At 35.5% G+C, this 60,948-nt stretch overlaps 2 protein-coding genes across 2 annotated transcripts; both read right to left on the reverse strand.

The window, feature by feature from the left end:
* Positions 1-35,446: 35,446 nt before the first annotated feature.
* On the reverse strand, positions 35,447-36,787 carry LOC142634864 (uncharacterized). Its single transcript, XM_075809113.1, has one exon. The coding sequence runs from the start codon at positions 36,785-36,787 to the stop codon at positions 35,447-35,449; it is 1,341 nt and encodes a 446-aa protein (XP_075665228.1).
* Positions 36,788-47,443: 10,656 nt separating this feature from the next.
* Positions 47,444-50,921, reverse strand: LOC142634165 (cucurbitadienol 11-hydroxylase-like). The gene is made up of 9 exons (XM_075808453.1): positions 50,667-50,921; positions 50,165-50,492; positions 49,507-49,656; positions 49,158-49,406; positions 48,963-49,052; positions 48,787-48,865; positions 48,116-48,222; positions 47,843-47,970; positions 47,444-47,733 (listed from the first exon to the last, which is right to left on the reverse strand). Exons 1-9 carry the CDS (start codon positions 50,864-50,866, stop codon positions 47,640-47,642), a joined length of 1,425 nt encoding a protein of 474 aa, XP_075664568.1. The 5' UTR covers positions 50,867-50,921; the 3' UTR covers positions 47,444-47,639.
* Between the last annotated feature and the right edge of the window lie 10,027 nt (positions 50,922-60,948).

A 60,948-nucleotide genomic window follows, 5' to 3' on the forward strand; every position in this document is an offset into this window, starting at 1 on the left:
AGCCATATATGAAAGTGTTTGGGAGAGAACATTGGAGTCAAATTTGAATGAATGTAAAATTCTGTGTGACAATCGGTAGCCATATATTGCTGGGATCTCATAACTTGTTCTGTTGTCTGTTTAGTCAAAGATTTTGGTAATTGCATGTGCAAAAGGGAAAGCCGGACCTCTTGTAGACGTAATTCTAAAGTCAAGGTATCTAGCATACAAGCTCACAGCCTAACAACAAAGACATCGTGATAATGACAATCATTCGGGCAAAAATCATGTGGGGTTTACCTGATGGCAGTAATAAATGGGCATAGCAATTGTTTATTTGGTAGTTTTTCGCACGTGTGCTGCTTTTGACTCAGGACAGGGTCGTGCTGCACTAAAATTTTCCTGTTTTCGATATGGTGCCTAAGATTTGGTGTTAGTAACTGTGTGTGCACACATCATCTTGAAAAATTCTCTCCTGGTGATATGGGAAAAATTTAGGCTAGATTGATGTTCAGATCAGTAATTACGACCACTTGCACCTATCATTGTTGCTCTTCGCTTTCCTTTTGTTGTTGCTTGGGAGGAATCTGGGTGCTTATCAAATTTTCTGTCACTCATTGATTACTATTGTTATGAATAGTGGCTTGAATAGTGCAAGTGAGAGTGCATAGTCCTTGTCTTGGAAGGATTTGTAAACCAAGTCCTAGTTATATTAGGACTTGTGAAAGCTCAGATTTGTGTTAAAAATATAAGAGCTGTTTAGACCCCAAATTAAAAAAAATTATGGCTCGGTTGATTTTAGTCTAACTTAAACTAAGTGCGGAATAAAGTAAATGCGAGCAAACAAACAATACAACTACTCTAAGTCATATTCATTAAAACATAGTAGTAAAATGAAAGCTAAAAGAGTAGGGAAGAGAGATGCAAACACAAGATAACACGCCGATGTGTTATCGAAGAGGAAACCGAAGAACTCAGCAAAAAACCTCTCCGCCGCCCTTCAAGCGGTAAATCGATCCACTAGACAATAAGTTGGGATACACAAATAGCAAAAGACCCTCTAAGCCTAGTCTACCTAATGCACATAAGACCTCCAAGTTCCTACTCCAACAAGGCTTCTCGAAACTGTGTCTTGTCTAGCTTTTCGGATCCCGCAGTGTCCCCGATTGCATCCGCCAAAGTTTGGCTTTTTCCAATACTTCCTAGAATCACCAAAAAACTCACTGGACACTCAATATGGGTATGGTAAGTATTTGGGCTATCAACCTCTCAAGGATTTTGAAATGGAGAGGTAGGAGTAGAGAAAAACCACAATAGATGGTATAGAGAATTGTGGGTTTGATAATCTCACACTCTCAAGGGTTTAAGGCTAGAGTTTTCTCTCTGAAAAGCTCTCTACTCATTATGTGGGTAATGATGGTATATATAATGTGTATGAGGATATAGTGGAGCAGATAGGACAAAATAGCAGAACAGACTGTTTCGTAGGTATCTCGCGGGAAGGCTTTACCCGCGAGACATTGTCGAAAATCAGTTGTCACCACTTGTCATGACTCTTCGCATTCCAATCATGTGTTGGGCACATGCATCATTTCACGGGATGGCTAGTCGCGAGCTACTCGCGGAAACTCCTTTGTCTTCAATAGATGCCTTGAGTCTTCACACTCTTTCTTTCACACACAACCCTTACAAATAAATCCCGCATAAAATACAGGGTACAAAAGATTGAATAAAATTACAATAAAATTTAGTATGGAATTAAAGTCAACACATAATAGTTGTAAATTACAACTTTACAATCTCCCCCTTTGGCTATTCAGTGAAAAAACGTCTTATAACAGACTCTAGATTTAAACGTGAGTTTGTGAACAATGGCAAAACTCACTCACACCTAATCTAGAAGTTGTGAAACACTTGCAGGAATACACCTATATCCTGAAACACTCGCACACAGACAAAACTTTCATTAAGCTCTGACAAGTTGAATACAAGGTATGTATAGGAGCAAGTATAATGCGATCAAGGTAAACAACAAGATATAAACTATAAAGCATAACTTGATCATACAAGAACAGTCATTACGGAATGACTACAATGATTATTTAGCTAGTAAATGATCATCCGAACACACAATGCAATAAGTGTAAAGCAATAATCAATTGCATGTCCAAAACACTCAACCAATGCAAAATACCGAAGTATTTGCATTAAATATACAAGATCCAACAAGGGCACAAGAGTGTAGTACTCAAGATAAACTAAAAGTACAAAAAATGCTACAAAGCAATGAGATAAACACAAAGTACTGAACATTAAACTGAATTAAAGCAAAGTACTTAAAGCTTTAAAAGAAAGCAATGTTAAAAAAAATTTAAAAATTTAAAAAATTATAAAAAAAAAAACGTTCTAGAATATGGCAAAAGAAAGTAAACAACTAAACCACCAAAAAAATGTCTATGAAGTGTATGTGCTACGTTATGCTTCCCCCTCAAAATGTGCAACTCCCCCTCAGAATTTTCTCCCCATTTTTGACCGGAATGGCCAAAGGAGTTAGTCGTCATCTTCTGCTAGTTTCCTTTGTATTTGATCCAATTGAGTTTGGAAAGAAGTGAACTTCGTGTTGAAGCGAATATGATGAGAGTGCATGATAGATGCAAGTCCGGATAGCTTGGTGCTGATGTCTTGAATGGACGACATAATGATGTCTAACTTCTTATCATGAGCATGAGAGCTAGAGCTTGAACTAGCATGAGGAGCATTACTCTCTTGCTTGGTTGCCTTTCGGGCGTGACTAATGTTGGCATTGAGAGAACGCGCGCTGATTGGATTAGGAAGTGGGTATGGTCTCTCATCTTCTAACAGGTGAACACCTTTCAGCTTCAGAATTTTTGAGATAAGGCAACTGAAGGGAAGGCAGTTCCTTGAGGCAGTCCTCTATGTTGTTTTGCGAAAGATGTGGAAGAAATGAGAGCAAATGTCAATCTCTTCATCATGGACCAGGTCATGGAGAAATAAGGCCCGATCGAGATTCATGTAGCTGGCACTTGAGAGAGGATAGAGGTTGTAGAACATGGTTGATGTGAGCAGTCTCAATTCGGGTGATAGTGATGCAACACTTACCACTTTTCCATTGGAAGAGAATTCCAAGATCTTTCCTAGAGTTTCCCGAAGAAAGTCTTGCTCAGGATCTAACTCATCGTACATCGAGGGCTTTGGAAATATAGGCCGGTTGATACGTAGAATGTCAGCAAGATAAATAGGTGTTATTGTGAAATTCTTTCCTCTAACCCAACATTTGAGCTCATCTCCCTCAGCAATGACATTCGTATAGAATTCCTTCACCATATTCTTGTACGGTTCATTAAAACTTGACAGAAGGAAATTCCAATCCTTGGTAGCAAACCATTTTGGAATGCTCGTATCTAGGAGAGAGGCTTGGTCAACTGCTCTTTCAACCAACAAGGGGGCATCTTTGAAACATTTCTCATAATCTTGAGATGTGGCGAATGACTTGAATTTTTCAACATCATAAAGCCCTATTGAAGATCTAGTCCTCTTTGGCTTCGGGGTAAAACTGTCAAGATCTATCATTAGTTCTTTTCCTTTGCTACTTCCCCCTTTTACAGCCGATTTCTTGAAGGGTGACATCTGCATATGAATACAGACAACAAAGAAAAGAAACATGTGCAAGAATACAAAGACAGACCACAAAACTTGGTTAGTTTCAAGTTAGTCCAAAACAAATAAGCACAAATACTTAAAACAGAACATAACAGTGTTAAAACATGTAAACAAAAGCACAAATGCAAGAATATATCAACTGTGCATGTGAGTGCATGAGTTGATGCACGGAGTGTGCCTAGTGTGTGCCTAGGTGATGCATGGCATGGCATAGAGGCACAAATTGGGCAAAGTGTGTAAAACACACACCTAATGATCAAAACATGTCAAGCATGTTCAATCAAGGGTAAACCCAAACATTGAAACTCATTTGAGTCCAAAATAACACAAAAATGTCAGTTGAACATTTTGTCAAACACTTAGCATGCAACACTGTTCTACACATGTGGGCAATGCATGAACACATGGAAATATGCCTAAATACATGTTTAAAATGCCACAAGGGGCCAACACAGATACACACAAACCAAATGGGACTCAGCCCAATCAAAATATTGAAAAAATTTTGCTTAAAAATCATGAACCCAACCTTTGTTTCGAAAATCCCCAAAATTTATAACCCTAAGATAATTTCTACATAATCTATGACAGAAATGAAAAGAATGTTTTAGAAAACATACCTTGAAGTTGATTTTGCAGAAAACAATCTTGAAAAAGATGGGGTTTTGAGAGAAAATAAGATTAGGGTTGAGAGAGGTTCGAGAGAGGCAGTGCAAGGGAAATAGAAATGTTTTAAAAACCCAATCCCATCAGCCCTATAAAACTAAAAACACGCGTTTTTCGCGGGTTAGATAGTCATGACATTACTCTCAAAAAACACCATTGAAGCACAAACACTTTCGCGGGAAGCTTTTAGTCGCAAAAAGTCGCAATACAGTCGCGAAAGTCTTTGTCTGAAATTGTGTTTTCTAGTTTTTGCCTAAAACACATTTCGCATGAAAAGCTTGGTTGCGAAATAGTCGCAATATAGTCGCGATACTCTCTGTATGAAAAATGAGATTTTTAGATTTCCCTTAAACTCTTTTCACGGGAAGCTCTTAGTCGCGAGCTTCTCGCGAAAGTGCCTTTGAACCAGTTTTTGAAGAACAGCACAAAAATGCATTTTGAACAAAAAACTTAAAGCATGAAAATATAAAAACACTTTCAAAAACATATAAAAATACTCAAAAAAAAAAAAATTTTGGGTTTGATCGACAAGCAATTGAGTAAACACATCACATTTGATCATGTATAGTCACACAAATGAAATAAGCATTTATTGAACAAAGTCTTGTGTGTTGTGTGTGACTATCAAATGTGGAATAATCTTTAGTCTATAGTGAAGCTTTTATGATCAATTCAATCAAGTCATACACAACTAGTACTAAGTCAAGTGGACTATCTCAATTATAGAAATGAACATATATAATCTCCCATAAGAAAATGATTACATTTCTTTGAAGCTTTTCATTTGGCTTCTTTACAAATCATAACATATGATCATTTTTTAACAAAGTACATCTCATTTTGAGATCGATGCCTGAACTTTTTGATATTTCAACTTTGTGAGTAAGCATACATTTTGATACAAGTCACTTTCCCTTTTTCCTAGTCAAATACTATTATGTGTGACGGCTTTTGCAGCTCATTATCTCTTTTCATTTTGAGATTTACATTTGTTAAGCTCTTTAAGCAAAAAAAAAAAAAAAAAAAAAAAAAAAAAAAAATAAAAAAACGTGGGAAAAGATATAGGCATAAGTCTATGCATGTATCATGACCAACAAGACTATTGACTAATCATTCATGATAAGCTTGAAGATCGATTTACAACAATCACACATAGATTTTAAGATTTTTCACAAAGATAGACGTGCATACAAAACAAGCTAAGCTTGAAAATGAACTCGCCATTAGTACGAAGGTATTAGGCCAAACTCACATATGATATACACAATACAAGCGATCAAACTTTTTGGAGATTTTTCAATTTTTATGAGTTTTTGAATTTTGTTTCAACGCACTCAAAAAAATAACAGGAAAAGTAAGATCAACAAAAACAAGAACAAAATGCAGCTAGCAAAAGAAACATGCTATGAAACGGAAGCAATGAGACAAAGAGATTTTACATGACATGATGCATGAACGTATGACCCTAAACATCGAAAGTATTAAAACATGGGCATAGGAAATAATCATGCATGGATACCTTTCTTCACCCACACTTTTCAAGTGTTTTGGGTGAGAGCCTTAGATGGAGGAGCACGACTAACATAGCTTTCCAACCTCAGAGTGAAGCTAGCAAGGCATAGAGAGATGTTCTTTAGCATTTTCATGACGTCTCCAATGAGATGTCCTTCTTTTTCTCCCTTAGATTGTGTTCCCTTTGGTCTCTTTTTTGAACTTTCTTGGCCACTCATGGAATCAGCTTTCTTAAGTACACGAAGCTTGAAACAGTTGGGTCTTGTGTGCCCTTGAACGTCACAATGATGACACACATGCTTCACTTGAGGCCCCCTCTGATTTTTAGGTAATGAATTTCCTTTATCTTTTGATCTTACAACAATGGTTCTCTTCTCAACAGTAGAGGTCTCAGTCTCAGGAGTCACTTCTTTAAGTTTCTCAATGTTCTTGGCTTATATGAACCTCACTTCCTTCATAGGTTTGCTGCTGGAGCTTCCTTCTCCGGTATAACCCAAACCGGTCTTGTCATGTGAAGATTTTTGTGAGGACAACACCTTGTCAAGTTTCTTGGTGGAGATACGCTCAACCTTGACATTAGCTTGGATTATTTCAAACTCAAGAAACTTGATCTTAGAGTAAGCTTCAACCAGCTCTCCCTTGAGTCTTTCTACTTCACATTTTGCCTCTTTAAGTTGCATAAGAGTACACTTATGCTCTTCTTTAATCTTCTTCATCTTTCTCACAACATGGTTTGCAAACTTGGCATATTTTCCACAGTCTTCTAGCAAAGAGTCATATGCTTCTTGAAGGTTGCTCTCACCTTCAATTTGGCATACATCTTCATCTTCCGATTCTTCAACTTCCTCACCCTTGGAATGCTCACCAAGTTCATTTACCAAATTGTTCAACTCAACCTTAGATTCAACGGAGGTAATTGTCATGAAGGCCCTATAGTTCCCGTCATTGTCACACTCTTCTTTCGTGTTCGAATTTGAGCTTTCGGAGTCACTAAGGGTAGTGGCAAACACCTTACCCTTCCCTCTCAAGTAGTTGGGACATTCTTTCTTGATATGTCCATGGCCGTTGCATTCAAAGCACACAACTCCTTGGGGGGATTGAGAATCCTTCCCATATTTCTTCTTGAACTCCTTTCTACCACCTTTGGATGATGAAAACTTTCCTTTGCTAAAAGACTTCCCACTGTTCTTCGTCTTCAGAAATTTCCAGAAGTTCTTTGCAAGGAATGCTACTTCTTTCTCCACATCATCTTCTTCGAAAAAGTCATCCATTGTCTAATTAATGGTTTTGAGTGCAAGTGATTTTCTTGGCTTGTGAGAAGGCAGTCCAAGTTCATATATTTGGAGAGATCCAATTAGCTCTTGAATCTTGATCTCATCTAAATCTTTACTTTCTTCTATAGTAGTAACCTTCACATGGTAGCTCTCTAGTAAAGACTTCAAGATCTTTCTCACCACCTTAGCATCCTCAATCTTTTCACCGAGATTGAGCTTGGCAATCACGATTTCGTTGAGCTTCCCATAGAATGAATTAAATGACTCATCGTCACTCATCTTAAGCTCTTCAAATCAAGTGGTAAGCATTTGGAGTTTTGTGTCCTTGACTTTCTTGGTACATTCGTAGGTAGTCTCAAGAATCGTCCAAGCTTCTTTGGCAACCTTCACATGCGACATCTTGTGAAATTCATCAATAGACACATCACAAAAGATAGCGTTAATTGCTTTGCTATTGACATTTGCCAAAGCAAGAGCTGCCTTGTCCCATTTGGATTTGGCTGTTGTGGGTCTAACATACTCATTCTCTATAGAATCCCATACAGACTCATCTATAGAACAAAGGAATGCCCTCATACGGACTTTCCAAAAAGCATAGTTGCTCCAATCAAAGTATGGTGGAGCATTGAGAGATTGTGATCGATCCATCACAAAAGAGGTCTTGGATCGCACTTAGGTAATGAAACCACAACAAGTACACCTGCTCTGATACCAATTGAAAGCTCGGATTTGTGTTAAAAACACAAGAGCTATTTAGACCCCAAATTAAAAAAAAAATTATGGCTCGGTTGATTTTACTCTAACTTAAACTAAGTGCGGAATAGAGTAAATACGAGCGAACTGTTAGGACATATGTGTTTCACTTGTTTAGAACATATGTCATTCATTTATGTAATTGACGAATCCTTTGACAAAACGCATTTTACTTGTAATTGGGTAGAATTAGGGTGAGTTTTATAGTTCAAGAAACTGTGTTTCAAGATCAAGTGTTAAAGTTATTAAGTCTGTCCAAGAAACAAGCTGAAAAGTGCAAGTTCATTAAAACTCGACAGCTAGCATGTGTCGAGGTTTAAAGAGCTATTCCAGCCCCGTGGCTCGACAGCTGCTCGACAGCTTCTCGATACTTCTATCTGTCAAGATTTAAGAAAAACAGATTCTGAGTTCTGTTTTGATTCCAATTCGTGGATGTGTCTTTGGGTTTGCTTTTCTGCTAACCCTAGACATATCAAAGGATTATTTTAAGGGCCGTCAAAGGGATGCAAGTTGCACAAGCATTGAGAAATCCTTGTTCATGCAAATTGTGACTTGAAACGAAGTTCTTGCCCTAGTTCATCTCTCTTGTGAAGAAGTTGTTGTGTCTTTGCACCGTAGGGTTTTGTAACCAAGCATCTTCTTGATCTTCATCGTGTGGATGAATCGAAGAACTTTGCAGCCAACAATCTTCTCTAGTTGGTGATTGAAGTCGCGTACTGGGATCCGCGTAATTGGTTAGTCACGTACTTAGGAGCCGTGCAATGAAAGGAGAAATTGTCACTACAGAACAAGTCTAATTGAGTATTGGGGTAAGGGTTCAACTGTAGGTTGGTAAGGTACTTGGGATTCCTTTACTTGTAACTGCTTGTTGTGATAATAATGGAATTTCGGTAGTGGTGACCTAAAATCACCCGGTGAGGTTTTTGTCGTGTAGGTTTTCCCCATTCGTAAACAAATCACCGTGTCATTTAATTTTCGCTGCATACTTAGTTTAATTGGTGATTTGTTTGTGCTACCATGTGCTTTGCATGTTAACTTGATTAATTAATAACTTGGCTAATTAATCAACTTAATTCATCACAAGAGGTCAATACGTTTTTGGCCTATCAAGTGGTATCAGAGTAGGCACACTTTGATTAGGGTTAATCTTTTTGTGTGATCCATTGACCCCTGTTTGTCATGGATAGAGGTCAGTCTCTTATTATACCTCCATTGTTTGATGGTACTAACTATGCATACTAGAAAGTACGCATGAGAGTTTTCTTGCAGTCACTAGATGAGAAGGTGTGGCAAGCTGTGGAGATAGGCTGGACGAAGCCTAAAGAAGTGCTGGCCGGTTGGGATGATGCTAAGATCAAGGCAGCAAACTTCAATAGTAGAGTATTGAATGCCTTATTCAATGCGGTCACTAATAAGGAGTTTAAGAAGATATCCTTCACTAAAACTGCTAAGGAAGCATGGACCATCCTCTAGACAACCTATGAAGGAACAAAGGTTGTCAAAGATTCGAAACTACAAAGGCTCACTACAAGCTTTGAAGAAATAAAGATGGAGGAGGATGAGTTGTTCAATAAGTTCTATGCTAAGCTCAAGGACATAGTGAACTCAGCCTTCAATCTTGGGGAAACCATTCCTGAACCCAAGATTGTGAGGAAAGTGCTCAGATCTCTGCTCGAGAGATTCCATGCCAAGATCATGGCAATAGAGGAATCAAAAGATATTGACAAGATTCCTTTGACTGAGCTGGTTGGTAATCTACAAACCTACGAGCTAGGGTTGACTAGAATTAGCAAGTCGATTAAAGGCAAGAGCATGGCACTGAAGGCCAAGAGCAGTGAGATAGATGAGTCATCAGACAATGAAGAATCTAAGATGAAGTCCTACATCACCAGGAAATTCAAGAAATTCATGAAAAAATCCAATGGAAAAGGCTTCGACAAGGACCGTAGGCAATCTAGTTCTTTTCAGTTCAAGAGCCAAGATAAAGGGAAAAAGGATGCGAGGGATGACGATCACTACATTGTTCCTACAGGACCTAAGTGTTCGGGGTGTCAAGGCTTCGGTCACATGAAACAGGAGTGTCCCACTTATCTTAAGAGCATTGGGAAGAGCAAGGCACTTGTTGCTGCCTTAAGCGACACTGAGCTTGATGATGATTCCAACAATGAGGATGACGGAATTTTAAATACCTTCACTGCCACTTTCAATCCTACTGAAGGGATTGTTGAAGATGTGGATGAAGAAGAGGAACTGATGGAATCCAAGTTTGAAAAGATGGATGATCAAGATGATATCCATACAGCCTATGAGAAACTGTACAAGCTCTCTGAGAAGCATGAGAAACTCTATAGGCTAGCCACCAAGAAGCTAAGTGATGTGGAACTTGACCGTGAAGAGCTTTCCACTAAGTTTGATGAAGCTAATCATACTATTGGGGCACTGAGATTCGAGAACAATTTCTTGGCTGAGAAGACCAAGAAGCTTGAAGTGGAGCTGTTTCAAGTTAGAGCTCAATTGGAGAGGACATTAAGTGCAAAGCTGGATGAGATGCTCAGCATTCAGAAATCTGCTTCCAATCGAACATGATTAGGGTATGAATTCTCTTCCTCTAATATTGTTTTTGCTAGTACTACTGTTTTTGTTCCTCTTGCTAATAATATTAAAATTGAGAACAATGATGATAAAACTGAATTAGCAAGTGAGAACCTAGACAAGGGTAAGTCCATCTTAGGAGCACCCCTTAAGCTTGAGAAGAAGGAAACTAAAAACCCTAGGACTAAGAAGGCTAACTTTCAAAAGCCTAAACAGAAGAAACAGCATTTCTATCATCATTGTGGTATTGCTGGTCATACTCGACCAAATTGCTATAAGTGGTTAGCCACTCAACAGAGCAATGGCCTGATAGCATTTGGGAACCAAAATCAGCTTTAAACCTCTCTTACTCCTCTTGGAGATCTTTTCAAAACCCTCATGTTCCTTTCGAACTTGAACGGTTTTAATCCTTCCCCCTCATCACCGATTCAAGGGTTTGTAAAAAGGAAAGGTTCTTCCAAGGTGTGGAAGGAAAAGGGTTCCAAGTGATTTATTCACTTTTTCTCTCTCTCCCCTTCTTGTTTTTGTTTTTGCATTATTTGTGTGTTTTACTTTACTGTTTTGAGTCAGTCTAGTTTTATGCATTGTTTTGCTTTGATTAACATGTTTTTGTTTGCTTACTTTCATTTTTTGTTTTATTTTGTTTTTCAGATAAAAATAAAAAAAATTGAAAAATACAAAAACAGTGTGTGTATGTATACATCAGTTCTTGTGAACTTTAAAATGGCCTTTGAAACAGAGTTTTCTAAACTTTGTATCTCTTGTAACTTAGATGAGCATCTCTATGCACAACTAAGCAAGTGAGCTTTGTGATTCTTTGTTTGTGATGAGTAAGGTTAAGTGATCTCTTGTACTTAACACTCGTATTACTCTTTTTAACGGGTAGGACTAGAAAATCCTAAGAGAAAGACGTAAATAACTATCTCACCACTATTACTCGCCAATCATGATATGACATTTGTATGCTTCGGCATAGCATAAGTGCAGTGTCAATGACATCTATATGCTTCGGCATAGCAAAAGTGCAATGTCAAAAGCTTAACATAATTGAGTATTTTTTTTCTCTCCTTTATGTACCTATGCATGGTTTACTTAATAAAAAGAAAATATGCAAAGAAAATAAAAGCAAAAAGAACAAAAATGCTTTAAATATGATTGCAAGAGTGTTTTTTAGGAGATGTGGGAGTTATAGGATGTACTTCAAAGGTGATAGTCCCCATCAAACAGTTATGATTGTGTGTGAGTTAAAGTGATTTTCTCATATATCAAATCGTCATAACTTTGAGACACTCATGCATTCTTGCGATGTTTTCACACACAACACGCAATATTCTTTGCTACTTTTGATACATGTGCAAGTACAATGTGATTTGGCCATCACAAGGTTTACATGTGTTGATGTATACTTACTAAACTGTCTTGACTTATTTTTTGAAATATAAAATCAGTTAGACTTGTTTAGTGTGTGTGTGTGTGTGTGTGTTTTGGGATCCATGTGCTTAAAATTATTGTTGAGAGATGATTTTGAGAGTCTAATATGTTGATTGGATCATTGGCTGAGTTGCATGCGTGATTGCATTCATGTCTGTGTTTTTCTCTTCTTGTAAAACTGTTTTTAAAAGCTGGCTCAACACCTCCTCGATACCTGACTGTCTGTCAAGCTTCTTATCTTTTTCTTATTGCAATCTCGACAACTTTTGGATCGATCAAGAAACCTCCTGACCTCTCGACAGCTTCTCGACACCTAGTGGATCAATCGAGCATCTGTTCTTGTGTCTTTGCCTTGTTCCTCGACACCTCCTCAATAGCTCCATCTATCGACGTTGTGTTTCTCGTCACCTTCCTCGATAAATGTATCAACACCTCTCAACACCTGTATCTATCGAGATTTACTGAGAATGTATATATAGGTTCTGTGCGATCTGGTTCTTCATTTCTCTCGATCTCTCTCTCGATAGCTCTGTCTCTTCATCTCCCAAACCTTTTTCTCTCACTCCAAACCTCTACCCAAGGTTTCCTCATGCTTATTTAAGTTTTTCTTCACTTGGTAAGCCTCTAATCCTTTTCATTTACATGCATTTCATATTTTGAAACCTAGGTTTTGGGGGTTTTTTGAAAAATTTTGGGGATTTTTTCAAAATTGGTTGGTTGATGTTGCAATTTTTGGGATGGGTTTTGTAGATTTGATCTTAAAAACTCCATTCATTGCATTACATTTGCATTTTCACAGTATTCTCATGCATTTAGATGTGTGTGAACTGTTTGTGTGCTGGTAGGATTGGATTGGACAAAGCCCATGATGTTTTTATTTTGCATGTCACATGCTTATGCATTCCCCATGCATACGTTCTCTCTCTTCAATATACTTGTTATATTTGAATTATTGTTGAGACTTTTTTTATTGTTCTTTCTCCCCCCCCCCCTCTCTTTCCGTTTGCGTTAGTAGTGTTTGTAGCATCAAAACGTAAGTCTATTCCGACCCAGAACCCTCTTTGTTCTAAACCCTCTTCGTTTTAGGGCCTCTTCATCTTCCGATCCTACTCCTCAATCTGTTCGGTTTCGTGATGAGAAAGCCCATCAGGACTTCTCGGAGAACTTTTCTAAACAAGGTGTTCATTCGGAACGCCAAGTTATTCTGGCAAACTTCGCCGACACTGACCTTCTCGATGTCTTTCACAAATGGGAATGGATGTCACTGTGTGACATCCCGGTCACATGTACTTTCGTGCTTATCCAGGATTTTTACTCCAACATGCATGGATTCGATTCTTCAGTACCTCTCTTTCACACTCGCGTTCAAGGTACGCGCATTGTTGTTACACCGGAGTTGGTAATCCGATGTGCTTTATATACCGAGGGTTGCACATCCTGATTACCCTAGTTGTGAGCTTCTGCGGACTGTGCCCAAAGATGAGATGATCACCACCTTCTGTGAGCGCCCTTCTGATTGGGGTGAGCACCAGTTTACGTCATGCCGACTGTTTGATAAAGGTCCTCGTTTCTTAAACATGGTGATGACGTTTGTGTTGTATCCTCTCTTCCACTACAACTCTATCACAGAGCCTCGTGCTCGTTTTCTGTTGTCTCTTCTTGAGGATCTCACCATTGACTTTCCTTCACATTTCATCTTTTCTATCATAGATGTGTATAAGGATATGGCTACCTGTGATAAACTCATCTTTCCTTCCGCTATCACGAGGATTTTAAGCCACTTTTCCATCCCTTTTCCTGTCTCCGACCCTTTTCATGTCATGGTTGCCATAGACGCCGCTACCGTAAAACGTAGTGAGGCGCAGTTTAGGTCGCGACACACAGGTTCAGTAGCTCCTTCCTCCCGTTCCGCTCCATATAGATTTGCTCGTGTCTCATCCGCTCCCTCCTCTTCTACGAGCGATGTGTCATTAGGAGATATCATTGCGCAACTTCAGTGCATGGATGCTTGCCTAGATACGCTCTCTACAGAGTTGTATCAGGCGAATGTTCATGTTGGTTGCATTGCTTGGCGACTGGCGACCATGGGTGGTTTTACTCCTGAGGTTTCTCCTTCACCACCTCTTGTGGCTTCTGTGTCTGAGGATGATGATGGTGATGACGATGATGCTTCGAATGATAATGATGGAGATGCTAGCTATACCGATGAGATGTCTACTTGACACTCTACCCTTTGTCACTCGTGACAAAAAGGGGGAGTATTTTGGGATTATGAGAGTAGACATACTTAGGGGGAGAGCTTTTGTATAGGGACATTTTTGATAGGGGGAGTGTTGAGGGATGTAGTGAGGATTACTTGTATCTTTTTCTTTTCTCCACTTTAGATACATTTTCTTTTTGTACCTAGGTCTTGTGACCATTTTTACATACATTATGCTTATATTTGTTATATATGTGATGATGTATGTTTCTTCACCTATCTCTACATATGTTGTTTATTTTTTCTCTTTATACACATAATTCTTTATTTGTATGCAATCTATTATTTCTATTTCACACTAAGATGCCTTGATGAGTTTTGTTTAAAGTGTTTCAGAAATACAGGTTGTCAAAGTCTACTTGTCATAAACTCTTTTCTTGCAAAGTTTTTCAAGAGTTTGTGTTAGGATAGATTTTATTGTATTCAAAAAGTGAATATGAGTTGAGTGATTTATGACTTGTCTCATATGTTCGTTTGTTGGTTGTGGTTTTGTCACGGATTGCCAAAGGGGGAGATTGTTAGGACATATGTGTTTCACTTGTTTAGAACATATGTCATTCATTTATATAATTGACGAATCCTTTGACAAAATGCACTTTACTTGTAATTGGATAGAATTAGGATGAGTTTTATACTTCAAGAAATTGTGTTTCAAGATCAAGTGTTGAAGTCATCAAGTCATCAAGCTGAAAAGTGCAAGTTCAATAAAGCTCGATAGCTAGCATGTGTCGAGGTTTAAAGCCAACACATAATAGTTGTAAATTACAATTTTACATATTGTATAGCCGACTTTTGTGATATGCTCTCAAATAATATACCCTTGCCGACTTAATTAAGCAATTCTACTTCTAGGTGGAGTTTGTATTGTACTCCACGACAAAAGGCCTACATCTCTGCTATATATACACTAGTTATGCGGCTATTGTTGATGAGTTATGAGTGTCGCAATATTAGAATAGGTTTTTTATATTCTCTGGTATTTTGTATAGACTTCTAAGGCGTGAGTTTGTTGTAGAGATTTTTAGGTTTCTCTAGTCATGTGCTTTGGGTGATTAAGAGCTCTTTTGGGTGTATTTGGGTTCGTGTTTTGTGAGAGTGTTTTGTACCACCTTTGTAATCTCTTTCTTTTGCTAGTGAAACTTTCTCCTCGACGTCGCCCGTGGATGTAAGCCAAAAGCCGAACCATATAAATCTTTGTGTTCCCGTGTGATTGTTTCTTTTGTCTTTCTATTTCTATTCTACATTAGCCCACTGCTATTTGGATACACACACAACAAATTGATATTCATGCTTCTGCTATTCTCAACAAATTGGTATTAAAGTTTCCACTTTTACAACAAACTGATATCAGAGCCTTGGGTTCTTTGTTTTAAGTTGAGATTGTTCATCAAATCTATTTGGTTGTGTTGTTATTGGTTCACTGGGTTTTTTTTTTGGTATGGCAACAAAGGCTTTGCTGGCAACGAGATTTGAGATTGAAAAATTCAACGGGAAGAATGATTTCAATTTATGGCGTGTCAAGATGCGTGCTTTATTAGTGCAGCAAGGATTGTGGAAAGCACTAAAGGGCAAGAATGCTTTGCCAGCGACACTATTAGATGAGGAAAAAGAAGATCTCTTGGAGATGAGGTTCTGAGAGAGATTGTAGATGAAGAAATAGCTGCAGGATTGTGGCTTAAGTTGGAGAGTCGGTACATGACTAAGTCTCTTACAAATCACTTGTACATGAAGCAGTAGCTATACACCATTTGAATGAAAGAAGGTAAACCCATTTCTGACCATCTTGATGAATTTAATAGGATTTTTATTGATTTGAAAAATATTGAATGCAAAGTAGAAGATGAGGAGTAGGCTTTAATTTTGTTATGTTCATTGCCTACTTCTTTTGAGCACTTTGTCGACACCATGTTGTATGGTTCTAGAAGAGATTCCATCTCAATTGATTATGTCAAAGATGCATTGAATTCTAAGGAGTTGAAGAAGAAGGTTCCTGAAAATTGGGGTGATAATCAGGCTGATGGTCTTGTTGCTAGAAGTAGATCCAATGAAAATGGGTCTAATAGTAATAGAGAAAAATCTAGATCAAAGTCTAGATCTGGTAAGTGTCACTACTGTAAAAAGGAAGGACATTGGAAAAAAGAATGCATGCTACTCAAAGAGAAAAAAGAGAATGATAGTACTTCAAATACTAGTAATGTAGCTGTTAGGACATATGTGATTGGATGTTAGGAACATATGTCAACATTTTAGGTATTGGCTAATCTTTTGACAAAACGTACTTTACTTGTAATTGGGTAGATTTAGGATGTGTTTAATGCTTCAAGAAACAAGGTTTCAAGTTCAAGTGTTAAAGCCATGCAAGTTTGTCCAAGAAATAAATGAAAAAAGTGCTGGCTTTTAAAGCTCGACAGCTAGTATCTATCGAGGTTTAAAAGAGCTGTTCAGCTTAAGGCTCGATAGCAGCTTGACAACTAGGGTATCTGTCGAGATTTATGAAGAACAAATTTTTAATTCTGATTTTTATCCAATCCGTGAGTATGCGTTTGGGTTTTCTTTTCTCACAACCCTAAACATATATAAGGATTATTATAAGGGCCGTATCAGGTTGCATAGTCAAGAGCACAATTACACAAGAGAATATTTCCTCAAGTGTGACCGGAAACCTAGTTTGCCCTAGTTCTTGAAGAAGTTGTTGTGTTTGTACACCGTAGGATTTTGTGATCAAGCAACTTCGTGATCTTTATCAGTTAATAAACAGAAGAATTTTGCAGCCAACATCCTTCTTAAGTTGGTGATAAAGTCGCGTACTAGGATCCACGCATCTTTTGGTTAGTCACGTACTAGGAGCCGTGCAATACAAGGCAAGATTGTCACTACAGAACAAGTCCAATTGGGTATTGGGGTAAGGGTTCAACTGTAGGTTAGTATAATGTACTGGGATTCCTTTACTTGTAATCGCTTGTTTTGATAATAGTGGATTCTCGGGAGTGGTGATCTTAAAATCACCCAGTGGGGTTTTTGCTGTGTAGGTTTTCTCCATTCGTAAACAAATCACCGTGTCATTTAATTTCCACTGCATATTTAGTTATTTGGTGATTTGTTTGTGCTGTCACGCTCATTGCATGTAATTGAACCTAATTTCACTTGGCAAATTAATTGGTTAATTCATCACAAGGGGTCAATACATTTTTGGCCTATCAAGTGATATTAGAGCAAGCACACTCTGATTAGGATTTAATCTTTGCTATGAGATCCATTGACCCTTGTTTGTCATGGATAGAGGACAGTCACTTATTGTACCTCATTTATTTGATGGAACTAACTATGCATACTGGAAAGTACGCATGAGAGAATTCCTGCAGTCCTTAGATAAGAAGGTGTGACAAGCTGTGGAGATAGGCTGGATCAAGCTGAAGGAAGCGTCAGCTGACTAGGATGATGCAAGGATCAAGGTGGCAAACTTCAACAACAGGGCATTGAATGCTTTATTCATTGCGGCCACAAATGAGGAGTTCAAAAAAATCTCCTTCATTGAAACTGCAAAAGAGGCGTGGACCATTCTCTAGACAACCTATGAAGGAACCAAGGCTATCAAGGATTCGAAGTTTCAGAGGCTCACTACTAGCTTCGAAGAAATCAAGATAGAGGAGGATGAGTCATTTCATGAGTTCTATGTCAGGCTTAAGGACATAGTGAACTCGGCTTTCAATCTTGGGGAAACCATTCCCAAACCCAAGATTGTGAGAAAGGTTCTTAGATCTTTGCCCGAGAGATTTCATGTGAAGATCACCGCCATTGAGGAATCAAAGGATATTGACAAGATCCCTTTGACAGAGCTTGTTGGAAATCTACAGACCTATGAGTTGGGTTTGTCTAGGCTCGGGTCATCAAGCAAGAGCAAGAGCATGACACTGAAGGCCAAGAGCAGTGACACAGATGAGTCTTCTGATGATGAAGATTCTCAAATGAAGTCCTACATCACTTGGCAGTTCAAGAAGTTTATGAAGAATGCCAATGCCAAGGGCTTCGACAAGGACCTTAGGAAATCAAATTCTTCACAGTCTAAGAGCCAAGACAAAGGGAAGAAGGAAGCTAAGGATGGTGGTCAGTACATTGTTCCTTCAGGGCCCAAGTGTTTCGGGTGTCAAGGATTCGATCACATGATCAAGAGTGTCCCACTTATCTCAAGTCTATTGGGAAAAGCAAGGCACTTGCTACTACCTTAAGTGACACCGAACCAGAGGATGATTCCAAAAATTAGGATGATGGAATCCTGAATGCCTTCACCGTCACTATCAATCCTACTGAAAGGATTGTAAAAGATGTGGATGAAGAAGAAAACTTGGTGGAGTCAAAATTTGAAAAGATGGGTGAGCAAAATGACATTCATATAGCCTATGCAAATTTGTACAAGGTCTCGATGAAACATGAGAAGCTGTATAGGTTGGCTACGAAGAAGCTCAGTGATGTGGAGCTTGAATGAGAACAACTCTCCACAAAGTTTGATAAAGCAAATCAGACTATTGGAGCATTGAGATTTGATAACAATTTCTTGGCTGAGAAGACCAAGAAGCTTTAGGCGGAACTGTTCCAAGTGAGAGCTTAGTTGGAGGGACCTTAAGTGCAAAGCTTGATGAAATTCTTAGCATGCAAAAATCTACCTTCGATCGAACTGGTTTAGGGTATGATTTTTCTTCTTCTAATATTTCTTCTTCTAGTACTATTGTTTTTGTTTCTCCTACTAAAAATATTTATTCTGAGAATAATGATGCTAAAACTGTGACAGCTAGTGAGAACATAGACAATGGTGAATCTATCTTAGGTGCACCTCTTAAGTTTGCTAAGAAAGAAACCAAAAACCCTAGGGCTAAGAAGAGTAATGATCAAAAGTCCAAAGAGAAGAAGCAGTATCTCTGTCATCATTGTGATGCAAATGGACATACTCGATCTAATTGCTATAGGTGGTTAGCCGCTTAACAGAGTAATAGCATGATTTCGTCGGAAAGCCAGAATCAGCTTTCATTTTCTCCTGCTCTTCTTGGAGATCTCCTTAAGGCCCTCATGTTCCTTTTGAACTTGAACGGTTTCAATTCTTCCCCCTCACCGCCGGTTCAAGGCTTTGCTCAAAAGAAAGGTTCTTCCAAGGTGTGGAAGGAAAAGGGCTCTAAGTGATTTAGTCACTTTTTCTCTCTCCCTCTTTTTGTTGTGTTTGCATTACTTCTGTGTTTTGATTTTTATTTGAGACAGTCTAGTTTTTATGCATTGATTTATTTGACATGTTTTTGTTTGGTTGTTTTTTAGTTTTGTTTTTATTTTGTTTTTCTTTCATAAAAATTAAAAAAATGAAAAAATCAGAAAAATACAAAAACAGTGTGTCTGTGTACATTGGTACTTGTGTACCTTGAATGGCTAATGAAACAAAGTTTTCTAAACTTTGTATCTTTTGTAACTTTTATGAGCATCTCTATGCACAACTAAGCAAGTGAGTTTTGTGGCTCGTGTTTGTGATGAGTAAGGTTATGTGATCTCTTGTACTTAACACTCGTATCACTCTTTTTGACTGGAAGAATTAAAAAATCCTAAGAGAAAGGCATAAATAACCATCTTACCATTGTTGCCCGTCAATCATGAAATGAAATCTGTATGCTTCGGCATAGCAAAAGTGCAATGTCAAAAAGTTTAACATAATTGGGTATTTCTTTTTTGTCTCTTATATACCCATGCATGATATGCTCAATAAAAGAAAAATATGCAAAGAAAAATAAAAGCAAAAAGATGGAAATGTTTTAAAACATGATTGCAAGCGTGTATTCTAGGAAATGTGGGAGTTATAGGATGTACCTTGAAGGTGATAGTCCCCATCAAACAGTTATGATTGTGTGTGAGTTAAATTGATCTACTCATATCTCAAATCGTCATAACATAGAGACACTTATACAATCTTGTGATGTTTTCACACACAACATGCAATATTATTTGCTACTTTTGATACATGTGCAGGTACAATGTGATTTAACCATCACAAGGTTTACATGTGCTAATGTATGCTCACTAAACTGTCTTAACTTGTTTTTGAAATATAAAATTGGTTAGACTTATTTAATGTGTGTGTGTGTGTGTGTGTGTGTGTGTGTGTGTGTGTGTGTGTGTGTTTGGGATCTATGTGCTTACATTTTTCTTGTTGAGAGATGTTTTTGAGAAGTTAAAATGTTGTTTGGACCCTTGGTTGAGTAGCATGTTTGATTGCATTCATATCTGTGTTTTTCTCTTCTTTGAAAAACTATTTTAAGCAATCTCGACAGCTCCTCAATACCTCTTGACACCTAGCTTATCTATCGAGCTTTTCAACTTTTTTTTATTGCAATATCGACAGCTTCTCAATAGCTCATTGATCCATCGAGAAAGTTTCTGTCTCCTTGATAGCTACTCGATAGCTCCTCGATCCATCGAGCTTGTTTTTGCTATGGACACCTCAATAGCTCCTCGATAGCTACTCGACAGCTGCTCTATAGCTCCTCGATAGCTACTCGACAGCTGCTCTATAGCTCCTCGATAGCTGCTCGACAGCTGCTCGATAGCAGTATCTCTTCATGCCTTTAAGCTTGACACCTCTCAATCTGTCGAGAATTATGAGACTTTTATATATATGCGCTTCGCGAATTCTGTCTCATTTCTCTTCGATCTCTCTCGATAGACAGACTTCTCTCACACTCCTAAACTCTTCTCACTCAACCTCTTCATCTTTCCTACTCATTATTTGGTCTCTTCATTGCATATTTCACAGGTATGATCTCTTTTCTAGCCTTCAATCATACATTTCATGCATTCTGACCTAGATTTTGGGATTTGTTGAAAATTTTGGGATTTTTTCAAAATCAAAGAAGTTTTTGCAAAATGTTTGGGATAGGTTTTGTATATTTGATCTTAAAACATCATGCATTGCATCACATATGCATTATAACGATGTTTCATGCATTTTAGATGTGTGTTTACATTGTGGAACTGATTGTGTGTTGGTAGGTTTGGATTGGGCTGAGCCCATGATGTTTTTACTATTGCATATCACATGCTCATGCATTTTCATGCATACGTACCTTACATTCTCTATATTCTTATATATTGATTGTATTTGGTGCTTTTCTGCGTGTTTCTCTTTCTCCCTCTCTCTCTCTTGTTTATGTTAGTTGCATCATGACACCTAAACGTAAGTCTACTCCGTTCCGGAACCCTCTTCATTCTGGAGCATCTACCTCTTTTGATCCTACCCCTTCTCATATTCGGTTTTGTGATGATAAAGCCCGCAAAGACTTTTCGGAGAACTTTTCTAGACAAGGAATTCATTTGGAATGCCAAATCATTTTGTCAGACTTCTCCGATACTGACCTACCCATTGTCATTCACAGTAGGGGTTGGGAGTCATTGTGTGACGTCCCGGTCCCTTGTTCATCTGTGCTTATTCAAGAGTTCTACTCCAACATGCATGGATTTGATTATTTAGTACCTCTCTTTGTCACTCGCGTTCGAGGTACGCGCATCGTGGTCACTCCGGATATTGTATCCGACGTGCTCCATGTCCCTAGGGTAGCGCATCCTGGCTACCCTGGTTGTAATCGTTTTAAGACTGTGTCTAAAGACGAGCTTATATCCTCTTTTTGTGATCGTCCTTTTGATTGGGCTGATCTTCAGTTTACTTCTTGTGCGACCTTTGCTAAAGGTCCTCGGTTCATTAATATGGTTATGACCTTTGTTTTGCATCCTCTCTCTCTCATTATAACTCCATTACAGAGCCCCGTGCTCGGTTTTTGTTATCCCTCATTGAGCATCTTACCATAGATTTTCCCTCTCATTTCATTTTTCCCCTCATAGATGTGTATAGGGATACGACGACCTGTAATAAGCTTATCTTTCCTTCAGCTATCACGAGGATTTTATGCCATTTTTCTATTCCCTTTCCCGTTTCCGACTACTTCAATATTATATGTGCCATAGACGCCGCTACCGTTAACTGGAGCGAGGCACAGTTACATTCTAGGCTGTCCGGGTCGACAGCTCCTCCCACTCCTTCAGCTCCATCCACCTCCACTCCCTCTTCATCTGCGGGTGGTGTGACTTTTGATGTGATCATGGCGCAACTTCAGTGCATGGATGCTCGCCTTGATACTCTTAGTGATGAGTTGTGTCAGGTGAACAACCGTGTCGGCTGCATTGCCAAACGGCGGGCTCGCCTTGGTGGCTTTGTAGAGTCTCCCTCTCTTCCTCCCGAGGCATCTGAGGACGATGATGATGATGGGGATGGAGATGCTAGCTCTTCCGATGATGACAAGATGTCTACTTGATACTCTTACCCTTTGTTACTCGTGACAAAAAGGGGGAGTAGTTTTGGAATGAGAGTAGTTATACTCATAGGGGGAGGGTTAGTATAGGAAATTTTTGTTAGGGGGAGTGTTCATGTTTTTGAGGGATGTAGTGAGGATTTTGATGTATCTTTTTCTTTTTTCTCTATTTTAGATACATTGTTTATGTACCTTTGATCTTGTGATCATAGTGTGATAGCAAACCTTGTACTTGTTGATATATATATATATATATATATATATATATATATATATATTTGAGGTTGTTATTGCAGTTCTTTCACCTATCTCTACATGTATTGTTTTTTTTCTCTCTGTATACACATGTTTCTTATTTATTGTATACAATCTTTTAATTCTGTTTCACACAAAGATGCCTTGATGAGTTTTGTTTAAATGTTTCAAAAATATAGGTTGTCAAAATCTTTTTACCATAAACTCTCTTCTTGCAAAGTTTTTCAAGAGTTTGTGTTAGGATAGATTTTATTGTATTTAACAAGTGAGTATGAGTTGAGTGATTTATGACTTCTCTCATATGTTCATTTATTTGTTGTGGTTTTGTCACAGATTGCTAAAGGGGGAGATTGTTAGGACATATGTGATTGGATGTTAGAAACATATGTCAACATTTTATGTATTAGCTAATCATTTGAGAAAATGCACTTTACTTGTAATTGGATAGATCTAGGATGTGTTTAATACTTCAAGAAACAAGGTTTCAAGTTCAAGTATTAAAGACATGCAAGTCTGTCCAAGAAACAAATGAAGAAAGTGCTGGATTTTAAAGCTCGATAGTTAGTATCTATCGAGGTTTAAAAGAGCTGTTCAGCCTAAGGCTCGACAACAACTCGACAGCTAGGGTATTTGTCAAGATTTATGAAGAACAGATTTTTAGTTCTGATTTTCATCCAATCCGTGAGTATGTGTTTGGGCTTTCTTATCTCACAACCCTAAACATATATAAGAATTATTTTAAGGAGCATATTTCCTCAAATGTGACCGGAAACCTAGTTTGCCCTAATTCTTGAAAAAGCTGCTGTGTTTGTACACCATAGGGTTTTATGACCAAGCAACTTCATGATCTTCATTGGTTGATGAACAGAAGACATTTTCAGCCAATATCCTTCTCAAGTTGGTGATAAAGTTGGGTACTGGGATTCACGCATCTTTTGGTTAGTCACGTACTAGGAGCCGTGCAATATAAGGAGAGATTGTCACTACAAAACAAGTCCAATTGGGTATTGGGTTGTAGAACGTATAAACAAAACTCTTTTGGAGAGGGCTCATTGTATGCTCTCAAAATTTGGTTTGTCTAAGGACTTTTGGGCTAAAGCAATAAATATGGCCTGCTATTTGGTAAATAGGTCTCCATCGATTGTCATTGAATTTAAGTCTCATTTTGAGGTATGGTTTGGTACTCTTGTTGATTACTCTATTTTGAGAGTATTTGGTTGTCGTATTTATGCTCATGTGAATGATGGTAAACTTGACCGGAGGGCAAATAGGTGCATATTCCTAGGCTATGCATTGGGGATAAAAGGTTATAGGTTGTGGTTTACGAATTCGGATCTCCATGGTTAATTATCAGCAGAGATATGAAATTTAGTAAGTCTGCTATTGTTGACCAGTCAAAAGAGAGTATTGAGATAGTCAAAGACCACAGTGTTAGTGAGCAGGTGGAGCATAAGATTGAAGCTTTGTAGATTGTTGCTTTGGGTGAAGAGATTGTGTCTCTTCAATATTTGAAAGGTACTGCAAATGTTGACTTGGTATATTATAAGGATTCTACAGAGAGTAGTAGCATTGTTGGATTTGTGGATTATGATTTTATTGGTGATTTGGACAAGAAGAAATTTCTGACAGTTTATGTCTTCACATTTGGTTGTGCTATTAGTTGGGAGGCGACACTATAGTCGACGATTGTTTTGTCTACTACAAAAACAGAGTATATGTCAGTGACAAAGGCAGTGAAAGTAGCTATTTGGTTGAAGGGTTTGGTTAGTGATCTGGGATTACAGCATGATGGTATTGTTGTATTTTGTGATAGTCAGAGCACCATACATTTGACTAAAAATCATATGTATCATGAGATAACCAAACACATTGATGTCTAATATCACTTCATTAGTGAGATTGTATCTCAAGACACCGTTGCAGTCAGAAAGGTTGCTACATTGGATAATCCAACGTATATAATGACTAAGCTAGTTCTTTTGGACAAGTTCAAGTATTGCTTGGACTTGATTTGTGTTTGCAGTTTGTGATAGCCCTTGGGAACTTTGGTTTGGGGGTGGAGAAGTTTCGTTGATAGGGCTTGACCAAGTTCAAGCCAAGGTGGAGATTTGTTAGGATTAATGGCTTAAATAGTAAACCAAGTCCTAGTTATATTAGGACTTGTATAGCTGACTTTGTGATATGCTCTCAAATAATATACCCTTGCCGACTTAATTAAGCAATTTTACTTCTAGGTGGAGTTTGTATTGTACTCCACGACAAAAGGCCTACATCTCTGCTATATATACACTAGTTATGCGGCTATTGTTGATGAGTTATGAGTGCCGCAATATTAGAATAGGTTTTTTTATTATTTTATTATTTTTTTATTTTTTATTATTCTCTAGTATTTTGTATAGAGTTCTAAGGCGTGACTTTGTTCTAGAGATTTTCAGGTTTCTCTAGTCACGTGTTTTTGGTGATTGAGAGCTCTTTTGGGTGTATTTGGGGTTTGGGTTTTGTTAGAGTGTTTTGGTACCACCTTTGTAATCTCTTTCTTTTGTTAGTGAAACTTTCTCCTCGACGTCGCCTGTAGATGTAGGCCAAAAGTCGAATCACGTAAATCTTTGTGTTCTCGTGTGATTGTTTCTTTTGTTTTTCTATTTCTATTCTACATAAGCCCACTGTTATTTGGATACACACACAACAAATTGATATTCATGCTTCTGCTATTCTCATCAAATTAGTATTAAAGCTTCCGCTTTTACAACAACTATAGTGTTTATGCGTTGCTCAAAACATTAGGTTTTACCCTTGTGTTGAATAGCCTGTTAGTCTGCATCATAGCAAAAAAAGTTGATTTCTGGTTGAGAATTTTATGTCTGCCCATTTGGCATAGTGGTTCAAAGTACATCTTAAACTTCACTTTTTTTTCTAGGTACAACTTTTTTATAAAAAAAATCTTATTTTTCAAAAACATGAAACGTAAGCTGAACCAAACTGCAATTTTGTCATCTATAGCTATAAATTAGATTGTCATTTATTCACAGAGTATGTTGCTTTCTAGTTATGACTTAGTAGACTTATGTTCTGTATGCACACACAAGGAGAAATGTACACAATACAAATATTATGTATGTGTTGCATGTGTCTGTTTATTCACCAGATTTTTTAATATGATTTTTAACATCCCTTTTGTTTTAAGCACAACCTTAATCTGTTTCAAGTATAGGATCATCACCATTTAGATTTTTTAATATAAATTTTTAATACGATCATCGCCATTTAAGTTGGCTTTCTTGACCAATGGAAATGCTAGTTTAAACATGAAATTGAGTTTTGATGTTTAGATAACTGACTCTTAATCTTTAACAATGGCTATTCTTGCATCTTTGCTATTTGGTGAGTCCATTGCGTTTGTTGGAGGCGCAGGACTTGTACTTGGTGTCATATGACTTTTACTCCTTAAGGTAAACATTGATGTTCCTTCATGTAAATGCAAAATGCTTTTGAGTATTCAGTCTAAGTTGCTTTTCTCAATAATGTGATTAATATGGTCTATTTAGTTCAACTGGTAAAATTTATTATCATCGAATAAAGGTTGGAGTTCAACCACTCATAACAGAGCTCGGTAAAATTTATTATCATAATGAAGGTTGGTTTATTTTATTTGTATTTCAGCTTTAGATGGAACGGAATTGGGTAAAACTCGGGAACAGAGCTCTTCCTGAGTATAGACAAGGAATTAAAGACTTCCTTGATTTTGCATTTGAGCATACAACAATGGGAGATAAAATTTTTTGTCTGTGTAAGCAATGCAATAACTATTTTGCAAAGACTAGAGATGATATTGAGGCTAATTTGCTTACTATTGGTATTCTCCCAAATTATACTCGATGGCTTAGACATGGTGAGGAGAGACATTTTGAAACCTGTTATAGTTTGGATAGTGATGATGAATCAGATGGTGATGGCTTGAGTGAGATGGTAGAAGATTATCATGCAACTTTCAAAGCAAGTTGTGTAGCTGGAGATTCAAGTGATGATGGTACTCCTGAAGAGCCCAACAACAATGCAGCTAACTTTTTCAGAAACTAAGGGCTAATGAATAGAAACTTTTTCTTGATTGCAAGTATTAAAAACTGTCTTTCATTGTGAAGTTACTTCATATTAAATGCCTTAGTAGTTGGACGAACAAAAGATCCAAAACCTACAAATTATAAAAACAAAACAAAAAAAATGTAGTCATTATTGCGAGACAATTTCAATAAGGATGGAAAGCTTTTCTAAGTTTTTTTTTTTTCCAATTATTCCTAATTGATGAAAAAATTGGTTCAAACATTTTCGAACACTTTGAAGGTGCAAATAATATAGGCTTCCAACATAATCTTTAATTAATAAAGAAAGAAGCATGACACCATAAGAGAAAACATAAGATAACATGTAGTGCATAGACCTTACTCCATAGCTGTGAAAAAATATCCACACAAAAGGAATTGAAAACTTCTACAACAAATGCAATAAGCTTCTTTTGATGTGAGACAGCCTAACATACGTCTCCGTAATGTAAAGCTTAAGGTTATATAATCTAAAATAACATAGAATATAGAATCTTTGAACCACACAAAAGGTTAGCAAAATTACTGCAATACTTGTAGTTATACTATATAATGTGAAGTACTACTCCATTGCCAATGAAAGTCATGTAAAATCTCATGGGGCCTAGAAGAACAGACAGTCGCAAGATCACCTCCACCAGCCTTAACTGAGAACAGTTGAAGGATAAACAAAAGCGAAAAAAACTTATTCTCAAAAAAGAGATAAAGCAAGAGCAAGCATACCAGGGAAATTGAAGCTTAGGGTTTCCTCTCTTAATGGAGATGGACAGAGAGAATTTTTTTTTTTTTTTTTAAATAATGTGGAAAATTGTGGAGCTTAGCAAAAAAGTCAAAGGCTCCGGTTATATATATATATATATATATATATATATATATATATATATATATATATATATATATATATATATATTAAGTTATTAACGTTTAAGTTTGAGTTTAAATTGGACTTATTAGAGAGATAGAGTTTCACTCCTTGTGGTGAAACATTAAAAATGATCGTGGTGAAATGTTAAAAAGAATAAAAAAAAAGGTGAGGTAGAAATACATGTTGATATAAGTGGTGCATTCAAAGTAATGTATTTTACATCAAGTAATTTGTTGCATGACTTTCCAAATGACAAATACATGTTATTTTCTTTATAAAAAAATTTCATGTGAAAAATACGGGTCAACCCGACCTGACCCGCAACCCGATTGACCCGACTCGACCCGACCTGCCTGTTTTGCCATGTATATATATCTGTGTGTGTGTGTGTATAATATTTTTTGTTAGTTTAATACTTTAATTTATTCTTAAAAATATTTTTGCACACCCTAACTTAAATCTTATACACCCTTATTACAAGTATTTCTAGCATTAAGAGTAAGAGTAAGTGTTTGTGATTTGTTAGTGCCACTTTTTATTATAAATCTATATTATACTGAATGAGTGTATCTAATATTGATTGTGTATATTGTTATCATCTTATAGAAATTTTTTTGTCATAGAGTTAGAAAAATTCAAGAAAAAAATTATAAAGTCAGTGATTATTCAAGCATTTGATTGGTTAAATAAACATGTAGTGTGAATGAGCGTGGTTGTGTGCGTCAATAATTAATATAGAGGCAAGAAGTTAAGTTTAGTTATTTAGTTTAAAATATATTTATAAAAACAATGACAAATAGATAATAATTAATAATTGCAAAAAATAAAATACTTGTAATTATAATATAATAATACTTGTAATGAACTATTATGTAACAATTTAAAATTTTGAAAACTTGTAAAAGGAAATTGTAAAATTTCATGTATTTTTTTATTGATAACTCAATATATTCAATTTTTATTTTTATTAATTTTTTTTAATTTAAGTTTCTTAATGACCTTCTAAACAAAAAATTCTTGGAGCCGCTACTGTTATTTCTTATAACTTCCACAACATCAAATACACATAAGAATTTCATCCCGATTAAACTCTGCATAAAGTAATTCTTTTTCATAATATAAAAATTCAATGATAAAGAATATTTTTTTTAGATTGAAAAACAAAAAGAAGAGAGAGTGGACACATATAATATTCTGCTAACTACCATGGATATGTACTTACATTAAAAATGCAACTCTAAAAATTGACCAAATTAAAACTGAATGGATAGTCCTTGATCCTTGTAAAAATCATCACTTAATTATGTAAAACTTTTTGTGGATTTGAAAGTTTTGACGCGTTTCGCGCATGAGATACCAGCTTCTCAAGAAAAAAATTTTCGCTTTTCATGGCCCTGTCCTAAGTATTGCCCTAATTAAGTAGGTCATTAGTGCGCATGCCTTCCTCGTGGTTTTGCATTATCGATTTTTTATTATTATTATTTTTTTTGGAATTTCTTCGAGTCCTCATTCCAACTGTGCCCAAGTTTGGTTCCCTCATTTAGATCATCCAGAGAAAGATTTCCTTCCAAAGCCCGAATTATCTGTTTTTAACCATCACAAAGAATGGTGTCAGTTTCAAAATCAATTTAGGTTTTGATTGTCAAATTGGCAACAACCTACCAAAACTATGCACATATTCTTTAACAAAACTTAGATTAAATATTGTTATAAATATCAAGGATCTCAAGGCCTAATTCCGTTCTAACTAGCCATCACGTTAATTTCTACTTCCTCGATCTTTCTCCCTACTCTCTCTGTAATTAAATTCTAATACAATACATTTCAAAACAAAATAATCATGGATAGAAATTTAGCATTAAACAAGAGCACGGGCTTTACATTTCATAGATACAGAAAAGACAATGGGCTTTACAGTTCACAGACCCTTCACTGCACCACCTGCATGTCCAATTGAGCCCAAAGAAAAAGGTAAAATCATGACAGAAATAGTGAACAACTAAATTGGAATCACGAATGAAGGTTGCCAATCATTGTAGATATCTCATTTTGTAACTGAGAAAATGTGGCGGCCACTTTTTGAAAACTTTGGATTTGATATGGACTAGTAAGATAAATTATAAGATTTATAGTCAGATTTCCAGCATTAACAAAAGGATACTAGCCCATATGATCAATTATCAAATCCAAAGTGTTGACGCCATTATATTTTTTTGATCTATAATTTATACAATAAGATTTAAGCTGATAAGCATTGCCTATTGCTGTCCAGTGGTTTTGAATGAGTTTATTCTTCTTTTCTTTCCTTGTATTTATTATATATTTTACAAGGTTTTAAAATTGGATCGGTAAAAAAGAATCGCAAAAATAAGTGGTTTCTAGTTATTTGGTCCAATCGGGATCAAACTGAAGGTTTAATTATTGACATCATAGATAATTTAATAATAAATTTAAAATTTAAAATAAAATGTATAATACTAATAACTTATCATATTTATTAAGAAAATATTTTTTTTTTAAATAAACATATTTAGAAGATTTTTCATACCTTATACTAAATAAGTGTAAACAATCAAATGAACATTACAAAAATAATAATTATTTTATAACAGTTTTTCCCCTGTGATCCTTTACTATATAATTGAACATTAAGGATTTAATTGAACTCTCCTCTGATAAAATTTAATATGATTTGATAAGTTTTTGTAGAGACCTATTCTATAAAATAAATGATGCAAAATTCGATGCTAGTGACTTATAAAGTTCAAATTTAAAATGTAGATATTATTTTATGTTTAAAAAAAAAAATAGTATTTCTCCCTCTACCGTTAATATGAATCCAAAAGCAATAATGATAATTAATTATAAAAAAGTCACCTACCCTCTCAAAAGAGTACAACATTAATTACCCATTAGACAGCTTTTTCTCTCAAAAGAATACAACGTTAATTAAACAATAGAAGCCGCTTCCAGTAAGTGCTCAACGTGTATTGTTTTATATTTTATTTTATTGGGAAATGCTAACTCCAAGAAAGAAAGTTTTTTAGAGAAAGATTTTATAAAAAAAGAGAAAAAAAATTATGGAGTGTTTGGTAGATGCACTTAAAAATATGTGTGAATGAAAAAGTGTATGAAAATATGTGTAATGTTTAAAAATATGTGTTTTTTTTTTTGAAATGGTGTACCAAACAGGGCCTTTATATTTTGATTTTTTATTTATTTATTATAAAAGTGATGTTAAAATTTTTTTTAAAATGGATTATTAATCATACGCTAAGGTCACTTGTTAGCACAATGTTATTTTATTTTAGGCGAAATTTTATCATTGGTCCTTCAAGCAGTGGCAGCCCTGCATGCAAGTCAGAGATATATACACACACATTCAAAAAGTATTAAACGTTAAACTAACTTATTGTGACTACCCTAATAACAATTTTGAACACCTTAAATTGAAAATTACAAAAATTTGGATTCAACAAAAATAAAAATAGTGCTACTACATTCATAACATTTTCACAATAATTTTACAATAAATCTAATGTAGTAAGCTATTATTGATTTTAATTTGGGCCAAACTAAACCAATAATAGCTTTTTGCATAAAATTTATTTTAAAAATGTTGTGAATGTAGCATTACTCCAAAATTAATTCTGCCTCCAAATATAATTCTTAATCACTGTTTTTTTTTAAAGCTTAAATAACAACAATAAATATTAGCTCAAATAACAACAAATATAAATCAAACAAAAACAAGATAAAACCAAATAGCAACAAGTGAAAAAATTATTCAACAAAAAGCTTGTTATAAAACAAAAAGATAAAATTTGTAACTCGTTCAACCTATTCAATATAAATAATTTCTTTAAAAAATGGTACCAAAAAAAATATTATGATCATTTAAATTTCTTAGTGGCCACCCTAAAAAAAATTTCTAGAGCCGCCATTGCTTTGAAGTTTACCTTATGACTACAATTTGTCTCTCGTGTTTTAAGTAAGCCATATAGCCCCCTCAAATTTTTAAAAAATAAGTATTATTGGTCATTCATTAGTTTTTTTTGCTATTTATATTAGGGTTGACTTAATTCTAGTACTTTTTTAAATGGATGTCTCATTTTGTTTTAAATACACAATAACAAGTAGTAGTAGACTTTAATTTTCACATTTTATTTAATTATTGGGTGATGTGACAGTTTCCCATTAAAACAAAATAAGATTCTAGTTAAAAAGTACTAGGGTAAACCACATCCGTGTATATATAACAGCATAATGACGTAGCATATTTTTTTTTTATTAAAAATTACACATGACTACCAATTGACAACCTAAGTGTTGGGAAAAATTCTATATAAGTGTGAATAAATTTCAATAAGCATAGCGGAAGCATAACTACACAAGAACACAAAATTTTACGTGTAAAATCTTTTCTTCTTGAAGGGAAAAATCACGGAACAAATTCCAAATAATTTTACTATATTAAATAGATATTATAACACTTAGAGATACAGCTTCAGCAAAGAAAAAAAAACCGTCTTTTTTTTTTCACTCACTATTCTCTTCTTCACTGTGCATCTCTCATAATTTTCTCTTACTCTCTATTTTTTTCCTTCTCTTTTGCTTGCTCTCACTCACACAGTTCTTCAAGACTGCGCTTAGTCCTCACTTTCTCTAGGACTTCACTCTTCACCCTCCACCAAGGCCGAATGGCCATCATTTTATTTCTTCATCTTTTTCTTCTTTTCTTCCTTTCACACTTAAGATCAATTCACAATAAATGCAACTCACTTGCCTTGACTTTGCTTCAGCTAATTTCTTTTTTCTTCAGCTCTCCCTTAGGCCGAATAGCCTTAATGCATTAGCCCTTCTTTTCTCCTTTTCTCCTCAGTGTGTCCAACATGCCTAAGCCAACCAACCCCAATAACTCATGCTGACTTTTTTTTTTTTTTTTGATGAGAAACTATAAACAATTCCATTAATTCGTGTCAACAATAACATCATGGAGAAGAGCTTGTTCAAGAAAACAAGGAATCTCTTCAATCCAAGTCAAGAAATCAACAATGTGCAGGGCATGTTTTGCTAAAATGTGAGCAGGCTTATTGCCCTTCCTTCCTACATGCGAACAGACTACTTTACGGAACTCATGTGAAGCAGCCAGAGAGCAGTACACCAGTGCAGCCACAGCAGAAGGGGGAGGCGAGATTTCCTTAAGTGCATTGATCAAGGTTAGGGAGTCTGATTCAATAACAAAGTCCTTGATGAGCATATCCTTTGCAAATTGAAAACCAACCTCTATGGCCTTCGCTTCAACCTCAATTGCGCCAATGGGAGCTAAAATCTTCTTGCTGCAAGCCCCTATCAGCCTGCCAACATCATCCCGAATAAGAATTCCCACACCAGTAGATTTCTAAGCAGCCAACATAGCACCATCCACATTTATCTTGTATGAATTTGCAAGAGGAGGGGACCACGATGCAGGGCATTTCACTTCCTGCATAATTGTGGTTGCTTGACTAGCCTGGTACTCCACCAAATAATCCAAAGCCCCAAAAATTACTGCTTGCACCTTCTTCTTTGCCCCACCATTCCTAACCTCATTCCTATTATTCCATAAGCCCCATGAGATCATGATAATCTTCTCAACCAAAACATGATCCCACTTAGCCACCATAATTGCATGCCAAAGAAGGTCCATGAAAGAGTTGAAATGAAGGTTGTGGCTCGCCGAAATAAGATTAAACATGGACCATGTCTCTTGAGCTCTAGGACAAGACCAAAATAAGTGACCCGATGACTCCACCTCTGTCTTACACTCTTCACAACAGCTTTCAGCCAGGACTTTCCTCCTCTCGAGAACATCCTTTGTAGGTAGGATGTTTTTACAGGCTCTCCAGATAAAATGCCGGACCTTGTGAGGAACATTAACCCGCCAAAGGTGCTTCCAAAACTTCCTTAGACTGCTCTCATCAGATACAGCCCCCAACTCAGGTCCCGACTTAATCTCTACAGGAATCTTGTAAGCACTTTTCACACTAAAGCACCCGTTAGCTGATTGGGTCCAAATCTGCCTATCCTCTGGAAGCCTAGAACTCAAGGCAATACCTTGAATCACTTTAGCTTCATGAGGTAGGAGGAGCCTTTGGACAAGCTCCTTTTTCCATACTCCAGCCTCTGCATCAATCAAAACATCCACTGTGGCATCAGGAGGTAACCCGGATGAAGGGGAAACAACCTTGTGGGTGGATGGGGTAGGCAGCCACCTATCTTTCCAAATCCCAATCCTACAACCATTCCCTACATGCCATCTAATGCCCTTTTTTACCACCTCTTGAGCAGCTAGGATACTCCTCCAAACATAGGAGGGACTGCAACCCATATTTACGTGGACAAAGTCATTGCTCGGGAAGTATCTGGCCTTGATAACTTTATACACTAGAGAGTCACCCCCCATTTGCAACCTCCACCCTTGTTTAGCCAATAACGTCAGATTAAACTGTTTTAATTGTTTGAAGCCCATGCCCCACTCGCCTTTGGGGCGCACAACTTCTCTCAACTAATCCAAGCCATTTTGCACTCGTCCTTCTGCTGACCCCACCAAAAATTCCTGATCAAGCTTGTCATTTCATCACAGATAGTATCAGGAATTTTGAAGCAACTCATGGAGTAAGTGGGGATGGCCTGCGCCACAGCTTTTATCAGTACTTCCTTCCCCGCTTTTGACAAAAGTTTTTCCTTCCACCCTGCCAGTTTTTTGGCCAGCTTCTCCTTTATTTCTCTGAAGGTGTTCTTTTTTTTTCTTCCTACTAACGACGGGAGTCCCAAGTACTTCTCATGTTGTTTAATCACCTGCGCTTCAAATCTAGATTTGATCTCCTCTTTAGAAGCATCGGCTGTATTGGGGTTGAAGAAGAGTGACGCTTTGCTCGATTCAGTTGCTAGCTAGATGCTTGTTCATAAATATTCAGAGCTTGTTGAAGGGCATCACACTCTTCGGTTGTGGCTTTGCAGAAGATAATACTATCATCTACAAAAAATAGATGAGAAATACAAGGACCATCCCTACAGATAGAAATACCCTCCATCGTTCCTTCAGATACAAAGTTTTTAATCAGGACTGAAAGACCTTCAGAACACAGAAGAAATAATAAAGGGGAAAACGGGTCGCCCTGACGAAGGCCCCGAGAAGGAGTAATCTGTTTGCTCGGCTTACCATTAATTCTAATGGAGTACGTGACTGAGGCAATGCACTGCATCATTAGTTCTCTCCACCTCTGGTGAAAACCTAGCTTTTCCATAATTCTATCAAGGCATGCCCACTCCACTCTATCGTAGGCTTTACTCATGTCGAGTTTCAAAGCCATTTCATCAATCCCCTTTTCCTTTTTTTGATTAATGTGGTGCATTGTTTCAAACGCAACCAATACATTATCGGTGATAGATCTTCCATTTACAAAGGCACTCTGAGACTCACTGATGATGGAAGGAAGAAATTTCTTGAGCCTATTAAACAAAGTTTTAGAAGCCAACTTATAAATCACCTTACATAAACTAATTGGTCTCTACTTAGTCACTCTCTTAGGATTTTTTATTTTTGGAATTAAAACAATATGAGTTTCATTAAACTTTGGGGGAGAGACACCCAAATTCAGGAAATCTAAGACTGTTTTAGTGACTGTATTACCCATTAAAGGCCAGAAGTTTTGAAAGAAGAGGGGAGGCATACCGTCGGGGCCCGATGCTTTTAGTGGGAACATCTACTTCAGAGCTCTGTAAACCTCATCTGCTTGAAACTCCTTGATTAGTCGGGCATTCATATCATCATTAACCTTGGGTTGGACTGCATTCACTATTTCCGCAAAATCCGACGGGTTTGAGGAGGAGAAGAGACCCGAATAGTAATCCACAAACACCTCTTCAATTTCCCTACCATCTTCCCTCCAAACCTCATAGCTGTCAAAAACCCCTTCAATTAAATTCTTTTGGAACCGGGAAGAGGCTTTGGCGTGAAAAAACCTTGTATTTCGATCTCCGGCCTGAAACCAGTTCAAACGAGACCTCTGTTTCCACATTGTATTCTCTTTCTCAAGCCAGCAATTCAGCTCCACCCTTGTATCTCTAAGGCTTCGGTTAGCATCAGGAGAAGGGGGTTGTAACTCCAGCCACTCCAATTGCTTCTGGAGCTGATTGATTCGCTTCCCCACATGCCCAAACTCGTTATGATTCCAATTTTTCAGCTTCGATTTGCACTCTTCCAGGCATCGCTCAATCGGGAAGGGAGAACAAGATAACAGGCCCTCACTCCATGCGTCTGAGACAATCTTCTCACATCGAGCATCACCTAGCCACATAGATTCGAATCTAAACAACTTCTTCTGCTTCTTTCTTTTCGGAATGTGGACAAATTTTAAAAGCAGAGGGATGTGGTCAGATGCAGATGAAGACTTGTGGAATAGCTTTGCCAAGGGAAACAATGATATCCAATCTTGGTTAGCCAGCGCCCTGTCCAACCTTTCTCTTATTTGAATCCCATCTTTCTTCTGGTAAATCCATGTGAAACAAGGCCCAACAAAAGCCACTTCCCTTAGGCCACAAAAATTAATGGTATTGTTGAAGCGGGCCATTTGGTGATTGGGCATGGGAGCACCACCTTCTTTCTCCCTAGCACAAGTGATCTCATTGAAGTCACCCACAACTAGCCAAGGAAGTTGAGATAAGCCACATAACTCCTTGAGTAAATTCCAAGAGTGAGTCCGAAGTGACGTATCTGGATTACCATAAAAATCGGAAAGGTGACAAAGCCCAAATTTGTCGCCCCCATCTACCACCGCATCAATATGGGACAAAGAAGATTTAAAAACATCAATATTAATTTCACACTTCCAAAATAAAGCTAAGCCTCCACTGAGGCCCACACTAGGAACAATAAAACTTTGCTTAAAGCCACATTGGTTTCGAACTATTGTCATCCAATCCTCATCCAATTTTGTTTCCATCAAGAAAACAATGGTGGGGTCTTCTATCCTAATTGCCTTTTTCAAGGCATTAACTATCAGAGGGTTCCCAAGCCCTCGACAGTTCCAGCTAAAGAGACTCATTGGTCTTGAGCAACCTCCGCGGACCTCAAGTGTGTAGCAAAAAGCACACTAAGCTTCTTAGTTTCCTCCTCCACCTTTTGTCTTTTATCCTTGTCTGTGCTCAATTCCCTTTGGCAGATAGTCTTATTAACTTTTCGTTTTGGGCCTTCCATACCAGCTTGGCCTATCTCCATCAAATCCTTACTGGGCCTACTTAGTCTAGTCCACTAGCCTTTTTTTGTTTCCCCTTTACACACAAGCCCGCCAGCCCTTTTGCCTATTTCACCCGCCCCCTTTAATAATTTTCCTTTTCCACCTTTCGCGCCCAACTTGTTTTCCAAAGTACCATGCCGTCCCATCGAGAAACCTATCAACTCTGCACCCCTTTGTAGCCCTCCAAACCCAGCGAAACCTGCTCCTTAGAGTTACCTTCTGACCCCTTCGAAATTTCCGTGGAAGTCCCATATCCCACGTTCTTTAGTTTGCTCTCTTTGATTTCGTGGACAATATCCGCCACTGTGGGATTTAAAATCGGCTGCGTGTCAGAGAGCTCCCTATCGATATCCTTAAGTAACTCCTCAAAACTCATGCTGAGTTTTGTACACGACAAGGAAAAGTTAAGAGACATGAAAGACAAGCTCATTACATGAGCATGTCTATTATGGGCCGGACCATGGTGCAGTGCACCCAATACTAATAAGTTGTCAAAAAAGTTTTAGCAAATTAGACTTTATCTCAATTCCCAAACAACCCAAATCCCTTTCACCATAACCTCAATGTCGGCCTCCATTGCAATACCAACAACCAAGTCACAACTGCCATAGACCTCATCACGAAATCAAAACCTCACGCTGGTCTCGATAAGGACAACACATATTGACAAATCAATTAGTTCAAGAAGAAAATTCTATGTTGGTGTTGAATCCAAATCTCAAACGTGTCCAGAAGAAAATCGATTTGATTATTACTATTATTATTATTATTATTATTTTTATTTTTTATTCTTACTAGATATTTGTAGAGACCCAAGTGTTAGACTCTTTGATTATGCATGCCTATGGAATCTTGAAGTGTGTTTTCTATTATATACCCTGGGTTCAAATCAAATTTTAAAATTGAAAAAAAAATGGTTTCTTTTATATAGATTTGGATCTTTTATGTAATATCAAGATTTTTGAAACCAATCCATTCATTTATATAGATATGGATCTTTTATGTTGCTTGTAGAGGATCATCATGATGTTGACATGGCTTTTGTTAGGAGTTGTGGCATTTGGAAATGGGATTTGGATTTTGCAATGAAGTGAAGTCTGTGACCGTAGTGGCTTGATAATTGGAATTGATGTGTAGGCTTCTTTGGAGGTTTTGGTTAAAGAGATTTGGTCTGTTTGGGGATAAGTATAATCTGTAAAACAAATTGTAAGTTGATTCTTATGTGGAATTTTTAATAAAAAAAAATGTCACAACACATGGCATTTGGAAATGGGATTTGGATTTTGCAATGAAGTCTGTTGCCGTAGTGGCTTGATATTTTGAATTGATGCGTAGGCTACTTTGGAGGTTTTGGTTAAAGAGATATGGGTTGTTTGGGATATGGGATAAGTAAGTTGATTCTTATGTGAAATTTTTAATTAAAAAAAATGTCATAGCACTTGAAAAATTGACATCTCATTGTTTTGTTAGACGCGGATAAGAAAACCAAATGAAGGATCAATATCACTCATTTTATAAATTCTTGAGGGACCAATAGCACTCACTTAAAATTTCAGAGACTAATTATGCTCATAGGGTATACTCTCTCTCTCTCTATCTCTCTCTCTCTCTGCGCTATGGAGGAAAGAGAATGAATGAGATTAATTTTATGTTGATATGGTTTCAAAAACATAATCTCTTGCTTTCTTGTGTACATTGTCATTGTGGTTGTGCTCCTACCAATTCAGATTTAAGAAAAAAATAACATTTTACTAGAAAAATATCCACTGTTTTAGTCCCTCTACAAACATTTGCAAAACCGATTCAACTAGACCGGTTCTCGAGTTTCATGGTTAAACTAGCGATTAACGGTTTTTTTGTTAATTTCCAATTTTTGTGATTATCCGAACTGGATTGGGGTTTGATTCTCAATTGAACCGGCCGGTCCGACTCATATTTTAAAATTATGATATTATATATATATATATATATATATATATATATATATATATATATTAAGGAAAGGTTAGAAACTTATATTTTATCTTTGAAACTTGTAGTTAGTGTCATAAAACCATCAAATCCTTAACATAGCAAATTTTTAGAATGTATCATATAAACTTTCCCCTGGTTGTAAGCTCTAGCTCAAATAAAACCTTCTCCCCTTGTAAAGTGCAAGAATGGAGATGAGGTTGTGGTTTCAAGACTCATTTGATGTGTCTGTGATAACCAATAAAAAAAATGGAAAATATAAAAATCACAAGTATGCAATGGTCAATGATGTGAGAAAGGGGAGGTGAGGAGAGACAAGAGAGGTTTATTAATTTATATAAAGAAGATGGGGAAAAATAAAAATCACAAGTGTATCGCAACTATTTTTTTTTTCCTTATTGATATAAATATGTGACGTTTAAACTTGGCATGAATTTATTTATGTACTAGATTTTTTTGTAGTTTTTTTTTCCCTTATTGCACGGGATTTTCATTTATATAACTTATAATTATTTTTGAAAAACAAACACATATATACACATAAAGGAAAGAGAAATGGGTGAGGAGAGTCGAGTGAGGATTATTTACATTTATAATATGTAATTACTCACTACATTATATTCTTACAATTCAAAGGCAATCAATATCAGAATAATTTTCTTGCAAATTATTAGTGTAGGGGTATTGGGCCCAGTAGTTTACAAAGGATGGCCCAACAAAGTCTTTTGGGCTAAAAACCCAAATCTGAGGACATCAAATGATCTAGGAGTGTGTGAATGTACCTCATAAAGAAAATGCCAAGCAAGAGGTGATAAACAATTGACCAATTATGTCGGAGGAATATATTTGTCCTCGGATAGTTAAGCCGAGGTCATCGGAAGAGAGGTTTAAAGTCCCCGGGCTATGTTATAAGAAATCCTATGACCACGGGAAGACACGGCACACGTAGAGGACAATAGAAAAAACAGTGGAATATCTAAGGTAAAGCTGCTACCACCGCCCACCCATTAAAGGCTCTGTAATTGATATTCTGGCTGCATTAATGGAAAGGTTGGATCTGAGCATGAGGTTCGGAACTTGGTCCCTGACCCCAGCGGATTTCGGGGAGAAATTGATGGGACAAGTATCCAAAACCAGCATTACAACCATGAGGTGGAAGATGATAAAGAGAAGAAAAGAAAGTATAAATAAGGGAAAGAACCTTCGAAAGAGGGGAGGCTCTTTCTTTTGAGAAGAAAGACAATAGTATATGATAATCCAACGATCTATAATTGTAATCAGCCTTAGGCAGCAATATTATAAACTATCCTCGGATTGTGTCCGAGGAAGAGTTTTCATTGATACTCTTACAATAATTCTTTATTTCGAGCCATTAGGCCCGAAGCCCGTTTCTTTTCTTTGTTATCTAAACCATCCTTGAAATCTAGATTACAGGCTCACTCTCTACAAATTTATTGTAAAAAGGCCTTTCAAGCCCGTTTCCTTTCAGTTGTAGATTGGGAATTTAAACTGTGTCCTTACAATTGGCGCTGTCTGTGGGGATTTAGTCTTTGAGGAAGTTTAGAACATCATGGTGGGCTCAGGACCACAACGCGGAGTCCGTAGGCTCCCAGCATGAGGATCACTCCTTGCATCCTGATCACGGAGAGAACCGGGAAGGTAGTGTACATACTACGCACACTATCAGAAGTACGAGTCATTCACAAGGAGGAAGCAGAGTTCCTCACAAGAGGAATACCAAGGCCATGCAGAAGGAGATTCACGGTAATAGCCCGGTCATCCATGGTCATGTCAGGGAGCCATAGAGGAGCGTGCACGGCCACCTGTGATTCAGTCCTTTTGTCCGACCTGGTCTGCACGGTGCAGGCCTGCTTACCACCCTTTTCAATCTCGGGCTCTTTAGGAAGAGAGCCCTTTCCTACCTCCATCACTTCCTTTCCCTTCTGCTGATCCCTTTTCCTTTTAAGGTCAGCCGGATTGGAACGTTGAGTTTGGGAAGGAGGAGGAGGAGGAGGGAGCCTAGACTCAGGGCCTTTGTCAGCACCCTTTTCTTAGGCCCTAGGGCGCAGTTCTTTAGGAGGCTCTTGAGAACCTGCGTGACCCTCAAGTACGTCTTTTAAGCTGGGCTTGACCTTACGCTGAATGCCCATGTTATCGGACTGTTGAACAATAGATTGCGAGACTTGCGAAGAGGTGCCGAGGATAGAAAATGAGTCTTCGAGAGGGTGGGGTTGGTTGAAAATCTCGAACTCGTCCTCGGAATCAGATACCTCGACGATGTCTTCTTCCTCCTTTACAATGGGATGGGAAGATGTGGTTTCACCAAGTAGGTTTTGTGTATGGATAGGTACTAGGGGAATCCCAACTGGAACGGGTTGTGGGGGTTGTATAGGTTGAGTGAACAAAGTACCCTGAGGAATAGGAGCCCCCTCGGGTAGCAGGAAACCTTCAACGGCAACGCTAATCCGGGGAAGACGGGGGTCCTTGGCTTTAATCACACACTTCGGAGCCTGAAAAGCTTTGGAAATGGGATCGTAGCCGAGGATGAGATGATCCGCTCGGAGTTGGACGTCAGTATGCACAAAAACTTCGGCTTGTAGGATCCTGTCCAACTGTCCAAAATCAACAAGGTGAGGATGACGATTTGCTGTGTGTGGATCTGTAGAAATTATCCAAAAAGAAAAGGGGTAAGAGTAAAAAAAAAAAAAAAAAAAAAAGGTTTTGAGGGTTCTAGATAAAATTCAAAAACTTCACCTGGGGTCCCCTCCCTTGTCGGATAGGGTAAGCCATCGTGCCAATTTCCTGATATGATCAGGAAGTCGTTTTTTAGACCTTTATTAGATTCGGGTAGACACTGAATTAGCCTAACTTCTGGGTATCTAGATTTTAGGTAATATTCGTCTTTCTTTGTCAGGTAATGGAGGTTATTGATGTGGGATGAAGACGCTCAGACCATCCCTGGACGGTCATCACCTCGGCAGCTGTCTAAGAGTTATCCTCAGGACGAGGGTAACGAACAAGGCCGTCCTGAGGATGATAGCGAAGCTACATCCCTCGTCCATGGGATGGTCACAGCCTGTCTCGAGAGGACTCGTCCACATAAAGATTCGTGGACGAGGATGCTACACTTGGAATTATCAGGCACACTCGACGAAGGAATTCCAGGACGAGGATATCATACTTAGGAAAATCTCCGAATATAATGTGATAATCCCTTATCTCACGCATAACTGTCATGTATCCGTTGTGAAATAGAAGTGTAACTCCTAAACAGTTATGGCATTTACGTTTAATCCTTGTGCCTCCTTGAATCCAAGGGAGGTTCCAGCATTCGATAACCGTCTATGGGAACACTATATAAACATTGATTAGGACAAAATAAAGGTACGTTGAACAGTTTTTCCCAAAAGATTGGAATTCCAAGAATATAGAGAAAACTGACTTTACCATCGGAGGGTTCTTGGCCGGCGGTTCCGGTCACCTTTGATTGTTTTACTTTGTTTTTCAGGCCATTGGAGAGCGAGTTGTCCTTTCAAATCCGGATCATCCAGCCTACTGATTGAATCGCATCATCAGTTATAAACCCAGTTCACGTCGTGATGAGTGAGCCCTAGGTTCATCCTCTCGTTTAAAGCATCTATGGAACCTAAGATCCTAAAGACATTTAGGGCACACTAGGTGAGAGTTAATCTAAAAGCCCTAAGTTAATCCCTAGTCACGGTTCCCATTGAGATTTTCATTCCCCCTTCGATAAATGCAATCATCGGGATTACTACCTCCCTCGTTTTTCTTTTTACAAAATACTCCTCCTCATTACAGTACCTAATAGATACGTTCGAGGGGATTCGGTACTTAGCCTTGAACTGCTCTATCTTTTCGTTTGAATCTACTAGGGATGCACATCTACCCATCTTTGAAAAAGGGGGTGTGAAGAAACTAAAAAGACTATGCCGAGGATGAAGGATACAGAGAAAAAGAAAAAGAAAGGGAGAGAAAAACAAAAGAAACAAAGAAGTTGATAAGAAGGAGAGAGTATAGGAGAACTTACTTTAAAAAAGAAGAAGGCACGGTCACCTCGGACAGGGTATTAGGTAAAAGAAGAAGGCCCGTGAAGGTAGCAAATGTGGCAGGTACGTTATAAGATTATTTGTAATGTGAAAGATTTGAAGGAAATTGGTATTTATATATCAATAGGAGTTATGAAGCGGGAGAATTCCCGCATCAACCCAGGAACAGCTCTCAACCGTTGGATATGTGTCGCATCATTGAAACATGGGGGACATAGAGACTCCAGAATTTAATTCAGGGGCGCTTCACATGCCGAAGCATCGGGAACATGCGACGGGTTGTTCAAAAGTTATTGTCCCCGTCAGCAATGTTACCAAAAATCCGCAAGATAAAAGAAGATTTAAGTCGAGATCCTCTTTTCCTCCCGAGGTGAAGGAATAAAGAATCTCGAGGGGCTATTGTAAGGGCATTGGGCCCAGTAGTTTACAAAGGATGGCCCAACAAAGTCTTTTGGGCTAAAAACCCAAATTCGAGGACATCAAATGATCTAGGAGTGCGTGAATGTACTTCATAAAGAAAATGCCAGGCAAGAGGTGATAAACGATTGACCAATTATGTCCGAGGAATATATTTGTCCTCGGATAGTTAAGCCGAGGTCATAGGAAGAGAGGTTTAAAGTCCCTGGGCTATTTATAAGAAATTCTATGACCACAGGAAGACACGGCACACATGGAGGACAATAGAAAGAACAGTGGAATATCTAAGGTAAAGTTGCTACCACCGCCCACCCATTAAAGGCTTTGTAATTGATATACTGGCTGCATTAATGGAAAGGTTGGACCTGAGCATGAGGTTCGGAACTTGGTCCCTGACCCCAGCGGATTTCGGGAAGAAATTGATGGGACAAGTATCCAAAACTAGCGTTACAACCATGAGGTGGAAGATAATAAAGAGAAGAAGATGAAGTATAAATAAGGGAAAAGACCTTCGAAAGAGGGGAGACTCTTTCTTTTGAGAAGAAAGACAATAGTATATGATAATCCAACGATCTATAATTGTAATCAGCCTTAGGCAGCAATATTATAAACTATCCTCGAATTGTGTCCGAGGAAGAGTTTTCATTGATACTCTTACAATAATTCTTTATTTCGAGCCATTGGGCCCGGAGCCCGTTTCTTTTCTTTGTTATTTAAACCATCCTTGAAATCTAGATTACAGGCCCACTCTCTACAAATTTATTGTAAAAAGGCCTTTCAAGCCCGTTTCCTTTCAGTTGTAGATTGGAAATTTAAACTGTGTCCTTACAATTAGTATTTTTATTAAAGAAAAAAAATCATAATATTAAAAAATATATATAATTTTATAATTTTTATATAAATTCAATTCTTTCACTATTCTTTCATTTATTCAATATATATGATTCAATTTTACTTTGTCAAAGATTCAAGGATTAATTTCTATAATAAATATAAATATCCTAACAAAAATTTCCTCTTTTCGTTTATAAAAAAACATTTATATGACACCTCAAGTGTGTGTATGAAAAAAATTAAAAAAGCCAACTTATTTTACAGTTTAACTTATTTTTGTTACTATTTATGGGCTCCGCAACACTTTTTGGTACTATTCATGGTTTTACTGTACTTTTTCAGCTAACTTTTGCATTTATCTACGGTACTTTCAGTAAAAAGTTTTCAGTTTCAGCAAAATAAGCGAATTCTAAATAGACTCCAAGTACGAAAACAATCTAATGCATGTGCCACCATCAACCTATTTAAGTATGCACAGTAACCTTTCAAAAAAAGAAAAAAAAAAGAAAAAGAAAAAGAAAGTATGCACAATAAATCCATAAAATTATTTTAATTATCACTTTATAATCATTTTCCGTCATGTCCATATTGCAAATTAATGGTGTGGAATTCCGGGAATACCAACAAATTAAAGCATCGCGTTGTGCCTCACACGAACAATTTCTCGTGTTATTTTTTCACCACCTTTGTCAAAGGCTGTCTCCAAAGTTGAAATCCATATACCTCATAGTCTAAGCACAATCTGACTTTGGCGAAGACCAACAGCTGCTGTTGGTAGAAGACTAGATTTTAAGGATTTTATATGACCAGACAAGGCGGGGCAATGGTTATTGAACGGTGACATTAAAGTTAGAGAAAAGTGTTCACAATACTTTTATGACAAATTTTAAGTGAAAAGTTGTTATTAGTTGTTATTAGTGGGTAAAAAAATAATTTTAATAGTGTGTTTAAATTAGAACCAATAACTTCTTACTACATATAATTTGTTGTGAAAATATTGTGGACGTAACATTTCTCTTAAAGTTATTACATTGCGCCATCTCAATCCAAGAATACAAATTTATGTCTTACCATTTGTATTTCACTTTTTATATTCCACCAATTACAAATTTTCAACCATTACATATTACTTTCACTTGTCTTATAAAATAACTAAAGTTTTATAAAAGAATCAAATATATGACATGTCATAATTGGTGGAACATCAAGTGTAACTCAAAAAGTGGGATATAATAATTATATTTTTGTACAAGAAAATCTAAAATCACAATATTTTGTAACACAATTTTGCTACAACTCTATTGCGACAAAAGTTATAGTCTGTCACATAAGATAGTTGTGAAAAAAAAATAATAGCAGTGATTCTAGCTTGAAGATATAACTCATTATTCCGCTATTGATCCATAAGTGACAAGAATAGTTCTTGAACATATACATTAGAGACATTCTTCTTTCTTAATTCTAATTTATTTTTATTTTTAATGGAAGAAAGGAAGAGGTCTTCATATTTTATTTGTAGCTTTTTTTTTTTTCCTGAAATATTTTATTTGTTACTTTCGCATATGACATGCCTAAGCTACAAATCTGATCATATGTGAAAGTTACAAATATATATATATATATATATATATATATATATTTTTTTTTTTTTTTGCTTGGTAAGTGCGGGGGATTGAACCTCCGTGCAACAAGTCACTACTGAACCCAGGTACCAACTCGCCTAGATGGGCGGTGGTTACAAATAAAATATTTGAATGACATTGTTTTGAATGTTTGAATGACAACCACGTTTCTAGCATAGATATAGTAAACTATCTTTCTTCTCCTTGCGTGCTACAACATTTTATGGTAATAGACTAATAGGAATCACTAAGTTATGGCCAAAATGGGCTTTTACCCCCCTTTTAAAAAAAAAAAAAAAAACTTTCAAGCATTTTGCCTCATTTCTTAAACTATTTAGGGAAATATCTCTATTTTGAAACTCAATTTTCTAAAAGTCGAGTTCCAAATATAAAACTCGATTTTTGGACAATCAAGTTATAGCGAACGTGGTCTTAGAAATTTTTTTTTTGAACTCGAGTTCCATAGAAAGAACTCGAGTTCTAGAAAAAAAAATTTTCAAGTTCTGGAGCTCGACTGTCCAAAAATCGAGTTTTAAATTGGAACTCAATTTTTAGAAAATCAAGTTTCAAAATAGAGATATTTCTCTAAATGGTTTGAGAAATTGGGCAAAATGCTAGAAAGTTTAAAAAAAAAAAAAAAAACAAAAGGGGGCAAAAGCCCATTTTCTCCATAATTTATTTATAACTTATTACTACTTTGTAACATCTTGCATCCCTAATTACTAAAGGCCTCCATAGATTGTAGTTTTATTTCAAATATGGGAAAGCTTAATGACTCGTAACAATTTTTTTTTAAGAGTGCAATTAAATTCACTTATGTATTCACTATATATGTGAATATATAAGTGATTTTCACTAAATTTCCCCCATTTTACAAAGCCTTGGTCAAAAAGTTTGAGGTGAAGTTTTGCTACAACTTATAGAAAGAAATTACTATTTTATTTGGATGGAAACTCACAAAAAACGTACAATTAATGATCATAATGAATGCTTAAGAGCATTGTAGCTAAATTACTTTTCTATTGTTTTCAATAAAGACATTCAGGGTTCAAATTTTCCTTTTTCCATTTGTAATTATTGAATTTATCAAAAAAAAAAAAAATCATATTCAACATTCCATAGAGCATTTATTTTGTTGGTCTGGAAAGGGTATAACAAAGTTTTTTTTTGTTTGTTTGTTTTGGTATGGCATTACTTGTGTGTCACACGTATGACTGCAGTATTTTCTTATTTAAAACTGCAGAAATTGTATTTTTCTGACCAAAGACTACCACCTTCACATTGTGAGAGGATTTAGTAGGTGAAAATAGAAAAAAAAAATAATAATAATAATTTCATTTACTGAAATATACGGTCAGGCACACATTCATTCGTGTAAGCATATGGAGTCCCAGAGCTTAATTAAAAATACTAAAAGCAATTCTTTTTATTTAATATAAGTAAAAGTCACAATAACTTTCATTATTCCATAAAGCAATAATGAAAAACCAGAAAACACAATCATCTGATTCCAAAAGAAAAAAAAAAAAAAAAACAAAAACAAAACCACCTGGTTGTAATATAACGTAGCTACAGCCAAAGCAGCAGTGACTTAAACGTTTATATTCATAGCTAAAGACAAAGTGTGACCAGCATCGTCAACTTTATTAACATTTAATACTACATGGAAACGATGATTTTTTTTTTTTTGACTTGGGATCTTTCTTTATTTTATAGTAAATGTCAAGATCCGGTATTAAGCTCTATAAATCATCCATGCTTTGCTGAAAACTGAATATGAAAACCATCTCCAAATCCTAAAGCAGGGGATCGAATCACCTCTCCTTCTTTGATTGTAGTCATCCTTGATCAGCCATAATTCAAATACAATAAATTAACAAAATAAAAATCAGTTTTTTGTTCAACTTGTCTAAGTGCTGCATATGTGCATGTAAGAATAAGAAATAAAGTACCTGTACTTGGTGACCAAGATATGAAAGAAAACAGCCATTAGAACCTTGCTGAACTCGGCTCCTGCACACGATGTCATGCCTGCCCCAAATGGTATGAAATTCTTTGCTGACACATTTGCTGAGATGTTCTTTAATCCCATAATGAAATGAAAGATTAGTCAAATATAGGAACAAAGATTAAGGATTCTCACCAAAACAAATTAGTCCATGATGAGTATATATCAAGATTTTAACGTGGAAAAAAAAAAAAACAAAAACAAAAACCAAACCCACCTGCCATCTCCATGGATTGAAGGTAAGAGGATCCTCGTAAGTGCTTGGGTTTAGTTGAAGGGCGGCTGGAACCACCATAAGTGCCCAACCTTTTGGAATTGTATATCCTACAGTCAACGTGCCTCATATTATTCTCAACTTATTTCATAATGAACGTCTCTTATGCTATTCTTTGACTTATATTATAATTAAGACAACAAGCACGAGTTACAATGATATTAGCTCTCACCTATAAGAATAGTTATTAAGTATTTTTGAAGTACAACAAACTTGTTAATTTGCAAGGATAAAAATTAGTCTTTTTAAAAGGGAAAAAGTAAGGGATGCTTTAAATAAAACACGTTCTAAAAAACTTTTTTATGAAAAAGGAAAGAAAAATAGGCTTTTTTTTTTTTTTTTACAATTTTTTATATTTCTTATGAAAATGACATTAAAAATTTTCTAAAATTTTTTATTAGCAAATATTCTAAAAATCTCTATTAACTGGGCACAGAAAAAAATTAATATAACATAAACTCAAAAAGTCATGCGGAAGAAATAGTTTTTGTATTAAATGATTCACTTTTTATTTGGTTTATTTATCCCCCAACACCCCCACCCCCTAAAAAAGAGAGGAAATAAAAAGGACAAAATATGTTGACAAGTCAACCAATTTGATTTTTTCAACTTACCGTTTACTTGAATGTCTTGGAGGGTTCTTCTCAAAATCCCAGGAGCAACACTAGCAAGTCTAAGCGATTCATTGATAACCTGTATGTTCCAATTCATTGGATTGTAAGAATCGTAGCCAATAGCTTGAAGTTCTTTGTTAAAATTAAAAAGAAAGAGGGAGTATCTATATGCTCACATTATGAGTAAAAGTCATGGATTTGTATTCCTTCCATGTAAGTCCAGAATTGACATCTTCTCTGTTTTTAAGAATTACTTCATGTTCCTCCTAAGAATAATATTTTTTTAAAAGTAATATTAACATTTAAACACCAAAAAAGCTTCTTCTAAATCTATGTTATGTAAAATTTTGGAACTTCTTTGTGTCACTAACCGTTAATTCTTGTATCACTTTTGGGTTTTCATTAATTAACATAATGGCTAAAGTAAGAGTTGACGATATGGTCTCAAAGCTAGCAAAGAGAAGCCCAAACATCATGTAGATGACGAATTTATCTGTCAAGAACGACTCTGTTTTCATGTCAGCCAGAATCTGATCAAGAAAATCTCCTTTGTGAATTTCTGGATTACTCTTTCTCTCTTCTAGTTCGCTAGTTATTATGCTTATGGCTTTCTTCTGGTTCTGTATGACGATTGAATAAATATATTAGATTACATACATATAATATGAGAAGGATGTTTTAGATTTTGAAATTTATAAGGATCAAGTTTGAGGAAATTGCCTGTAGACACCTATGATAAGCAGTACCGGGGATATTAATAGGGAATGACATAAGTCCCTGCAAGAAGTTAGTAAAAGATTCACAAATATCTTCCTTTGATTTGTCTGCCTGAAAACTGAACAACTGCTTTGCTGTAAAATCAAAGATCATCTGCAAATGATCAACAAATAAGTAGTTAAAGAAAGAAAAATGTGTATTTTGTAGTAGCAACTTCAACTTCAAGTCAAGTACTCAAAATGCTAAGAAAGGAACATCTATTGATCCTTAAACAATGTTTCCAAGCTTCATTAGCATTTTAGCAATTAAAAATGGGTGAGACGCCATTTTAATGTGTGTTTGTATGTGGCATCAAGTTTTTGGAGAGTATGGAACCCATACTGATCATAATAATGTATTTTCAAATGTTTTAATATTTACTACCATTGTTTCATGAAAATAACTAAAATTTTAAGATTATTTATATATAGATCATAGGTCCGTATATTCAATTTTATCTCCTTGTTTTTCTCATTTATTTTGTACCTCTTGAAATGGTTATGACTTGGAAGTTTAAAATATAAGTTCCATCTAAAATAATTACTAGGATCAATTATAAATAAATAAATAAATAAAAATATTGAGGCATCATCATGATGGAAATTAGTTATTAAAAGCTTACCGCTGATGTGCTGCCTTTCACTTCCAAACTTGGTAGTTTAGACCAACCATGTAACCTTTTATTTATTGCATCCTCTAATTGTGGCAGCATCTTGTCCTTGAGGGCCTCAGGACCAAAATGACCCAAGATTACATTCCGAAGGTACTTATGAACATTTTTATGAGCATTAATTCTTGATGCATCTTGGTGGAGAATTTTTGCAAAGGAGTCCATATACCATCTTTCAACCAATTTTCCTTCTTGTTGAAAAACATAATAATTGAATTCTGGATCAGATGATACCACAACTGGCCGTCCTGCCAAGCTTGTTCGAAATATTGGACCATATCTAAAATGACCCCAAAAAAATAAGAAGGAAAGTAAGTTGGTTAATCGAAGATGTCATATTTATGTAGATTAAGTAAATATAGGCAAAAAGCAAACCAAAAAAATGCAACAGAAATGTGAAAAACAAATTAGATGAGATGCAAAAAACATTGCATGTGGGTTATTGTGGGCTTACTTCTTCATCCTATTCTTGATAAAAGGTGGTGTGTCTATCGACTTGCTTGACACAAGAAGACCAAGGGTCTCCCCAATAAGTGGAAAGCCCATAGAGCCAGGAGGTAATTTTCCACTGCATTTGGGGTTCCTCCACCTATAAAGCCAATGTGTGGCAATCACTATAAGTAAGCTAGCGACAGAGAGCCAAACTGACCACATCTTTAGCTAGTAGCAAGGAGTAGTAGATGCCAGTAGTATAGGGGGAGCTTAGGATTGGTTCTTATGGAGAGAATTAGTGGCTCTTTATATAGGCAAAGTGTATGACATCATATATAGATTGACAAATAGGCAGGAGTGTTTCTTTTTTTCCTATCAGATAAAAAATAATGTTAAATGGCTTGAAATTAACAAGGAGAGACTAGACTATAAATATAGTCAAGTCGTTGTTTCTGAATTTGAATGATGTAATTGAAGTACCATAATTAAGAGTAATTCTTAGGTACTTTCGAAACACGAAGAATGGTGTTCTCTCTTTTCACATTTATGATAAGGTCCGCTCATTAAATTTATAGTGGGGTCTACCATGAATGTGAGAGGATGGAGTACCATCTCATTATACTCCGAGACTATTTAAGAATTTTTCCATAATTAATTAGTCAATTACTGTATAGAAGAAAATGGCAGCCACATTTTGAAGGCTTTGGATTTGATATGGACTACTAAGAAAAATCAATAGACTAATAGATAGATTTCAATATCTCATTATTTGAATATTACTTTAATTGTAATTTCTCTGCAGCCTAGAGAGCAGATTAGTTGACTGCAATATGGTATATACACTGCTATCACTATCCACATATAGGAGTCATAGGACCTAGTAAGTAGTAACGTCATTTTGGGTCTACTTTTATACATTCAAATAAATTATTTTGGATTAGAATTAGTTAGAATATTTTGGATTAGTCAAAGCAACCAATAACAAAATTGCGTCCTCAAGAATTCGTATCAGATCAGGTTATAGATCAGCCAATGAAGCAGTTGGAACTTGGAACAAAAAGTTAATTCCCTCCTCTATCGTTAGCAGCAGATGCAATAGATCATGTAAAAAACGATACAAGCTCAATATAGAGAAGAAGAGAACATGCAAACTCATGCAAGGGCTAACGATGAAGATTGGACGAGTATGAACACGAAAAAATAAAAATACAAAAGCTCAAAGCTCTGTAACTCTACATAATTCACCTAGGATGTATGTCTTTGCCAAAAAAATAAGTTTCAAGAATGAATTCACAACAAATGATATTTAAGACACCAAAGGAAAACACTTTGTGGCAAAAGGAGGATTATGTGACTGATTTATTTTGTTATTATTGGATAAATATGTTAAACACATGTTTTACTTATTCAAAAAAATATTTGGATTAAGATTAGTTTGGATTAGGATTAGTTTTAATGATAGATTATAAGAAGTTACTAGTAATTATCTTTATCTATTTGGAAGTTTGTCTTATATAAATTCAAATGTTGACAATTAAAACACACTTTGACAACAAATTCTAGATAATAAGTTGTTATTGGTTATAATTTAAACACAGTATTGAAATTAAAAGCTCACTTAGTGTGCAAAACACTAGTGAATATTTAGACTCCCGATTTCAAATTAACCAACACAAGCTTATACTCAAACAATAGATGTGCGTAATAATAAGTACAAGCAATACCCAAATAAATAAACAACTCTAAACCATAATTAATCACAACACAACAGCAATTAAAATGCAAGAGTAAGGGTTAGAGAGATGTAAACACAAAGATAACACCGGCACATGTTATCGAAGAGGAAACTGAAGAACTTGGCAAAAAACCTCTTTGCCACCCTTCAAGTGGTGAAATGATCCACTAAAGAATAAAGTTGGGATTCACGAATAACAATAGACCCTCCAAACCTAATCTACCTAATGCACCTAAGCCCTCTAAGCTTCTTGCTCCAACAAGGTTGAGCCTAACAATGTCTTCTTTAACTTTCCGAATTCCGCAATAAGCTCATTGCATCAACCAAATGAATTGGTCATCTCTAAACTGCTTCCTAAGCACCAAATGACTTCTTCACAGATATGGGTATGGTGAGATAAGGATTTGGCTAATGAACCTCTCAAGGGTATATCAATGGAAAGGGTGAGAGTAGAGGAATCAAAGGTGTAAGATTGTGGATGAGTCAATCTTGTTTTTCTCTAGGATTTCTCTCTTAAAATTATTTTTGAAAGCTCTCTACATTTCGTGGGCATAAGGGTATTTATAGTAGGGTATGAGAAGTGTAAAGTTCTAAAACCTTAGGGACTAATATATTAGAACTTCAATATGTATTATGTTGGCAAACCATGATAAAAAACATAGAATCTAGGTTTAGGCTTGCTCAAAATGTGTTTGATTGTAAAATTGGAATCGAGTAATTGCAAGATTTACTGTACCAAATCTGCAAGGCTCGATCAATCGAAAATTAGGCTCGATTGATCGAACCACATGCCAATTTATTTTTCTGCAGAATTTCCAATTCAACCCAAGCTCGTTTGATGTGCAGGGTTTTATGTTTTACCCCAAGTATAAAAGGAAAATCCCTAGCTTCAGTTTAGAAGGCTTTTTGGAGTGTTGTGTGTTGAATCTTTTATGAGATCTAAAGGTGTTTACCTTTATACACACATAGAGCTATCAAGATCAAAATTTACATCAAGAACTTGATGGTTGCTTCAGTTGATGCTTAAAGAATTTAAAGAAGATCTGAAACCTTTGAGTGGAGTCTCAAAGTCACAGGTAGGAGAACTTGTGGTTGCAGGATATCAAGGAAAGAAGTAGTTTGTGGACTTGGAGCTGTTATGTGGTCATGGTAGTATGTCTACTCGAGGTAGTAATGGGATGTTAGTGATCTAAGTCTTTTTGTACAAATTTCAAATCTTTCATAATAGGTCTGTTTTTACCTTGAGTATAGCTAAGTTAAATACTCCCCAAGTTTTTTACTGGTTAGGTTTTCCTGGGTTATCATATCGTTATATTCTTTATATTTCCGCATTATTTACATGATATGAATTAAATGTGTTAACCTAGAACTGAATAATTTATTTAAGTAATCACCTAGTTAAATAACTAGGTTAAACAACGTGTGTTTAAGGGGTCTAAAAATGTACAAGAAGAAATGTGAAAAGACATTGTTCTGCATAACAAGGGGTTCTGGCGACTGACTCACGACTAGGACTAGTCCCGAGTTTCAGATGCGAAATAACTACCTGGCCAAACTGTACTTTTTGTCTTGTAGTGCTCTAGCTGTCCTGACCCTTCACCTTTCTGCATGCTTCACACGTGTGACATTTCTAGCTAGTCACCAGTCGTGAGTCACTCACGAGATCTAGTCGCGAGAATGCATTTTGAATGCACACACATGATTCCCACCTATATACAGGGTATCTAAATGCTGAAATACAAGCAAATTTGACACGGAATAAAGCTGACAAATGGTTGAATAAATTCAATCTTACAATCTCCCCATTTGGCTATTTTGTGACAAAACCCTAAAATAGACTCTAGAATTAAAATGTGAGTTGGGAACAGTTGCCAAAACTCACTCACACCTAACTCTAGATTCTGAGAAGCTCTTGAACTATACAGACAAGTTTTCCTGAAAACAATATGACAAAAGTTCATTGTAAGCAGAAATCTTAGAATACATATGGAGCATGCACAATGCAATCAAGCAAATATGAATATAACAATAAAGCATAACCTGATCATACAAGAACAATCACTATAAATAGTGACCACAATGAACATTCATGCGATGAATGAACATCTAGACATGCAAGCTAATAAGCTCAATGCAAACTATCATTTGGATGTCCAACACTCAACCAATGCAATACCACTAAAGCAATTGCATCAAGGATACAAGATCCAACAAGGGCACAAGAGTGGAGTACTAAAGAAAATGCATAACATTAACTAAAAGTACTAGACTATATAAGTAAAGATACAAAATAAGGTATAGTATAAATAGCTAACACATTCAAGCATCCATAGCACACAATATCCAAGTATTTTAAAACCAAAGTACTAAAATCATAGAGTACTAGAGTAAGTGCTATGAAAACTATAATAGCCAAAAAAAACTTATAAAAGCTATAAAAACTTATAAATGATCTCCCCCTCTAGATAGGCTTCCCCTCAAGAGCTACTCCATAAGAGCTACTTCATACTACTCCCACTTTTTGACCGGAATGGCCAAAGGGCTATGACTGGTTCGAGAAGCTATCAAACTTGGCTGTGAGTAAGTTGATTTGGTCTTGAATGGCTGCAGTTTGTTGAAGTGCTCAGTTTGGATATCTCTTAAACCATCAATCCTCTTAAGAATGATTTGAAAAGTGTTTGGAGGCACTAATAAATACGATGAAGCCCCGCTTCTACCTCGACCACAACCTCTTCTTGGAGGACGTTGTTGTCCTTCCGTTTAGCTTCTATGTTTGCAGGAGGTGCTTTTTCAGGTTGTTCAGCTTCTTCATCACCCGAAATATGAACTCTGCTCCTTGCAATTGTTTGAGAGTTGATGGAATGAGGCGCACTCATTACGCTTATTTCTTGTGGAGTCTCCACACCATTCTCATGAAGGATCCTCATAAGTAGACTAGGGAGAATGATCTTTGGCCTTGGGAATGCAAAGATTATAAGGACATTTTTGGTACATTAAATCCTGATTACGACAGGAATGATAATTTTTATTAGTGAGAATAGAAAATGTTGTAATGAAATAATTATTCATATTCATAAGTGTGGTTGTAAAATATGAATAAAACCCAAGATTTTTATATATGAAATATCATTTGTTACAACTTACAATAGAGGGACAAGGATAATAAGGCCGAGGAATTAAATTCTTAATTCTTCTCATAAATGAGGTTAAATAATATTAATAAATTATAAAACTCGAGGAATTTAGTGAGCATTTGACAACCAATTAAAAGCTGCTAACTATTAACTTTTTGTCTCACATCAATATTATGCAAATAAGTTACCAAAATTAAACAATTTTTTTTGTCTTCAGTCATTGGTTTGTGATTTTTTTATCTTTTAAATATTTGTATGAGTTGACATATATATTTTTATACTGAGACAACAAATTTCACAATTATTGAGTTGTCAATTTTTTATAAGTCGAAATAAAATAATAAAATATGAGACTGTAACCAACCACAACTAAAAATAACTGTTTTGTGAAAATATTATAACACTTGTTGGGTGAATGCGTAAAAGCTACAGTACCTTTTGGTTTGTTCAATATGTACGGTTCATCACTTCATTGGCTCTTTTTTTTTTCGGTCATCTGTTTATCCTCCTTTTCTTTAATAAAAAATATTTATATGAGCTTGTATATATATTGTTATACTGACACAACAAATTTCACAATTATTGAGGTGTCAATTTTTATAGGTCGAAATAAAATAATAAAATATGAGACTGTGACCAACCACAATTGAAAATAACTATCTTGTGAAAATGTTGTAACACTTGTTATTATCACAAAATTTTCACAATTATTGAGATCTCAACTTCTTATAGATCAAATAAAAAAAATGCTAAGTCAACAACATCTTCACATTAATTTCATAACAAATCATAGGTAAACTATTATTGATGGATAAAAAAGTATTATTAGTTGTAGGTTCATTTAAAATCAGTAACAACTTGCCAACTAGAATTTATTATGAAAATATTATAGAGATAACATTTCTATAAAATAAATAATAATATATTAGAGCAGAACTTACCACGGCTGAAAATAAAGGTATTGTAAAAATATTGTGACATTTTGTTGTGTTCCTATACTTTGTTTTAGTTTAGTCACATTTGGTGAGCAAAAATTCACTGTTTCATACACAATTTTCTTCTGTTGGTTTTTTTTTTTGTTTTTTTTTAATGCATATTTTAAAATGATTGTCCCAATTAAAAACAAATAACAATTTACCATTAATGATTTGTTGTGAAAATGATGTGGATGTTACATAACTCTAAAATAAAATTATAAAATATCATACCAGGGCTCACTATAGCTAAAATAAAGGTATTGAAAAAAATATTATGACATTTATTGTGTTCTTGAATTTTTTTTTAGCCAATTTGTTGAGCAAAAATTCATAATTTTACGGATAGTTTTCTTGGGCAGACTTTTTTTTTTTTTTTTTTAAATTTTTTATTTAACACATTGTTTAAAGTAAAAAACACATAATTTTACCAACAAATTATGGAAAAAAGTATTTTTCCCCTTTATGTTTGGTGTAGTTTCATCCCCCAACTTTAAAGTTGTATAATTTCCTCCTTTATATTTTGTAGACAAGTATATAGTTTATACTATTACTCTCTTAATTAAACCCTATAAAAATCTTATGATTCCTAGAATATTTCATTGTGCAATATTTAAAATACCTCATTAAATTTTAATGTCCCAAAAAGTTTTCTTCGTATATTTTGAGTTTTATGTGTTAGTCATACTTAGAAAGTAAAAATGGTGATATATGGTATTCTATTTGTTACCTAGAGAACAATAATTTATTAGTGGTTTAAGTCTTCTAAATTTATAATTTTATCTAATAGAAACTTCAATGACATATGTCTTTTGTTATTTTGTTATTTTTTTTATTTGTTTTCTTTCTTAAAAAGGTGTTCATTAAAAATTAAGTAAGCTAAGCATCGTAGTTAGACTCATAAAATAAAATGATAAAAAAGGAAGTATGAATAACAAAATATTCATTGCAAATGGTTGTAGTTATTTAATTTGATGAAGAGTTTTAATTGTAGCATATGTCATTATTTATTGTGAAAATTTAAATATTGTGACAAAATTGTTGGAAAATGACAAAATATATATATATATATATATATATATATATATATATATATATATTGTGAGTAGATACAGTATTTAGTAAATAAATTCTAAGAAATGAAAAAGTATTTTGTATCAAATGATACTACGTCATCTGTATCAAAATCCAATAAATGAGAGACATGTGTGCAAAAATAACTACTCATTAACACATGTCTTTCAATTGTTAATGGGTCAGTTATTTTTTGCTGACATGTACGTCCCACACTTATTGGATTTTGATACCGCTGACATGTATCATTTGATTCCAAAGTCCTTCTCTTAAGAAATTATCATACTAAATAGATAGTCATATATTAAATATCTATTATAAATTTAAATACTTGGTTTAATACCACTTCAAAAAAAAAAAATCTATCTTAAAATTTCTCACTCAGGCAATAGCACGTGCAACCTTTACTAGTAATAATATAAAAAGAGCCAAGAGGCTAGGGAATATTGATTAGTTTAGTCAAGTTTTGGACAATTTCTACTAAAAACGAACCATTTTTAATACCTTTTATTGTGGCTTTAGTTTGGTCAATAGGAAAACGCAGCACTAGCTTCTTCAATTTGGTGAGCTGGGAATTTTTTTATTTTATTTTTATTAGTACGCCAGTTTTGTTTGAGCTACATGTTTTTGTTTTTATTTCTTTTTTTATTTTAATATTTATATACATATTATGGTTTAAGAGTTGTTATATTAATACAACAAATTGTCACTATGTTTTCATAATTTTTGAGGTGTCGGTCCCTTATATGTCACAAAAAAAAAAAAAAATGAGGCCGAGACTAACCACAATTGAAAATAAAGATATTGTGAAAATGTTTTGACACAGGTGCTGGTTCTTTATAGATCAAAATAAAATAAAATAATACAATATCAGACTAAGATCAACCACAACTGAAAACTAATGTATTTTATTGTGAAAGATGTGTTGAAGTTTTGTTGCTATCACAATATTTTTGTTAGATTCTAAATATTTAGGATTAAATGTTTAGGTTCTAATTTTATGTATGTTGGAAAATCGAGTACAATAACATGTCTGGTATAAGATATTTATGTCTTAAAACAATTTTAGACATTCTCAAGTTGATATAATTCAAGATTCAAGAACATACAAGCTGCAGAAAGAAGAATTTTAGAACTGCTAAGCTTGACCGATCGAATTGCGATTTCTGCAGATTTTAAATCAGGAAAGCTCGCGAAACATTTAGGGTTCGAGTCTAACACTATTAGGTATAAAAGAAAAACCCTAATACATGTTTTTCAAGTCTTGTGAGTTACTCATGTGATATCTGTAAGGTTCCGTAACCTTCTAACTCAATAAGCATCTACCGAAAAGAAGATCCAAACAGAAGTACCAGTGGAGATAAGTTGCTGCAATAAGATCAACTATTATTGATGATCTAAACCTTTAAGTGAGATCTCAAAGTCACAAACAAGAGCATTAGTGTGCAACAAATTCAGAATAGAAGAGTCTATGGATTCAGAGTTATGTGTGGTCACATCAATAAGTATTATAAGAGGTAGGATTAGATTTATGCGGCGTTTGGTACGGGGTAATATTTTAGGATTCTCAGGAATGTTTAAAGATTCCTATGTTTGGTTGTAAATTAAGGTAAGGAATCAGATGCCAGGGGAATGTGGATTCCCCTCTCAGCAAGAATGTGGATTCCATTTAAAACAGGTGGGAATCCAGATTTTCAAGTTTAAAGGAAATCGTATTTTTTATAAATTGACAATTTTAACCATTTTTCATTATCATTTAAGCAATTAAGATAAAATATAAAACAAATTAATATGGATTAAACTCTTTTAATATTATTATTAAGAATAAAAACATTTGAGAATTTAAATAGTTATTTTTGTATTGTACCTGTCATTTTGAAATGTTAGACTATAATTTTAATGAATTTTTCATAATTAATACTTTATATTTGGTTTTTCATTATTTATTTAGAGCAAGATTTTTTTTTAAGGACTTGATAGTTCACATTCAAATCTAAGGATAAAATTATCAAAAAAAAAAAAATCTAAGGATAGAATAGGAAAAATAAATAATTCATTTAAGATTTCTGAGAATAAACCAAACATTATCATCTCACATTCTTAAGAATCTTAAGATATTCTCAATGAAACCAAACATAGGAATAACTATATTCTTAGGAATGTGATTCCTAGGAATCACATTCTTAGGAATCTGGATGCCAAGAGTAATGTAGATTTTCCGTACCAAACGCCACATTAGGGTTGAATTTATTGTAAACCTAGATATTGAAACTGATCTGTTTAGGTTAAATCCTCCCAGGTTTTTATTTTATTTTTATTATTTTATAATCTTGAAACTGAACAGATTCATTGGTTTTTCTAGATCACCATATTGCTTATGTTATTTACTTTTCCGCTTTATGTGATATGATTGATATTTGTTTAACCTAGATCTGTTTAATTGAACTAAGTAATAACTTGGCTTTAAATTAGGTTAAACAATTTGAATTCTAAGGGGTCTAAATATTTAATATTTTCACAACTACTAAGGTGTAAATTCCTTATATGTCAAAATAAAATAAAATAATAAAATATCAGATGGGATCCATCACAGTTAAAAATAATAGTATTGTAAAAATATTGTGGCATTTCGTTGTATTACTAGACTTCTTTTTTGGTTTAGTCAAATTTGAGAACCCAAAATTCACTGTTTCATGCATAGATTTGTTGGGTTGGCCTTTTGTTTTTGTTTTTTTAATTCTTTACGCAAGGTTTAAAGTAAAATTAAAAAAATACATATCTTGGCACCAAAATATATATATATATATATATATATATATATATATATATATTTGGCCCCTTTATGTTTGGGTAGTTTCATTCCCTCGTTGAACGACAAAATCTTCATTTTGGATAATTGTAGGTTTTTTTATGAAGACCTTCAATTCTAACATATCTGCATATGTTATTCATTGTGAAAATTTAAATATTATCACAATGTTTTAGAAAAACTCAATTGCTTATTGTTGGAAGACGATGATATTTATTATCATTGTTAAAAGTTTTTAGTGAGTATATATTGCCTTTAACAAATAGGTTCTAAGAAACTATCATGCCAAATAGATATCTATATATAAAATAGTTACTCCAAGTTTTACTTCTTCAAATGAAAGTTCTATCTTAATTAAGGGAACCTTGAGGAAAACTTTGGGCTTCTTGAACCATTATATATCTTCTTAAAAAAAAAAAAAACACTTTCTTAATTTTCTCACTCAAAGGCAACACATGACTTGCACGTCTCTCAAACTAGTGGATATAAAATGACTTTTGTCAAAGAATACACAATGGTTGAAGTTCATATAATGTTGCATTAATTTTTTTTTTTTTAAATAAAGTTAAACCGTACAC

The sequence above is a fragment of the Castanea sativa genome, chromosome 5 (assembly GCF_040712315.1).
Source record: "Castanea sativa cultivar Marrone di Chiusa Pesio chromosome 5, ASM4071231v1".
NCBI classification, from domain to species: domain Eukaryota; kingdom Viridiplantae; phylum Streptophyta; class Magnoliopsida; order Fagales; family Fagaceae; genus Castanea; species Castanea sativa.

Bases quoted from the DNA above. Each gene is read 5' to 3' on its own strand.
- LOC142634864 (XM_075809113.1), bottom strand. From the start codon at position 36,787: ATGAGTCTCTTTAGCTGGAACTGTCGAGGGCTTGGGAACCCTCTGATA.
- LOC142634165 (XM_075808453.1), bottom strand. From the start codon at position 50,866: ATGTGGTCAGTTTGGCTCTCTGTCGCTAGCTTACTTATAGTGATTGCC. The intron at 49,053-49,157 runs GTTAGTGACACA...TATTATTCTTAG, and splicing joins AAGTGATACAAGAATTAACG to GAGGAACATGAAGTAATTCT. The intron at 47,971-48,115 runs GTGGGTTTGGTT...ATGGGATTAAAG, and splicing joins TCAATCCATGGAGATGGCAG to AACATCTCAGCAAATGTGTC.